Source organism: Marmota flaviventris, chromosome 10 (genome assembly GCF_047511675.1).
Source record: "Marmota flaviventris isolate mMarFla1 chromosome 10, mMarFla1.hap1, whole genome shotgun sequence".
Lineage (NCBI taxonomy): Eukaryota > Metazoa > Chordata > Mammalia > Rodentia > Sciuridae > Marmota > Marmota flaviventris.
The window spans coordinates 116,418,603-116,490,691 of NC_092507.1; the positions used below are offsets into that span (position 1 = coordinate 116,418,603).

Genomic DNA, 72,089 nt, shown 5'->3' on the forward strand with positions numbered 1-72,089 from the left:
GAAAGGGGAACTAGTAGGAGCTGGAAGTGGAGGAAGAGATGATAACATGAAGAAGGGAGGGAATTGTTCAAAGGTCATAGTGATGGTGTGAGGGTGAAGGACTTAATGCGAGAGAGCTGAGACTTAACAAACTTGGGTGAATGTATCCATGGTCACTATGACAGTTCAGACAGGGATGACTGAAGAGATTAAATGGGAAAGAAAACTACACTGTAAGGAGTCAAACAAAGAATGAAGAAGCTGAATTAAAAACTGGGGAGTAGTGTGGCCACAGGATGCCTCTGAGGGGAGATAATAAAACACAGCCCTGCAGCCAATGAGAGAGCAGTTAATAAGTAGCAAAAACTAAAGTTTTTGAAGAATCTGGTTGTGTTTATTGCACGTGCCGAGAGTGTGATTGCAGTTTTATTCTGAAGAGAGTGGAGTAAGATTCAGAGCAGAGTAGGCTGTTTCCCTGAGGAATAAGAGTTCACTGAGATGTCCCACTCCTCATCAATTTATTCTCCCAGCAAGGAAAGGGAACTCACCTTTAAACATTAATTGAAAAATGTAAAATTCCTGATGGTCACCGAAGTGTACATGGAAAAACTTTTCCAGATCTATCAACTCATTATTAATGAAGTTGCCCCTGGACCAGGGATACAGGTAAATGATGGTATTAGAGCTGCTGTTCCATCTGTGAGTCTGCAGCTCTCCCAACCAGCCTGAGCCCACATGTACCCAGGAATGGTCGTGAAAGGATTATGTCTGCATGAGATGATAGAAGACAGGCTCCTCCAATCCTGAAGCAAAAGAACAGATAAAATAGGCAGAAATGAAACATTTTGGAGGGAGAGAATTGGGAAAGTAGGTGTCAGAGTGGTAAGACTCAGAATCTGGAAAAGTGGAGAGCTACCGTTACCTTAGCGGACATCTGCTGGCCCCCAGGGTCCCATGCTCTACCAACAGCCTCCATGAGAGCACAGAGGGCTTAAGTAAGAACACACAGAATGGGGCCAGCTTGGTTCTCTCCAACTATGTGCAGGGGAAACTACCATCACCACATACACACACACACATACATACACACACACACACATGCACACACACACCCATCTGGTTAGTTGCCCCAGTTCTTACAACCTTCATTGACACTGCCTGGTAAGAGAGCAGCGAGCAAGAGGAGTAGCAGAAACAGCATGGCCCTTGCAGATGCTACTTCTTTCTCTCAGAGAAGTCGTCCTTTGATTTCTGTTCTAAATAAATCTACCCCACAGACCTCTCTTCTGACTTCTTTAACCAAAAACACACAACTTTTCTGCCTGAAACAGAGAAAATCTGTTCCCTTTCAAATCCCTGAGCACCTACTCAGTTTTCCATTTCCCCAAATATTCTGACTCTCTGCCCAGTCTTCCAACTTCTCTCATTGTTACAAACATCCATCCTGTTCATTTTTCCCTAGTTCAACTGCTATGGAACAAGTCTTGTGTAGCACTGAAAAGTCACCTTACCACTAGGGACACTTCTTTTATTGCTGGATATGGAACCCAGGATCTTAAGCGTTTCTCTTATTGTAATAAATTTGAATTATTCCCCCATGTGTTCTCTTTCCTACACCACCCACCACTCCACCTCATTCATATATCTGACATCACTGGTTACTTTATTTTCTTTTTCAGAAGCCCATATTATTGCCCTCTGAAACAGTATCACCTACTGAGTCTGTGGATCATGTATCCAGGGCTGGCTCTGTGAGGCATGCAGCCAACCTAGTAACACATTTAGTTCTCTGTAATCCTACCTTGAATTTTATAGGAATTTTATTGAATTTGTGTTTCATAAATGAAGTTCAATGAAATTTGCATGGGAGCTCATAGGTCCATCCCCAGCTTATGAAGGGTTCTTCCCCCCACAACCTTGCCTGCATGGTCAGTACTTTTTTACCTGCTCCACAGTCTCTGGGACCTTGGTAACTCTATACTCTGCCTCTCCATCTCCATCCCGCCACCACTGCAGTGACCAGGTCTCATTGTAGGGGCAGGTTTGGCCAATTCTGCCATCAGCCTCTGCCATTATTTCATACCTTACAGGCACAAAGGGAGAATATGACATGCATCCAACAGTATGTGGGCAGAACATAAGTGCAAATATCCCATGCACAGCCTGAACCAAGTTGTTTTGTAACTGGTCAGGGTGAGCCTCTTGCCCACTCTTGTTCCATCACATGCATCTCCAAGTAATTTGATTCCAATTTCTCAGTGGTTACTCATGTGCCAAGTGTTGGGGGGACTGTTTGGGGAAAGAGATATTAACTATCCCATACAGTCTAGCAGCAGTAAGGATCATTGCATGTCATCATGGAGTGAGCCCCCCAAGATGCCTAAGAGTTCCTACAATAATCCTAATAGTATCCCTGTGCCCAAGAGATGTAACATTAAGAAACTAAATAAAAACACAGATGCATAACCTTCCATAGAAATGCAGAAGTTTTGTATTTTAGCGCCTTTAAAAGCACTCCCTCCCTTACCTTTTGAACACAAACCTGCTATGATCTAAATCTTTATGTCTTCCCAAGTTCATATATTGGGATCCTGACCACCCAGTGGATAATATTAGGATATGGGGCCTCTGGGAAGTAATGAGGTCATGCAGTCTCAGCCCTCAGAAATGAGATTAGTGCCTTATAATAGGGATCCCAGAGAGACCAAATTACATTTCCACCACGTGAAGAAATATTCTGAAGATGCCTTTGATTAACCAAATGCAGGTCCCACTATAAAACAAATCTACCTTAATTTTGAACTTTCAAGACTCCATAAAAAGTAATTTTCTAGTGGTTATAAGCCACCCTGTCTATGGCATGCTGTGATTGCTGCCAGAATGACTAGGACAAGTCTCCACATTTTCATTTTACCCTGGATCATAAAAAAACATAAGACTGCTGCTCGTGAGTGTGAGGTATGGAAAGCAAGGAGAAGATAGTTGGTTTGGGGGTACGGTACATAAGAGAGGGACAAAAATTAACTAAATAAGGAATGAGGTTCTGGGACCAAAATGTTGTGAGTTAATAAGAGAAACAAAGGATATAACAGATGCAGGAGAAAGAGAAAGAGGTGGTTTAGTGAGCATTTTTACTTCTGTGACAAAAGGACCTGAGAAGAACAATTTTAAGAATGAAAAGTTTATTTTGGGTCTCTGTTTCAGAGCTTTTAGTCCACATGTGGCCATCTTGACTACTCAGGGGCCAAGGTGAGGCAGGACATCATGGTAGAAGAGTGTGGCAGAGGAAAGCAGCTCTCGACACGAATACCCAGAAGCAAAGAGAGAGAGAGAGCTCTACTCATCAAGCACAAAATATATACCCCAAAGACATGTCCCAGGAACCCACTTCCCCAGCCACACCTACCAGCCCACAGTTACACTCAGTTAGTTCCTATCAAGGGATTTATGCACTTAAATATAAAGGGAGTGGAAGAAGAATTCAATGTTAATTCCACTCAACTTTCCCCCTGATCAGGGATGCAGGTAGCAGCTGGTGGTTGGGTCAGAGTCCCACTGAGGATCTGCAGCTCCCCAGTCCACTGCACCCCTGAGGGAGGTCTCAGCTATGGAGGGTGAAAGACAAGGTCTGAGGAGGACAAAGGAAAGGATGGAGACCATTGGGAGCTGCCTGGGGGATGCTGAGAGCTGAGGGAGCTGAGAAAGAGCAACACTGTAGGAGAAAGTCAAGAAACAAAATAGGTGGGAAGTGACAAGGACCACAAAAAGGAAAAAAAATATTTGACAGAGGAAATGAGAGGTTATACAGATCATGGACAGTGGTATGCTCCCTGGTCACAGGAAAACATGAGGAAAATCCAGTGAAAAAGTTGTAGGCCAAATGGAACTCAGCCCAGCACCTCTGCTATCCCAGGGGCATCCAGGATTCTTCTCTTTGTCACAAGCCCTTTCCTCAGGATTCCTCTTCTTGAATCTTTGTTGCTTAGGGAACAAGCATGCTTAAGCTCTTCCTAAAATGTCTCACTGTTGCTCCTCTGCACACCACTACAACTCCTGATATTCTCCTTCCCCACACAGCTTTCCTCAGACCCAGACATGAACTCCCCTCCCTACAAAATCTCATTTGCCATCTGACGGCTCCCACCTCACCAACACAAACCTCAGCTTCCCTCCTGAGAATCCCATGGCCTGTCACCCTTCCTGCCTGTACTGGGCTTCTCCTTTCCCCCTCCTCAAGTTTCTCTCTTGACCTTCTGACTTCCCTACATAGGGCTTGTGTATTTTTTTCTCTTACACCAAATTTCTTGCAGTAAAAGGACATTCAGCCTGAGCTTCATGGTGATCTCCTGAATGGGACACCTGCATTGAATTACTCTGGTCTCAATGTCCTTGTATATAAAATGACTAGAAAGAACTGAATATTAACTATCATCCCTTGTGAGTCTGACCTTCTATGTGACTTTCTGTCCTCCCATCTCTTCTCATCTGAGTGTCCTCTCTCCCACCTCTGCTTCTCTCTCCTTTCTTCTCCCTCCTGCTTCTTCACTTACCTTTAATCTCATTCTTCACTTAGATTCCATCTCAGCTCCCAGGGTCTCATCTCTGTTCTCTTACTCATATTCATTCAGTCTAACCTCAGTCCTTCCTCCTTGGCTCCCTTTCCAAACCTAGAACAATAATTCATCACACAACCCTGAAAATCCTCTGTGTGAAGTCAGCACACATAGTAATGCAGTTGTGTCTGTCGAGGTGACCCAGGACATAGCTTAACAAGACATGATAGTAGAAAACACCCAGAAATGAGAGACTATATTTTAAATTGTTTCAAACACATAGCTGCATTTACAATGTAATAAGGGGATTTCTTTTGGGAAAAAAAGCAAAGAAATGTAAAACTGGAGGGGAAAATATCATCTGGCATCAGTGTACACAAGATATTGTTACACCCCAGTTCCCTAGTGGTCCCCTACTCTGGTCTTGTGGGTCTGAAGATAGGGTCTTAGTGGGCAAAAAATGTTGAAGTTGGAATGCAGGCTTCTTCTGTATGCTCAATTCTATGATGGAATAATCTAGAAAAACATCCATCCAAGTATAAAGGAAAGGAAGCTAACTACATTTTTGCTGAATGCTAGTTGCTTTTGCTTTTCACGTTCTGAGAAATACAAATCACTGGTCTGAGTTAGAGTTAACAAATATCTACTTGCATGATCCCGGAATAAAATGCATAATAACAAAAAAGTAAATGCAAATGTTTAACAACTCTATGAAACCTGGTAAAATTTAAAGCAAAGTTGAACAAGGGAACGCCCTCAAACAAGCTGTGCAGGATACACACACAAAGGCCTTTTTTAGCATTAGCTACAGTCCAAAACTAGAGGACAGAGATGGAAATAATCCACCATGAATGGAAGTCATCAGACAAAATAAACAGTTTAGTTTAATCAAACAGATAGGAAATTATATTTGAAATGCTGAAAGTTATGAAGAAAATCATAGATGAAAAGAAAGTAAATAATTTAAAAAATAAAATAATGGCACATTGGTAAAGCAAATTTAACTTCTAAAATAACTTTTATTGCTATGATTACATAAAAATTTAAAAGGTGTGTTAAACAAAAGAAATTGAAATAATTTTGAAATACTTTTGAAACATGAGATCTGAAAAGTTTTTTTGTTTGTTTGTTTGTTTGTTTTTTTTTTTTTTTTTTTTTTTTTGTAATTCAATGCAGATATAAAGGCTATGGAAAATGGAAAAGGCATTGAAAGATAGAAAGCCTAGCTGGGTGAGGCAGCTCCCACCATTGATTCCAGATACTTATGAACTGAGGAAGCAGGTATGAATATATGAGGTCATCCTGGGCAATAATGAGATTCTGAGATTCTGTCTCTAAAGAAATAAAATTAAAAAGTGGTTCAGTAGTATACTGTCTTGGGTTTAAATCCCGGTATGTATGTATGTGTGATATATATATAATTGATATATATCAATATATATCAATATATATATATATGATATAGATATCAATATATATATATATATATATATATATATATATATATATATATATATATATATATCAATTAAAAATTCCAATATAGTCATATGGGAATTTTATTTTTAACTTTTTTATTTGTTCTAATTAGTTATACATGAGAGCAGAATGCATTTGACTCATTGTACACAAATGGAACACTATTCTTCATTTCTCTGGTTCTCTAAAATGGAGAGTCACACCATTTGTGCAATCTCATACATGTACAAAGGGTAATTATGCCTCTGTCATTCCACCATCTTTCCCATCCCCATATCACCTCATCTGCTCTCACACCCCTCTTCCCAATCCAAAGTTCCTCCATTCTTCCCTTTCCCCTCCTCTCTAATTATGGATCTACATCCATATGTTAGATAAAACATATACTCTTTTTTTGGTGGGGGGATTGGCTTATTTGGCTAAACATCATATTCTCCAACTCCATCCATTTATCTGCAATATTCTATCAGACCACAAAATATCTGATTTTTGTTCTTCTTTAAGGCTGATTAATATGCCATTGTGTATATATAGCAGACTTACTTTATCCATGCACCTGTTGTAGGGCATGTAGGTTGGTTAAACAGTTTACCTATTTTGAATTAAGCTGCTATGAACATTGATGTGAATCTCAACTGATTTCTCAACCCAAACCCTCAAAGCTAGGAGGTCCTGGAATAATGTATTTCAAGCTCTGAAATAAAACAGATGCCAACCATGAAAGGAATACACAGAAAAATTATTTCAGACTTAAAGATAAAATTAAAATCTTCCATGATAAACAAAAATTAAAAGAATTCACAACTAGAAAGCCTACACTACAGAACATTCTCAACAAAATATTCTATGAGTTTGAAGTGAAAAACAAAATTAAAACCTATACTAAAGGGACATTCAACCAATTGAGAAACTAAGACAAATCAAAAACCAGAAATAAATCAAAATGATAGGAAATACATAATCATATCTCAATAATAATCTTGAATGTGAACAGCCTAAATTCATCAATCAAAAGACATAGACCTACAGATTGGATTAAGAAGCAAGCAACAATGTGCTGCCTTCAAGAGACTTACATCATGAGCAAAGACAACCACAGGCTGAAGGTAAAAACATGAAAATAAACTTATCACTCATATGGATTGTATAAACAAGAAAGGGTTTCCATTCTCATCTCATATAAAGTAGATTTCAAACTAAAGTTAATCATAAGATACAAAGAAGAACATTTTATAATTCTTAAGGGAATTATATATAAGCAGAACATAACAGTTATAAATATTTATTTCCCAAACAATGAAGCATCTATGTACATCAAATAAATCCTTCTCAATTTCAAGAGTCAAATAGACCACAGTACAATAATACTGGGTTATTTTTAACAAAACTATCTCACTACTGGACATATTTTCCAAACAAAAACTAAGAAAAAAACCTATAGATCTAAATACTACAATCAATAATTTAGACATAACAGACATATATAGAAAATTTTATCCATCAATGAGAAAATATACTTTCTTTTCAGCAGAATGAGGCTCCCATTCTAAAATACACCATGTCTTATGCCACAAAGCAACTCTTAGTAAATACCAAAAATTTAAAAAATAAAATAAAAAATAAAAACAATAACACCATGCATTCTATAAGACCACAAAGGAATGAAATTAGAAATCAATGATAAAATTGAAAATACCACCAACTGTAACAAATGGAGACTAAATAATACACTATTGAATGTAACTGGATAGTAGAAGAAATCGAAGATGATATAAAAAATTCTTACAGGTAAATGAGAACACTGATATAAAATATGAAAATCTCTGGGACACTATGAAGGCAGTACTAACAGGAATGCTTATTGCACTGAGCACATTTATTAAAAGAATAAAAAGTCAACAAATAAATAACCTACCACTACATCTGAAAGCCCTAGTAAAAGACGAACAAATTAACACCAAAAGCAATAAAAGCAAGGAAATAATTAAATTTGGAGCTGAAATCAATGAAATTGAAGAAAGAAAGAAAGAGAAAGAGAGAAAGAAAGAGAGAGAGAGAAAGAGAGAAAGAAAGAAAGAATTGGAAAAAAATTGACAAAACAAAAAGTTGTTTTTTGAAAACGTAGATAAACCCCTGGCCATGCTAAAGAAGAGAAAAAGAGAGAAAACTCAAATTACTAAGATGAAGAAGTAAATATCACAATGGACATGTCTGAAATACAGAATATAATTAGAAACTATTTTGAAAATTTATATTCCAAAAGAATAGAAAATATTGAAGACATCAACAAATTTCTAGAGACATATGAAATACCTAAACTGAATGAGGAGGTAATAAATGACTTAAACAGATCAATTTCAAGTAAGGAAATAGAAAACATCATCAAAAGCTTACCAACCAAGAAAATCCCAGTACCAGATGGATTCTCAGCTGAGTTTTACAAGACTTTCAAAGAAGAATTAACACCAATACTCCTCAAAGTATTCCATGAAACAGAAAAGGAGGGAACCCTTCCGAATTCATTATATGAGGCTAATATCACCCCGATATCAAAACCAGATAAAGACATATCAAGGAAAGAAAACTTCAGACCAATATCCCTGATGAACATAGATCCAAAAATTTTCAATAAAATTCTGGCAAATTGCATACAAAAAAATATTGAAAAGATAGTGCACCATGATCAAATGGGGTTCATTTCAGGGATGTGAGGTTGGTTCAACATACAGAAATCAATAAATGTAATTCATCATATTAATAGATTTATATACAAGAATCATATAATCATCTCAGTAAATGCAGAAAAAGCATATGCCAAAATACAGCACACCATCATGTTCAAAACACTAGAAAAACTAGGGATAGTATGATATACCTCAACATTGTAAAAGGTATACATACTTAACCCAAAGCCAGCAACATCCTAAATTGAGAAAAAAATTGAAAGCATTCCTACTAAAAACTGGAACAAAACAAGAATGTCCTCTTTAACCACTTGTGTTCAACACCATCCTTGAAACTCTAGCCACAGCAATTAGAAAAAAAAAGAAATTAAAGTGATACAAATAGGTAAAGAAGAACTCAAATGATCACTGTTTGCTGATGACGTGATTCTATATTTAGAAGATAAAAAAAAATTCCACCATAAAACTTCTAGAACTAATAAATATATTAAGCAAAGTAGCAAGACATAAAATCAACTCCCATAAATCAAACGGATTTCTATACATCAGTGGTAAATTTACTGAAAGAGAAATTAGGCCAACTACCCATTCACAATAGCCTCAAAAAAAAAAAAAAACACAACTTGGGAATAAATCTAAAAAAATAGCTGAAAGACCTCTACAATGAAAATTACAGAACACTAAAGAAATATATTGAAGAAACCTTAGAAGTTGGAAAAATCTCCCATGTTCCTGGATAGGCAGAATTAATATATCAAAATCACCATATTGCCAAAAGCTTTATACAGATTAAATCCAGTTCCTAGTAAAATATCAATGACATTTTTTTCTTAATTTTTCTTTTTTTAATTTGTTTTAATTAGTTATACATGACAGTAGAATGCACTTATATACTTTGATGTATCATACATAGATGGGATATAATTCCTCATTTTTCTGAGGATACATATTATAGAATCACATTGGTCATACAGTCACATACATACTAACAGTAATAATGTCTGTTTTATTATAGTATTTTGCTTACCCCCACATCCCCTGCCTTTCCCTCCTTTCACTTCCCTCTACCTAATCTAACATTATTTATTTATTTTCTTGCATTACAATTCTTAATACACATAAATATCATGCTTTTTTGTATTTCTGTTTGTATATAAAGTATGTTGACATCCAATTCAATCTTCATACATGTACTTTGCATCATGATGTCCATCACATTCCACCATCCTTATTACTCCCCTACTCCCTCCCTTTTCCTCCCAACCCTCTTCCCTATCTTGAATTCATCTATTCCACCCATGATATTCCTCCCTATCCCATGATGAGTCAACCTCCCTATATCACAGAAAACATTTGGTATTTGTTTTTTTTGGCATTGGCTGACTTCACTTAGCATTATCTTCTCCAATGCTATCCATTTACCTGCAAATGCCATGATTTTATTGTCTTTTATTGCTGAGTAAAATTCCATTGTGTATATATGCCACATTTTTTAACCATTCTTCCACTGAAGGACATCTAGGTTGGCTCCACAGTTTAGCTATTGTGAATTGTGCTGCTATAAACATTGATGTGGCTGTGTCCCTGTAATAGGCTGTTTTTAAGTCCTCTGGGTATAGTACAAGGAGAGGAATAGCTGGGTCAAATGATGGTTCCATACCCAGTTTTCCAAGGAATCTCCATACTGCTTTCCAAATTGGCTGCACCAATTTGCAGTCCCACCAGCAATATATGAGTGTAAATTTTCCCCATATCCTCACCAACACTTATTGTTGTTTGTCTTCTTAATAGATGCCATTCTGACTGGAGTGAGATGATATCTTAGAGTGGTTTTGATTTGCATTTCTGATTGTTAGAGATGATGAGCATTTTTTTCATATATTTATTTATTGATTGTATATTCTCTTCTGAGAAGTGTCTGTTTAGGTCCTTAGCCCATTTCGTAATTGAGTTTTTTTTTTTTCCTTAGTGTTTAGCTATTTAAGTTCTTTATATACCCTAGAGATTAGTGCTTCATCTGAAGTGTGAGGGGTAAATATTTGCTCCCAGTATGTAGGCTCTCTGTTCACCTTACCAGATTGTTTCTTTTGCTGAAAAGAAACTTTTTAGTTTGATTCCATCCCATTTATTGATTCTTGGTTTTAATTCTTGCACTATAGGTGCCTTATTAAGAAAATTGGGGCCTAATCCCATGTGATGAAGATCAGGGCCTAATTTTTCTTCTATTAGACGCAGAGTTTCTGATTTAATTCATAGGTCCTTGATCCATTTTGAGTTAAGTTTGTGTTTGGTGAGAGATAGGGGTTTAATTTTCATTTTGTTGCACATGGATTTCCAGTTTTCCCAGCACCATTTGTTGAAGATGCTATCTTTTCTCTAGTGCATGTTTTTGGCACCTTTGTCTAATATAAGATAGTTGTAATTTTGTGGGTTAGTCTCTATGTCATCTATTCTGTACCATTGGTCTTCTGGCCTGTTTTGGTGCCAAACCATGCTGTTTTTGTTACTATTACTCTGTAGTATTATTTAAGGTCTGTATAGCAATACCACCTGCTTAACTCTTCCTGCTTAGAATTGCTTTAGCTATTCTGGGTATCTTACTTTTACAGATGAATTTCATGATTGCTTTTTCTATTTCTATGAGGAATGCCATTGAGATTTTGTTTGGAATTGCATTAAATCTGTGTCGCGACCCCTTGCCCGCAAGGAAGACGCAACTCAGGAATCTTCTTTCAGCAGTTTATTCAGGTCCTTGATATTTCTTCTTCTAACCCTCGGATGCCCCTCCCAGCCTTAATAAAGCATCTCAAGCCCCAATGCAAAGCTGCCACGTGGAGCTTTCTCATAGGGTGGTGAAAAACCATGCGCCAACTCTCCCAAATAAGGAGTTGTTTGTTACAGACCACAGCGGAGCCAGCGCCATCTTGTAATGGCGACCACGGTCTAATTAGAACGGCTCACCACAGTTCCCCCTTTCTGTTTTCTTAAAACAATACAGGTGAGAGTAGAGGTCCTATCCCACTGTGCAGAAGTGGCTGCATAGTATGGCTCAGTCCTAAGGAGGGCCCTTCCCCAGATCCGAGGCCATATCAGCCGACGCCTTTTTTCGTGGGGCGGGGCGTGGACGCGTCTAACCCGCATGCAATAGGACATGCTCTCCTTGAGGTCCACGTCAAGGATCACTCAAGTGCAGTGCCTTGCCTCGCATCCTGTATCGTGACGATGGTGGACGAAGGGGGATAGCTGAGGCTGAACTGTGGCTGTTATTAATGACAAACAAGTTGACAGCACCCTGAAAGAAAGGCACGGACTTTAAGGCGATAGAAAAGCACTAGTGTGGAAACCCATCTGCGTGCAATGGCAGTAAAACCGGCAGAGTGCAAGGGCTTTCCAACACTAAGAGAATAACAAGGAAAGTCATGTCGATCCCAGTGCAATGTTATAATAACTTGGGGTGCAACGACCATGACAAAGGTTTACTATTTAAGATGCGCAAGCCAGACTTGAGGTGAGTTGCCATTTTCTAAAGCTGCAAGAGCTTGTATGATCATAGCCTTATCGTGAGCACTGCGGGCCTTAAGGCGACAGAGAAACCACAAACAGAGGAACATACCGAAGCAACACATTGCACCAAAAATGCCTACCCCCACCCACTCTTTGAAGAAGGAAAAAGCAGAAGATATCCAATCGGTGAATTGACCCAAAGTCACGGGATCGACACGGGTACTGTTCAAGACAGCTATCTGGGTTAGTTGAGACTGGATCAAGTCTTCCGCTGCCATGGACCAATTTCCAGCCAAATATTCGCCAATGATGCGGGAGGCATTCCTGGAATCATTAAATCTGACAGAGGTTATGCATAAATGTGCACGTTGGTCAACACAACCCAAAAGCACCAAGTCGGCCAATTCTTCTACCTGAGCTTGGAGTAAATCTATTCTTTGGTTGGCAGCTAAAATCCCTGACAAAATATGTTGATTAATTGTATTTTGGGATTCAAGTATGGTGGAAGTTTGTTGAACAACTTGATTAATGGTGGCAGCAGTTTGTACTTGACTGGCCATGGCCACTCCGGCCGTGACCGCTGCAGCAGCAGACACTGCCACAGCTGTCACTATAGCTGCCGTAATTCCAAAATCCCTGCGGACTCTAAGTAGCTCAACAATGGGGAATTTATCTGGGTCCGCAGTGACTGGGATTGGGACAAAAGTTGGAATTTTCATAACCACTGCTACAGTCCAAGAACCATTCCAACACTCAGATAAGAGACAGGTAACATTAGAACAATCCAGCATCCCCGACGAAGTGTCATTAGCCAAAAGGAGCAAGAACGGGGATTGGACACAGACCATTGCAGGGGGCAATGTGGCATTATATAGCAGAGAGTTGAACGAAACAGATGTAAGCCTATTACCTCGATCACTCTCCCTAACAGTGCCAGAAACATTAGCTAGCCAGCTTTTGGCTCCCAGCAATTGAGCCAATGCAGAAATATCAGCTGAAGCCCCCTTCTCATTGGAAATCAGCCATTGAAACCAGGACCAACCTACTCCTGTAGAGGAGTTGGCACTGTTATTAAAGTTATAAACATGCCTCTTAAGAGAGGGGGAAAGGGAGAAACCTTTAGCAACTTGATATTTCTCCCAAGAATGATCCTGACAAGGCGTAAATGTTGGGGGGAAACCAAGATTAGGGGTACAGTAAGGGGAGGCCTTGAAATGGGTGGCATTGTAAGTACTATTAGAAGAAGGAGGCACTGGGATTAGTACCTTGGAGATAATAGCCAAGGTAGTTATGTTTAAAGCAGAGCTATTTGCGGGGGTCCCTGAGCCTGATTGCTTCCCCAAAACTACTTGGCTCAGTACGGCACTGATAATGCTCCCTGAGACCTGACTGGACCGCAATGGGTCCTCCCAGTTAGTCAAATTTTTGGTCTTAAGGCTGATGCAATTAGCGTTTCCAAGGCTGAAACAAAAAACTCCTGTGAGATTAACTTGAGATTGATTAAAAATGCTCTCCATGTCCCCTCTAGGAGAGGCACAGGGAGCAGACATCTCACATGAGGTAGAGAAAAGAGTGGGAAGGACACTAGAATTACTATGAACCGGCATCGGCATTGGCCAAGCCCGTGCCACTGCCCACCACTGCATTGGTGTCGTCTGTGCCATCGGCACCAGCACCAGAACCAGAGCACGTAGCAGAGTGAAGATCCTCATCACGGGATTGCTGTGGTATCTCTTGTTGCTGGTCGGTTGATGTCAAGACTCTTCTTGTCAGGCGTTCAGGGACCCACAACGGTTCCGTGCGATCCTGGGGAAAAACACATACAGATCCTCGCGCCCATGTCAGCACGGGGTCGGGGCCATTCCATTGGCCCGTAAGAACATCTTTCCACTTAACATAGCCAATCACAGAGGGCTGAGGGGACACATGTCTATCGGCCACAGAGCGGCCATGAATATCCAAATTCAAAAAATTAATGGTAAAGAGAGCTAAGGACAGGCGTTCTTTAGGAGTGTGTTCAGCTCCTATTCCCCCTTTTTGTTTTTGTAAAGTTTCCTTTAAGGTGCGATGAGCACGCTCAACAATGCCTTGTCCTTGAGGATTGTAAGGCAGACCATGAGTAAGTTGCACTCCCATGGTAGAGCAAAAGGATGTAAATTGTCTGCCAGTATAAGCAGGTCCATTATCAGTCTTAAGGGATGCAGGAGCACCCCATGCTGCCCATGCTTCTAGGCAATGAGTAATAACATTACGTGCCTTTTCTCCCGATAAAGCAGAAGCATGAATAACTCCAGAGCACGTATCAACAGAAACATGTACATACTTGAGGTTACCAAAGTCAGGTATGTGCGTCACATCCATTTGCCAGACAACCAATGGCTTCAATCCCCGTGGGTTCACTCCATAAGTAGGGGGATGAAGAAATGTGACACAATGGGGACATTGTAATACTATCTGACGAGCATCCGCTCTTGAAATAGAAAAACGCCTGCGCAGCGTTAAAGCATTAACATGGAAATTCTGGTGAAATAATTTAGCCCCCTCTAAGGAGGAAGCCAAGCATATCAACTGACCTCTAGTGGCTGAGTCCGCACAGGCATTACCCTGTGATAACGGACCAGGAAGAGAGGTGTGAGCCCGGATGTGCATTGGATAAAAAGGAGCAGTGCGGTTACAGATAAGCTGTTGAAGCTGATTAAAATAAGCAGATACATTGTGGGCATTACTAATAGCTCCCACGGCCTCCAGGACTTTTAGTGCTTGTACCACATAGATGGAGTCCGAAATAAGATTAAAAGGAAAAGAACACTGTTTAAAAACCTCAATAACAATTTGCAGTTCCACCCATTGTGGATTTCCAGGAGCAAATTGATGCTGAACAGGGGGAGAATCATTAATTACATAAGCTCCCATTCCAGACTTGGAACCATCAGTAAAAATATTAACAGCCCCCGGAATTGGATTGGGTGAAGTTACCTTAGGGAAAATGATGGGATGTTCTTTAACAAAATGGAGTAATGGATGGGAAGGGTAATGATTATCAATATCCCCTTGAAACGAGCAACATAAAATAGCCCAGTTGTCAAGAGTAGCACACAAAACATTAAGTTGAGCTTTAGTATAGGATATAATAAGAGAAGAAGGTGATTGTCCGAAAAATTGAATGCTTTGTTGAATCCCTTTAAGTGCTAACGCTGCAACAGCATCAGGATAGTATTCTAAGGATTTTCCTGGGGATTCATGTGGGTGGATCCATAGTAGAGGCCCATCTTGCCACAGTACTCCAGTAGGCTGCCGCATAGTGGCAAGCACACATAACTGGAAAAGTTTATCACTCTGGAGCCTGCATAAAGTAGCATGTTGTATGGCTTCTTCTACTGTTACAAGGGCCGCTCTAGCCTCTTTGGTGAGGCTACGAGGAGAAGCAAGATCTGGATCACCCTTAAGGGTAGCATACAAAGGCTGGAGCACACTATTAGGAATATGTAAATATCCCCTTATCCAATTAATATCTCCCAGCAGTTTTTGAAAATCATTTAGAGTTTGGAGATCTTGAGTTCTTATGGTGATTTTTTGTGGTTTTAATTTGTCATACCCAATTATCGCTCCCAAATACTCAATAGAATTCCCCGTTTGAACCTTTTCAGGTGCAATATGTAGCCCATATTGAGCTAACAGCTTTACTAATTCTTTATAGGCCTCATTAACTGTCTGCTCTAGCTTAGCGGCCAATAACACATCATCCATATAATGAATGATCTTGATGGAGGAATACTTATGTCTGAGAGGTGCGAGTGCCTTCCCCACATACATCTGGCACATCGTGGGACTATTAGCCATTCCCTGCGGCAACACTACCCACTCAAACCTTAGATCTGGTTCCTCGTGTTTACACGAGGGAAGGGTGAAGGCAAAACGCTGTGAGTCTTTAGGATGCAAAGGAATAGAAAAGAAACAGTCTTTAATGTCAATAGCAATAATATGCCAGCCCTGAGGAACAGAGGAGAGCAGAGGCAGCCCTCTTTGAATGGGCCCCATAAGTTGCATTTGAGCATTAACTGCTCGTAAATCATGCAGTAGGCGCCACTTTCCTGATTTTTTCTTAATAACAAATATGGGAGTATTCCATGGAGAAGTAGAAGGTTGGATGTGACCCAAGTCAAGTTGTTCTTTGACTAAATTATGGGCTGCTGCCAATTTAACCGAGGGAAGAGGCCACTGAGGCACCCAAACAGGCTCCTCGGTGAGCCATGTTATGGGTATTTGAGCCCCAGTGGCCCCTAGGAAAAACCCAGACCAAATCTGTTAAGCTTTTGATGACCTTGCACAGGATGCCTACGCCCCTGGAAGTGTTTTCCTAGTCCTAGACCTGGCCTATACCCCATATTTTGCATAATTTGTTGAGACACTGGGGAATAGTCATTACTAAGAGTGAACCCCATGTCTTTCATCAGATCACGGCCCCATAAAGAGATAGGTAAATCAAATACATAAGGTTGAAAGGTGCAATTGTGCCCTTCCGGGTCCTTCCAAGATAGATGTCTACAGCTGATTTGAGGGGCTTGGGCATATCCAAGTCCTCTCAGGGATTGATCAGAAGTCTGCACTGGCCATCCCTTAGACCAGTCCTTAAAGGCTATGATACTATGGTCTGCTCCTGTATCCAGCAATCCCACAATAGATTTACCTTCTATGCTTAATTCCAAAGTGGGGCAATTGCTCATATCTAGTGACAAATAGGCACAATTCTCTCCGGTGGTTCCAATCTCACTTCCCATCCGTGACCTTGAGTCAGCAGGGAAGTAATTATGTAAACTAGGCAAAATTAATAATTGAGCAATCCGATCCCCTGGGGAGATAGACACAATGCCCTTTGGAGCCTCCACCATAACCTTTACTGCCCCTACAGTATCAGGGCTAATGACTCCGGGAAAGACATGAAGACCTTGTAAAATAGAGGATGCACGTCCAATCAGCAAACCTACAGTGCCAGGTGGTAAAGGCCCTTTGAACTCAGTTTCCACCAATTGGACTCCCATCTTAGGTGTTAATACGAGTCTGGAGGTGGAACAGAGGTCCAATCCCGCGGCACCTGTAGTGGCTCTCCGCGTCTCATGGGATGGCGTAGAGATGGCCATGTCTCGGGTCTGGGTGTGACATTCTCCACTGCCCCATATATTTGTGGGCCCTGGGGTCGGGGGCCCCTTCGGCCGTTTTTTGGCCCAGCTGAAATAGGCTGTCCATGGATGTCCTTCACTGATCTACACTCTTTTGCCCAATGCCTCCCCTTTTTACATTTTGGACATAGTCCCGGCTGACGAGGGCCATTGGAAGGGCCACCGTAAGGAGGTCTAGTAAACTTGTCTTTTGGGGGACATTCACGTCTGAAATGACCGGGTTGACCACAATGGAAGCATGTTCCAGCACCAGGACTGCCCCCTTTTGCAATCCGAAGGACAGCAGCTGCAAGACCTGCATTAGTTAAAGGTCCTCCAATCTCCCTACACACTTTCATCCATGCTTCTATGCCCTTATTTTTATAAGGAGTGATTGCTGCTTTACATTCCTTGGTACATTGCTCAAAAACCAATTGCTTGATAAAGGGCATGGCTCTATCAGGATCCCCAAAAATCTTTCCAGCGGCATCCACCATCCTTGCTACAAAATCTGAAAAGGGTTCTGTAGGGCCTTGTAGAATCTTGGTCAAATTACCAGACACCTCTCCTCTATTTGGAAGTGACTTCCATGCCCGAATGCAAATGCTGTTAATTTGATCATATACCTCAGGAGGAAATCCTGTCTGTTGATTTGCAAATCTACCCTGCCCCAAAAGCATATCCTTGTCCCAATGGGGTGTCCCGCCGCATGGTTTTGGGCGGCCTGCTCTATTGTGCCCTCTAGCACAAATGCTCTCCAGTCCAAATATTTACCCGGGGAAACACAAGCCCGAACAAGGCTAGCCCAATCAGAGGGAGTCATGCAGTATCTAGACAGACTCTCCACCTGAGTTAGTGTGAAGGCGGCATCCACCCCATAAGTGCGCACGGACTCCGCCAGGGTCTTCACAATTTTAAAATCTAAGGGTTCATGGAATCTTCCCCTGTTGTTATCCTGAAAAACTGGATAAACAAGACCCATCTCAGCGTTAACAGCCCTCCATGTTTGGGCATGGAAAGCTCTCCCCGAAACACCCCCACCATACGGCGGTGGATCCGGGGGATCGTTTTTCTTGAGCCCCTGTTTATTTTTGTTCCCTTCTCCTACAGCCAAACTCTCTAGCTGACGAGACAGCCTCCCGAGCTCTTCCTCCTCATCTACCTCCTCCTCTGACCCACTTTCGCATGGGGGTGTGTGCAGTGTACTAAGATCTGGATACAATCGTCTCCTCCCCTGCTTCACACTCCGCACACTCCCATCCTCCTGAGGCACCTCACTTCCTGCCGTCTCTGATTTCTCCTCATGTAATTGCTCTAGAACTTCCTGTCCTTTAGTAAGTGCTTCCTGACATCTGCCATCCGTAAGGCAACTGCAGACCATTTTCCAAAGGGGTATCACCCCACCCTCTAATATGCCCTGCTCAGAAGCAAAGTCAAGATCTTTGCCTAATTTATCCCAACTAGGTATAGTGAGGCTGCCCGAAAATGCAAACCACGGTGCAGCGATATCTATCTTCTGTAAAAATCTCTGTAAAGTACTATGTTTCACTTCCAGGCCCTTGGAACGTAACAGGCCATCTAGGGCCAGGAGAAGCGGACTTGAAGATGCGGCACCCATGACACAACAACAAAAGAGGCACAAAAAACAAAAGCGAAATACAACAATAAAAACACAGAAAACAAAAGCGAAAGTACACAGTGCAGCTGCAATAAAATGTAAGGCTCTCTCTTTCTTTACAGAGGAGCTGCCCCGCTTTGGTCGCGGATCCCACTTACCAGGGACTATCCCCGCTTTGGTCGCGGATCCCACTTACCAGGGACTATCCCCGCTTTGATCGCGGATCCCACTTACCTGGGACTAACCGGTGCACCACCCCTGACTGTTGAAAGTTCTGATTCCCGGGTTTTGGCACCACTTGTCGCGACCCCTTGCCCACAAGGAAGACGCAACTCAGGAATCTTCTTTCAGCAGTTTATTCAGGTCCTTGATATTTCTTCTTCTAACCCTCGGATGCCCCTCCCAGCCTTAATAAAGCATCTCAAGCCCCAATGCAAAGCTGCCAAGTGGAGCTTTCTCATAGGGTGGTGAAAAACCATGCGCCAACTCTCCCAAATAAGGAGTTGTTTGTTACAGACCACAGCGGAGCCAGCGCCATCTTGTAATGGCGACCACGGTCTAATTAGAACAGCTCACCACAAATATTCATAAGGATTATTTCAGAATATGAATGTAAGAAAGTGTCCAAAACTAGAAAAAATAAAAGCAAATTATAGGTAAGAAAATAATTTTAGTACAGAAAATTAGAAGGTAAAAGAAACGTTTCAGGATGAGAAGGTGTTTTGTCTGGTAAAGTAATATTCTTTTGCTAAAGTCCAAAACAAAAGAGAAGACAAAACTAAGGATATAAACAAGTTGTGAATGTCTATGTAAGTCACAGAATGTTTGCAGAAGGTACATCTACAATTTTTTTGTTTGTGATTAAATTGGTTGTAATTAGTATGGGTAGTCAAAATTGTTTGAACTTTAATGTACTGATATAAAACAAAGTCCAAAATATTGATCTGCTCTTATCTATTAAGATAATTTTCTTGTATCTGTTAAGTTTTATTACTTAGAAAATCTAAGCATTAAGAGAATTAGGGTTTTTACCTTCTTAAAAGTCCTTTAAATGATTACTTTATAACTTGCTAGATTAATAACTATTATTTTAAGTTCTAAGAATATAGTTGAAACCCTTAATATATGACTAGATATAAGTATATATCTGAGAACTATATATGTCTAAGTATAATGTAAAAGTTTATAAAATGAAAGTTTATCTAGGTGAAGAGTAAGTGCTCTCTTTTATACATTGTATCTGATCCCTCTCTGGGCCCTGCAACTCTGGTAAGTCACCTGACTTGCTGATCAGGGAGATTGAAAGGACCCTAGAGAAAAGGAAGCCAACCAATGCACATTACGCAAAGAAATGTCCCTGATGCTTCCAAGAGAAGCCATGTATGGTCATCAAGACTCTCAGCCCTCCTGGCAGATGGTACTAATGATAAAGGAAAGCTAAAGGAGCAAAGAAGCTTCACACATGTCCCTAAGAGTGATCTCTGGGGAATATCTGCTGACTCTTAAAAGTAGACAGGAATAAGGTCAGTTTTTACCAACTTGGTTTTAAACACCTGGCAGGAGAGTAGAGCCTAATTTCAGTCCTACACAAAAAGGACACTACATTTGAAATACTTAAAGTTATGAAAACAAATCATACAATCAAAGAAAGGGACATTATTAAAACAATAAAATACCAGATATATTTGTAAAGCAAATTTAACCTTAAAATGCCTCTTATTGCTATAATTATATAAAAGCTCAAAAAGTGAATTAAACAAGAAAATGTGAAATAATTTTAAAATATTTCTGAATCAAAAGATCTGAAAATTTCTTCTAAAGCAACACAGAGATCCAGTACTAACATAAATAAATAAATAAATAATTTGAAAAAGATTATTATAAATCTCAATATAAGTCCAATAAGGATTTCATAAAGAGAGAACTATATTACATAATGGTTAGAGGATATATGTAAAAAATTTGTCTGAGAATTTTTCAGAATTAATAAAATATGTGAGTGTCAGGTTTGAAAAAAGGCAATTTCTTTCTTTTAGACTTCTGTAATTTTCTTTGTAGAGGTCATTCACCACTTTTATTAGAATGATTCCCATGTTTTGTTGTTGTTATTGTTTGTTTGTTTTAGTTTCCTGTTTGTTTTGTTTTGTTGGTTTTATTTTTGGGGGGAGAGAAGAAATTAGAAAAACTAGCCCATTAAGAGTAGCCTCAAAAACAAAAAGACTTGTGGATCAGTCTAACAAAAAAGTGAAAGACCTCTACAATGAAAGCTACAGAATACTCAAGAAATAATTTGAAGAAGACCTTAGAAGATGTAAAGAACTTTCATATTCTTGGATAGGTGGAATTAATATTGTTAAAATGTTCATAATACCAAAAGGGCTATAAAGATTTAAATGCAATTCCTATTAAAATTTCAATGACATTCTTCATAGAAGTAGAAAAAGCAATCATGAAAATCATTTGGAAAAATAAGAGACAAGTATATCCCAAACAATCCTTAGGAAGAAGAGTGAAGCAGAGGGCATCACAATATCAGACTTTAAACTTCACTACAGAGCCATAGTAACAAAAGTGACCAGGCATGCAGGCATGGGTACCAAAACAGACCTGTAGAACAATGGTGCAAACTTAAAGAAACAGACACAAAACCACATAAATATAGTTATCTCATACTACCCAAAGGCACCGAAAATATACATTGGAAAAAAGATAGCCTCTTCAACAAATGGTACTGGGAACAATGGAAAGAGTATGTAGCAAAATGAAATTAAACTTCTACTCTCACTATGCATGAAATTCAACTCAAAATGGATCTAAGACTTAGAAACTAGAACAGAGATTATACATCTAATACAAGAAAATGTAGGCCCAAATCTTCACCATTTGGGCTTAGGAACTGACTTCCTTAACAAGACTCCTAAAGTGCAAGAAGTAAAATCAATAAATGGGATTGGCAGAAACAAAAAAGCTTCTTTTCAGCAAAGGGAATAATCAATAATGAAAAAAGAGAACCAAAAGAATGAAATATAATCTTTACCACGTGCACCTCAGATAGAGCATCAATCTTCAGGATATATAAAGAACTCAAAAAACTTAACAACAACAAATAACTCAATAAATAAAAGGGCTAAGGAACTGAACAGAAACTTCACAGAAAAAAATATAATCTATCAACAAATATATGAAAAATTTTCAACATCTCTAGTAATTAGAGAAATGTAAATCAAAATTACTCTAAGATTTCATATCACTCCACTTAGAATGGCAGCTACTAAGAACACAAACAATAATAAGTGTTGTCAAAGATGTCGGGAAAATGATACACTCATACTCTTTTGGTGGGACTACAAATTGTTGAAACCAATATGAAAAGCAGTATGGAGATTCCTCAGAAAACTAGGAATGGAACTATTATTTGATCCAGTTATCTCACTGGTCAGTTTATACACAAAGGACTTAAAATTAGCATACTACATTGGGATAGACATATCAATGTTCATAACAGCTGAATTCACAATAGCCAAGTTATGAAACCAACTTAAGTGCCCATAAACAGATGAATAGATAAAGAAAATGTGGTATATCTACATAATGGAATATTTCTCATCCTTAAAGAATAATGAAATTATGGCATTTGCTGGTAAATGGATGGAGATGGAAACCATCATACTAAGCAAAATATGCCAGTCCCAAAGAACCAAAGGCTGAATGTTTTGTCTGACATGTGGATGCTAATTCACAATAAGGGGTTGGGGGTGGCTAGGAAAGCATAGAGGCACTTTTGATTAGACAGAGGGGAGTGAAGGGAGGGAAGGGGGAATGAGGATTAAAAAGTAGAATAAATTTGACATTATGACTGTATGTACATATATGATTACACAACCAGTGTAACTGTACATCATGTACAAGCAGAAGAATGAGAAGTTATACTGCTTTTATGTATGATGTGTCAAAATGCATTCTATTGTCCTGTATAAATAATTAGACCAATTTTTAAAAAGATGAATGAATTAAGAGGGGAATGGATAAAGAAACTGTGATATTGATATATATATATATATATATATATATCTACCAGTAAATAGATGGAACTGGACTATCATGCTAAGTGAAATAAGCCAATCCCCAAAACCAAATGCCAAATGTTCTTTCTGATATGTGGACACTGACTCACATAGGTTGCAAGGTGGTGGGGAAGAGTGGAGATTCACAAAATTGGACAAGGGATACTGAGGGGAATGGAGGGGGAATGGAATTAGGAAACACAGTAGAATGAATCAGACATAACATTCCTATGTTCATCTGTAAATACACGATCAGTGTAACTTCATATTTGTATTACCACAAAAATGGGAAGTTATACTCCATGTTTGTATGATATGTCAAAATACTTTCTATTGTCAAGTATAAATAAAAATAAATAAATAAAGCATTTAAATAAAAATAAATACAAAAGTTAGTGTCCTTTATATTTCTATTTTTGTAGTTGAGGGCAGTTTGAACAAACTTTTGAATTAGAAAAAGTTAACTGAATGCAAAATATTTTTATCATTCTTATTTATAAAAGAATCCATTTTAAGACATGGATGTGAGGTTTACTTGGACATTGTTATGGTTTAGTTATGAGGTGACCCCCAAAAGCTCATGTGTGACAATGCAAGAAGATTGAGAAAGCAAATGATTAGATGGAGGTGTGCACTAAGCATTTGATTAATTCACTGATATGGATTAACTAGGTGCTAACTGTAGGTAGGTATATTGTGACTGTAGGAGGCACTGGCATGTGTCTTTGGGGTTTATATTATTTCCTTGGTGAGCAGAGCTCTCTCTCTGTGTCCTTGTTGCCATGTTCTGAGCTACTTTCCTCCACCACATATTTCTGCCATGATGGTCTGTCTCACCTCCAGCCCAGAGCAATAAAGTCCACTGTCTATAGACTGAGATTTATAAGATCATGAGCCAAAATAAACTCTTCTTCCTTAATTGCTCTTCCCAGGTTTTCTAGTCACTGTGATATCAAGCTAACTAAAACAGAAATATAAATATTTATGATTGACTTTTTTTCTGGTAAATTTTATTCTATTTAAAGTGATGGAGAAGGCGTTCCTGCACTTGCTGTCTGACAGTGTCACAGTGTGGGGGATGTGAGGCAGGGCCGCACCATCTGGAAACTGGAATGATAAGGAATGTTAAGTGTTTAGTTTATGATACTCAAGACATGGATATCAGGGCATATGTCAATCAATGATAAAAGTACACATTGCCTGAGATTGCAGAAAACTTCCCAGAATGAGACTAAGGATACAATTAAGACGTGCCCCAAGGTGTGTTTCAATATCTCTCAGGATACAAGCAATAGTGTTATTTCTCAAGAAATTCATAGGAAAAAGATTGCAAATCAAGGTTCCTGAGAAAAGCTGAACAATTTACACTAAGCCTCCCATTCTAAAGCCACAACCTGTGCAACAGCCTAGCTACAGAAAAATAATTGCTGTGCCAACAGTACAAGAACCACCATATGTAGCTTACTTAATTAAAGGAAGATTATTGTATCCCTCTCAAAGAAAATAGGAAAATAAATATACATTCCCCCCACCAACAAACCATCTTTTGCCTTACACAGGAATTCATGATGAGAATGGGAAACACATAGTTAATATTAATGGTAAATGGGTTGAGGGGCAAAGCCTGCCCTTTAGTCAAAGATTACAAAGATATAAGAATTGTTGTGCTTTGACCCAGGATCAAGGAAACTCTTTTAGAAAGCAGTTAAATAGGTCATATGAAAAATGGAAATTAGTTTGGAAATTAAAAATAAAATAATGAACTAGTAGGCTTTTAAGTAATAGACTTTCACTACTTTAAGTGTGTTTTACTGGGATTTTAGTTTAGAAGTAAGAAAGCTTTCCAATAATCACAGGTATGCTTTAAAGGTTAATAAAATAATTATAGGTATGCTTTAAAGTTAAAAGTGAATAGTAGGTCAGAAGACATGTAGTCTAATTGCATAACCTAGCACCTAATGATTGAGGTGAAATGTAAAAGCTTAATCATGATTGGCTAAGGTTATAGAAAAATATTTTAATCAATGTACTCAATATCTTAGGTAATCAATACATGTCAGAAAAGATTGAAACTCCTGAAAATCATGTAAGTCAAAGAAGTTTCAGGCTTTGAGGCTATCCATTAACTACCTGAAAAAAAACACCTGTGTTGCCAGGGGGCAAAATTGTGATGTGTGCAGTCAAAGGGGAGAAATAAATAATGTCCTTCTGCTTCTGCCCTCTTCAATGCTTTATTTACTCAGATCACTAAATAAAATTCCACTCTGTAGGGTCTTTTTAAAAAAATATTCTTAAATTGTTGACAGACCTTTATTTTATTCATTTATTTGTATGTGGTTCTGAGAATAGAACACAGTGCCTCACACATGTAAGGCAACTGCTCCACCACTGAGCCACAACCCCAGCCCTATAGGTTCTTAATCAAGAAAACAACAATCCTTAATGCTAGGCACTGCAATAGATATAATCAATTCACAGCAAACAATTCTAGATTAAGTCTAAGCACTGCAAACACACTTAATCATGACAGGCTAATGACAGACATTCCCTCTGCATGCTAAGTTCAAGTGTCAGATCAAAAGTCTCAAGCTTTAGGCTTTAAGCCTAGCAGATGCATGCATGCACACTCACTCAGACCCGGGTGATCAGGTCTGGAACCAAGGCAGGCTTCTCCTGTTGTGGAGTGTACTACCGGTTGAGGAGAGGGTCATATGGAGAAGTTGTGTTTCTCATCAGTGTCCAGATGAGGTGGTAGAGTTTGAGACCAGAGAGGATAAAGCAAAGGATCAGGAAAACCATAATAAATGATGGGATGTCAGGTCCTCATCAGGCTCTCCAGCTTGAGTGTATCCTTCTTTCAGCTGGCTGAATTAGCTCTATTATTTAAACTAAATTTGGGGGCTTTTGACCCTCCTTTTCATCCTTATCACCTACCAATGGATTTCTCCATAACACCATTTACCCTAGTCCTGTGATTTCCACCCTGATCTTCTCCCTTTTCCCTCCTATCAGGTGAGGACAGCCTGCCAAAGGCTTCACTTGCTCTGGGTTGGGGAAGTGACTTGTTTATGTGTGAGGCCACACTGGAGGGCTCTTTTAGGTGTGCCTGCTGAGACTGCAGATTTCAAACTGCAATTTTTTAAATGGAGTTGCTTAGGTTCAGGCCTAAGTCCATCCTCACAACCTGTAAAAAAAGATATAAAAGTAAAGGGCCCTATGGGGGCAGCAGATCTTTCTGGAGGCTGCTTGTATCTTGCAACAAGTCATCCAGTCTCTGCTTCTTTCACCAATGCCACTCCTCCTTCAGGACCCCTGGATCCCCAGTGGGGCTGGACCCCCACCAAGGTGACTTATTCTATATACGAAGATTTTCAAAATAAGTAAACATATCAAGTTATGAAAACCATGTGATGAAAATTTGTTAAAATATACTGTGGTATTCTCTGTCAAAGCTGCTATGAATTTACAAACACATATGGGTAGTAGTATTCTACCATGAGCTGCTCTCATCTTTGAATACTTTCTTGAATAAACCTAAATGATAATATTTTTGGAATCTCTAGTGGATCACCAATTTTTTTCTGTGTCAGGAGAGAAAATAGCTATTTTACAAAATAGTAAAAATAAAATCCAATTTAAACATACTACAATGAAAATAAATGATCTATAAATATATGCAACATTATGGATAAACTTCACATATTTAATAATTGAGGAAAGCAAATCCCAGAAAAGAACAGACTATATGATTCCACTTGTCAGAAATGTGGGCAAAAATTATGTTATTAAACATCAGGAGAGTGCTTAACATGCAGAACAGGAACAAACTGGAGATTTGAGGTAATCATAATATTCTGTTTCTTCATCTGGGTCTGTATCACAGGGGAATTTATGAAAATTCCATGTGGTGTACATGACTAGTAGGTAAACCATTTTGTATGCCTCAATAAAATGTTTGAATTTCCACCAAAAAAAAAAGAAAGACAGAAAAAACCCAAATTAAACAATAAAACAAAACAAAACAAAAGGCAAAAGTTTAAAGATAGAGTTAATGAGTCTGAAAAATAATTTTAATTTTCCAAAGTAAAGAGATCCAGGAAACTCAAAATATAAGACATATGTAAAACAAAGTTATTGTTTGTATATTTATTTCTTAATGACATTCAATCTATGTCTACTACATACCAGCAATTAAATTCAACTCAAGGAAAAAAAGATAAAAGAAGATAAAAAGTGAAACACTAGAGAAAATCACATATTAACCAACCATATATATAGCATATCAGAGAAAGTACAGAGAAAAGAACAAGCTTTGCTAAATATGCTTAATTTACATTACCACTGTTTACATGGCCTTGTTCACTGTGAGCACCAGAAGTTTGGCTGAAGTATTCAGGCATGGCCAAGGCAGCGAGAGCACATACCCAGGAGAAGATCTCAACCGTTTTTTAATCTCCAGAAATTTATGAAGATGTCAGAAAGGATTGAAGTTGAATTTACAAACTAAACATCACATACGATACCTTCAGAATTCAGGTGTCACCTTCTTCTAACTCCTCAGTAGAAAGCTGATGAATACAGGGTGGTGTCCTCTGTTAGCCATCATTTAGTTTCTCATCACTAATATTAAATACCTGAGATAATTAACTTTCCAAGAAAAAAAGGTTTATTTGTCTCACAGTCTTAGAGGTTTGAGTCCACAATCAGGCAACCCCATCACTTTGGTTCTATGGCGAGGATTCACATCATGCTGGGAGAACATGGCAGAGCAAAACTACTTGCATCACAACCCAGGGAGCAAAGAGAAGGAGGACAAGGAAGAGGAAGGGCAGATGTCTTGCAGTCCCCATCAAGGGCAAGCTTTCAGTGACCTAAGAACTTTGCTTCCTAAAGTTTCCATCACCTCCCATTAAACTCACCCTGGGAACCAAACATTTAACACATGAGCCTTTGAGGACATTCACCATCAAAACTATAGTGTGGCTCCCAGGACCTGATCACCTTCCACTTGGCCTCGCCCCCTGAAGATCTACCACCTCTCAATATTGGGGACCAAGATTCCAGCACTTGGTTTTGCAGGACAAGTCACACAAAATCACAGCACTGTAGTGTTCTGTTTCTTGACTTAATTTCAAGAAACCAATCAACTTTGCTGCATTGAAGTTGAATGTATAATTGTACTTTTAATTTTATAGATTCGTTTTATGCCTTATCTGGTTTTCTGTTTCACAGTAAGATAATTTGAAACAAATAGCACCATCACCACTGCTGAAAACAAACAAACAAACACAAAAAAGAAATTAAGTTTGGGTCTGTCTTGCACTATAATTTTCTGAGATCTTATTTCAGTTCTTATCTCAAATAGGTCTCTCCTGGTCATGTTTTCACTCATATTCTTGGACATCCAGGATAACATATAGAGGAGTCTTAGCAGTTCCTGTGCTCTTGTTCAAGGTGTTGTATATGCTGATATTGCTGAGAAGGTTTGGCTTGACTCCAAATGTACTCTAGAAAATTACTGACACTTGGTTTTACTTATTTTGTAACCCTTACTGGATTTTTGTGCCTGGAATTCTTTCATGCATGATATTCAAGATACTGTTTTCCTAGTAATAAAAAACATTAATGCCAGGAATATTCCTTTGTATTCTACACCTTTAGCCTCTACAAAATTTTTCAATGATGTTACAAGCAAAAGCACACAGGCTTCTTTTAAAAAAATCAATATTTCAGACATATAGTCTCCTCTAATTCCACTATATATCTGTACAATTTAAGTGAAATTCAGCAGGTATTTTTATGGAACTTGACAACTGAATTCTGAAAATATTTAAAAGCAAGGAAGGAATCAAAAATGACCAAGATGTGCTTGAAAAATACAATATAGGCAAAGTATTCTAAAGATTATCAAGATCTATTATAAATCTGAATAACTGAGACAAAAGTTGCATCAACACAAGGATAAATAAATAAAATAAGTGAAGAGAATAAGGAGCCAAGGCCACAGAGAAAGAGTGGGGGATATATTGTGTTACTGTGTTTGGGGCCTGTGACTTCTGTGGAAATCTGTGTGGTCATACGCTGTGACAGTAGGACCACTGCAGATATATATATATATATATATATATATATATATATATATATATATATACACATACATACATACAAGAAGTTAGAACTGCATATCAATGCTATAGTTAATTTACTGTCATAAAAAAAAAGAAAATTTGATGTCAGTAATATGGCCAAATAGAGTAGCCTATCACTACTTTTCTCCCCAACACACAGAAAGAATATAAAACTATATTCAGAATGGAGTGGTTAAGGAAGTAAGCCAGAGATTAGCAGGGAAGTAACACAATCTATTTAGTACACAAAAACTGAAGGTAGCAACCTCAGCCACTCTGTTTCTCCAACACTCTGTCCCACCTGGGTTGACCAAGACAGACTTCTTATGGGGAAAAAGGATGTAGGAGATCCCCAATGGTCCCCATTGCCACCACAGATGACTGCACAGGAGATTTCCACAGAACTAATAGAGCCCAAACACAATTTGGAGAGTCACCCAGAGTTCACATGACTGTATTGTCACAGAATTGGAACACATATTATACATTTTACAGTTCCCATGATCTAGGCTGGGTGCCATCTTACATTTTCACCCATTCCTAGAGTTGGTCCTGCCCTATGACCTAGTAGTCACAGCTGTACTTTCAACTTCACCATCATTTCCCTGTGACTACAAGAGTGAATACATCACCACAGGCCCAACTGCTTGGAGACAAAGCCAAGCAGAAAGTGCAAGACTTAGGCTTCCAAGCCCAGGTGGTACCCAATGACCAGAGAACAAGTAGCCTTGAAATTAAAGAAAACACACATCCAGGAAAGACTTGTCACGCTCATGGACTAGAGAAATTTATGTTGTTAAAATGTCAATACTGTTCAAAGTAATCTACAGATGCAATGTCATCCCCACCAAAACACCAATGCCAGTTTTCACAGAGTGAGGAAAAGCAGTCCCACAATTCCTATGGAAGCAAAAAACACATCTAAGAGCCAAAGCAATCTTGAGCATAAAGAAGAAAGGTGTTGGGCTGGGGATGTGGCTCAAGCGGTAGCGCGCTCGCCTGGCATGCATGCGGCCCGGGTTCGATCCTCAGCACCACATACAGACAAAGATGTTGTGTCCGCCGAGAACTAAAAAATAAATATTAAAAATTCTCTCTAAAAAAAAAAAGAAGAAGAAAGGTGTAAGCATCACATACCTGATTTCAGGACACACAACAGAACTGTAGTAACAAAAACAGATTGATATTTGGATAAAAACAGATACCCAGACCACCAAAACAGAGTAGAGATCCCAGGAATAAACTCACATGTCTACACCCAACTTATTCTCAGCAAAGGCCCTTAAAACACATACTGAAGAAATGATGGTCTCTTCAATTAATAGTGCTGGGGAAAACAGATCTTCACATGTAGAAGGCAGAAAATGGACCCCCATCTGTGACCCTGGAAATACTCAATTCAAAATGGATAAAAGACCTAAATGGATAGAAGACCTGAAATTTCAATCTAGTTTGGAAAACAGGGAAATATCTCAAGACATTGACAGAGACAATTAATTCCTGGATAAAACCCCCAAAATCACAGGAAACAAAAGCAAAAATTGACAAGTGAAATAACATCAAACTGAAATGCTTCTGTACAGCAAAGGAAGAAATTAACAAAGTGAAGAGACAATGTACAGAATGTGATAAAATGCTTGTCACCTCCACAGAGGGTTAATATCAAGAATACATAGGAAACTGAAATAAAAGAGTAGTCCAATTAAAAATGTTCAAGTCTCTGACTGCTAGAGATGGTGAGCATTTTTTCATGTACTTGTTGATTGATTGTATGTCCTCCTCTGAGAAGTGTCTGTTCAGGTCCTTGGCCCATTTGTTGATTGGGTTGTTTGTTCTCTTATTGTCTAATTTTTTGAGTTCTTTGTATACTCTGGATATTAGGGCTCTATCTGAAGTGTGAGGAGTAAAGATTTGTTCCCAGGATGTAGGCTCTCTATTTACCTCTCTTATTGTTTCTTTTGCTGAGAAAAAACTTTTTAGTTTGAGTAAGTCCCATTTGTTGATTCTAGTTATTAACTTTTGTGCTATGGGTGTCCTATTGAGGAATTTGGAGCGCAACCCCACAGTATGTAGATCGTAGCCAACTTTTTCTTCTATCAGACGGCATGTCTCTGATTTGATATCAAGCTCCTTGATCCATTTTGAATTAACTTTTGTGCATGGCGAGAGAAAGGGGTTCAGTTTCATTTTGTTGCATATGGATTTCCAGTTTTCCCAGCACCATTTGTTGAAGATGCTATCCTTCCTCCATTGCATGCTTTTAGACCCTTTATCAAATATAAGATAGTTGTAGTTTTGTGGATTGGTTTCTGTGTCCTCTATTCTGTACCATTGGTCCACCCGCCTGTTTTGGTACCAGTACCATGCTGTTTTTGTTACTATTGCTCTGTAGTATAGTTTGAAGTCTGGTATCGCTATACCGCCTGATTCACACTTCCTGCTTAGCATTGTTTTTGCTATTCTGGGTCGTTTATTTTTCCATATGAATTTCATGATTGCTTTCTCTATTTCTAGATTTTGATTGGCATTGCATTAAACCTATAGAGAACTTTTGGTAATATCGCCATTTTGATGATGTTAGTTCTGCCTATCCATGAACAGGGTATATTTTTCCATCTTCTAAGATCTTCTTCTATTTCTCTCTTTAGGGTTCTGTAGTTTTCATTGTATAAGTCTTTCACCTCTTTTGTTAGGTTGATTCCCAGGAGAGAGAAGGGAAATTGCATGGAAATGGAAGGAGACCCTCAGAGTTATACAAAAGTACATACAAGAGGAAGTGAGGGGAAAGGGAAAAATAATACAAGGGGGACAAATGAATGTCAGTAGAGGGGGCAGAGAGAGAAGAGGGGAGGGGAGGGGAGGGGAGGGGGGATAGTAGAGGATAGGAAAGGCAGCAGAACACAACAGACACTAGTATGGCAATATGTAAATCAATGGATGTGTAACTGATGTGATTCTGCAATCTGTATATGGGGTAAAAATGGGAGCTCATAACCCACTTGAATCAAAGTGTGAAATATGATATATCAAGAACTATGTAATGTTTTGAACAGCCAACAATAAAAAATTTTTAAAAAAATGTTCAAGTCATCTAAAAAGGCACTTCTCAAACAAATACAAATGGCCAATAAGTAAACAAAGCAATATTCAATATAATTGGCCATGAGGGAAATGCAAATCAAAAATAGAATGAGATATCATCTCACCCAATTAGAATGTCCAGTTGAGTGCAGTGGTACATTCCCTTAATCCCTGACTCAGACAGGCAGAATTCAAGTTCAAGGCCAATCTGGGCAATTTATCAAGGTCATGTCTCAAAATAAAAAAGTTAAAAGAGCTAGAGATCTAACTCAGTGGTAAAATTCCCCTGGGTTCCATCCCCAGAACCAAATAAATAAATAGCCTACCAGTGCTGGTGAGAGTAAGGACCTCCTACACACTGCTGGTGAGAATGTAAATTACTACACTCACCATGAGAACAGTATCAGTATGGACATTCTTCAAACAAACTGAAAATAGATCTACACATGATTCATCTTTTCCACTTCTGTGTGTTCATCCAATGGACAGCAAATCATCATGCCAAAGAGATACCTAGGCACTCATTCTTATGTGATGCTATTCACAAAAGCTAAGATATGGACATTTGCCTAGGTGTCCATCAAACAGATGGATGGATTTTTAATCCATATATCCACAGTGAGATACTCTTAGAACATAAAGAAAATCCTGTCATTTGCAGCAAAATAAATGGTTCAGGAGGACATTATATTAAATAAAACAAGGAAAGACACTGAAAGATAAGTAGTGCATATTTCCTCTCATATGTGAAAGCTAAAAATTGTCAACCTGAATATAGAATAGTGATTAATAGAAGGTGTGAAGGCAGGGGGAAGTGGATAAAGGAAAGTGAGATTGCATCCTTGCATGCTGTATGCATGTGTAGAAATATCATACCAAAACCCACTAATATGCACAGTTAAGCCAGGCATGGTGGCACACGCCTGTAATCCCAGAGGTTAGGGAGGCTGAGGCATGAGGATCATGAGTTCAAAGCCAGCCTCATAAATAGTGAAGTACTAAGCAACTCAGTGAGCCCTGTCTCTAAATAACATACAAAATAGGGCTGAGGATGTGGCTAAGTGGTCAAGTGCCTCTGAGTTCTATCCCCAGTACCAAACAAACAAACAAAAAATGCATTGCCAGGGTCCAGCCCCATTGGGGGATCAGGGGAACTGAAGGAGGAGTGGCGTAGGCAAAAGGAGAAGAAACGGGGCAATGGTTTGTAAGTTACAAGTAGCCTCCAGAAAAAAATCTGCTGCCCCTAGAGGGGCCTCTATTTTTTATATCTTATTTACAGGTGTTTTTTCAGGTAGTTAATGGATACCCTCAAAGCCCCCCCAAAAATAAAATTAAAAAGTAGTCCAATTAAAAATGTTCAAGTAATCTAGCATGATTTTCAAGAGTTACAATCTTTTCTAACATATATTGATTACCTAAGATATTGAGCACATTGTTTAAAATATTTTTCTATAACCTTAACCAATCATGATTAAGCTCTTAAATTCCATGCCTGGAATTCATTCATGCATGGTGTTCAAGATATTGTTTTCCTAGTAATAAAAAACATAAATACCAGGAATATTCCTTTGTATTCTACACCTTTAGCCTCTAAAAAAAATCACTAGGAGTTAGGCTACACAACTAGATTACATGTCTCCAGACCTATTATTAACAACAACTTTAAAGCATACCTATAATTATTTTATTAACCTTAACTTTAAAGCATGCCTATGATTATTGGAATGCTTTCTTACTTCTAAACTAAAATCCCAGTAAAACACACTTAAAATAGTGAAAGTCTATTACTTAGAAGCCTACTACTCTCATGTACCTCTAAAATATATCTATGTTAATTTTACATTATTTTATTTTTAATTTCCAAGGTAATTTCCTTTTTTATATGACCTATTCACTGCTTTCTTACAGAGTTTCCTTGATCCTTGGTCACAGCACACCAATTCTTATGTCTTTGTAGTCTTTAACTAAAGGCCAGGCTCTGCACCTCAAATCATTTGTCATTAATATTAACTATGTGTTTCCTATACTCATCATGAATTCCTGTGTAAGGCAAAGGAGGGTCTGTTATTGGGGGGAGTGTATGTTGCACAGGTTGTGGCTTTAGAATGGGGGGCTTAGTATAAATTATTAAGCTTTTCTCAGGAACCTTGATTTGCAATCTTTTCCCTGTGAATCTCTTCAGGAAAAACACTATTGTTTGTATCCTGAGAGATATTGAAACACACCTTATGGCATGACTTAATTGCATTCTTAGTCTCATTCTGGGAATTTTCCTGAAATCTCAGGAAACAAATATTTTTATTATTGATGAACATATGCCCTATTATCCATATAATGAGTATCATAAATAAAGCACTTAACATTCCCCACTGTTCAGGTTTCCACATGGTGTAGCTCTGCCTCAGCATCCCCCACACTGTGACTCTGTCAGACAGCGCGTGCAGCAATGCCTTCAAGAATGCACAGTTACTATGTGTTAATAAGTAAAAATAAAATGTAAAATAATTTTTTTAAAAAATATACATTATCTCTGACCCAGCAATACCAGTTCTATGTGTATTTCCAAGCGAAACAAGTGCCTATGGTATACAGACATGCACAAATAGGTGATCCCAGCTATTTGGATGGCTGAGGCAGGAGGATCACAAGTTTCTGGCCATGCTGAGCAACTTAGCAAAACCATATTTGAAAATAAAATTTAAAAATAGTTGAGGATGTAGCTCACAAGTAGAGTGCCCCTGGGTAAAATCTTCAGCACCACCAAAAATAAAGGAAAGATATGTACAAAAATTCTAAAAGCAGTATTGTTCAAAATACCAAAAGCCTAGCAACAATAAAATGTCCATTTACAGCAGAATGGAAAAAGTATTGCATAGTCACATGATAAAATACTACACAGCAAGGAAAAAGATTGAACTACTGCTACATGGTGCCACAGTCCGGCTGCGGCAAAATAACCGGGGGGGTGACGAGCAACTTGTGTGCATTGATACAGCAGGAGTGGGAGCCCTTTATTGCAGGACAGGAGCAGTATTTATACATTCCACAGAGCTTATCTAATTAACATAAACTAGATACATCAGTCAACCAATCAGGAATCTCTACACTTAATGGCTCGCTTTTGTTACTTCTCAAACCACTCCCTCTGGCATTTTGCCAGGCACCATCCAGACTTGTTTACGAACTCTAACATTCCCCTGGCTAAATGCCAGGTGTTATTTTTGACTTGTTTACAGACTCTAACATTTCCCCCTTTTGTTTAATTTAAATAACGACCATAGTGGTTTTTACAGAAACACCATAAATAACCTGCTACAAACAGAAAGGGAGGATACAAAATGCCACAATACCAAGCCAATTGATGGCTCCATGCAAGAAGCCCTTGGAAAAATTATACCAGCAATGACACCATTTGCAAAGATACTGAGTTACAATTTGTTATAGATTACAGTTTGTTGTCTCAGTCCAGGTAAAGCAGTGTCTCAATAGATTAACTCACAGTCCCGGTAAATCACAGTCCAGGTAAGTTCTGCAGGCAGCTAGCTTAAATCACAGTCCAGGTAAGTTCTGCAGGCAGCTAGCTTAATCCGAAGTCTCCTCTGGTTCTCAGCCGAAGTCTTGTCCGGTTTTCAGCAACACTGGAAATTCTTCCACCCTCATCCTCACCGGCACTGGGACGAAGGCAGGAACTCCGGATGGCTAAAGAAAATCCTGTAGTATTCTACTAAGAAAACAACCTTCTGAACAATTTAGTACATTAGCTAAAGGGTTTTTTTGCATTTGAAATAAGCATTAATAGTGCTCATTACTCATCAGCTTCCAGGTGTGGGAGAACCATTGTAGTTTAGTTATTGGCATTGAAAATGACCAAACATCAGGGACACCAGTAGTGTCTTTTGTTGGCTGTAGTGCCTGGGCAGCCCCAGATGGCGCTGGGGAGTGTCCCGGACTCAAACAGCTACTGGGCACAGGGAGCAAGAGCCTGCGAGACTGTGCCTCCAGGTCAGGTCTAGATTTGGGCTCGCGGCAGTGGAAGAGCCAGCTCCCCGGCCAGGAGGCAGGGAAGGGCCAGTCGCCGCCGCCTCTTGGAAAATCCTTGCTGCGCTGTGACCGGCTTGCACACTCGGCAGCCGCCTCTCCGCTTCACGCACCCTCCGGTAACGAAAAGTATTTAGTAATACCCTTTTGCTGCAACTTTTTTCCTGATAATCCTTCTTCTTCTGAACTTTCTTTTTCTTTCTGACTAGAGTTCCTGGGTTTTTATCAACATATGCCCTAACTATTCTTGATTCCACTGGGGTGCCTTCTTCCCTTAGTAATTTACTTTGAAAGATCCACAGGTCCCAAACCCGGAACGAACCACACGAGACACTGGCTGCAAAAGCAAGAGGCAAGTTTATTGATACACAGGCGCCTGCGGGTGCTCAGCGAAACCTCAGCCGGAGCTTTGGTGAACTGGCACACCGGGCTCTGGGGCACAGATCTTTTATAGGGAGCAGGGGGTTAGTTTTCAGCTTAGCACAGCAGCAGCCTTTCTATTGGTTTCCCTGAATCCAGCAGCGGGGTCACCTGGGGGGTAAACTTGGTTTTTTTTTGCTCAAGTTTGGCCCTCCCGGGGTTATCTATATGGAACATCTTGTGGTTGCCATTGTGCAAGACTTGAAATGCTGTGTGCAACTGGTGGGGTTTTGACATGGGGGCTGGGTAAGAAAGCATCCTGCAGCTTCAAGACACAGGGGCTGGATTTCCTAATGTTGGGCCTGGGGCCTTGAGGTCCTTCATTCCCCCCTTTTCTTTATCCAGGATATAATCCTATATCCATTGATCTACCTGCTCAGAGTCCGGCACTAGCTCAGCTGATGGCTCAGGGTGCTGTGGGAGTACTTGATATTGCTGCGCGAGGACCATAGTTTGGATTACAGACAGTTTTTCTTTCGTAAATTGCATTAATTTGTTGAATATACAAGGTCCAAAGGTTAAAATTAACAGTAATATAATCAAGGGGCCAGCTACAGTAGATAATATAGTAGTTAGCCTAATTTTGAATAGGACCCCAGGGTCGTAGGCATTTTTGAAGTACATTTTTAGGCCCCATTGTTTTTTTTTTGTTTTTTTTTTGTTTTTGTTTTTTTTTTTTGATGTCTTGCCTGCCTGAGTAAAGGTAATGTTTAAAGGGTTGCAGGCAAACGCGGAGCATGGCCCTGCCCCGTACCATTTCAGGCTCCTACAGGAGTCGGAAGATAGTGGGGGCTCTTGTCCTTTTTTATTTTTACTTGTATTAAATCCCCAGATGAACCTGGCTTCCATCATATATCCCTCGTAGTTTTATATCCCCAAGATTTACAATAGTAACTTTCACGTTGTCCACATTTTTGTACCTGTGACTGGGTTTTTCCATCCCTAGGGCATATGTAGAAGGGTGTCTCCCTTAGAGCTGCTCTACACCCTGTGGGATGTTTTACGCAGGCGCAGCGTCCACTGTAGACGCATGCTTCTGCCTCACTGGGTTCATCAAAGTCCTTTGCCTTAGCCAGCAGGTAACAAAGATCAGGCCTTAGAGCAGGTTACCAAGCCCAAAGGGGGTATTTTGTGGATGTTTGTTTTTAAATTATATCTCCTGTCCCCGATAATATTTGCCGTGTCTGGCTCACAGTTTGGTTAGCAACCGTTAGGGGAAATACAAAGCACAAAGCAAGGAAAATCAACAGCATGTGAGTCTTATCTTTAGTGGATTTTGAGTGCGTTGTAACTTCCATTCTGGATCCGGAGAGGTGCCTGTGGACTCCTGTGGATGTGCAGCTTTCACGTGGGAGGCGTGGATCCAAGCAGCGATGCTGTCCACTTTGACTGCAGTGGGAGTGGTCAGCAGAATGGTGTAGGGTCCTTTCCACCGCGGTTCGAGGTTCTTGTTCTGGTGACTGCGTACCCAGACGGTGTCTTCAACTTTGAAGGGATGTGGCAGCGAGGGGGTTTTAAGTTCCTCCTTGTATGCTGAGGCTAGAGGCTTCCAGACCTCGTTCTGGACCAATTGCAAAGCATGAAAATGAGTCTGCATAGATGGGGTGAGGGAGGCATAGGTTTCAGTTTCATAAAAGTTAACAGCGGGTGGTGGTGCACCGTACAGAATCTCAAATGGGGTTAGTCCCTGTGGGCCTGGGGTGTCTCGGGCCCGGTACAAGGCTAAAGGTAGGAGTTGTACCCAGTCTCTAGTGCCAGTTTCAAGCGTTAAAGTCTCCTGATGGTTCTGCATGGAGACCCGCTATGAGTAACTGGCGATAGAGACGTAGGTGGTTCCTACCTGCTTCAGTCGCATAGTCCCAGTTTGGCCGGGTTGAAGAAAAAGCTTCGTTAATCAAATTTGTGAGTTGGGTGGGGTGCCCGTCATCCCCTGGCACATTTTTGCGAGCTTTTAAGAGAACCTTCTAATAGAGAAATCTTTAATTCTGCTACTTAGGGCTGGATAACCATATTAGCAAACATCAAGTCTACTTGCGTTGGCTAGAAATAAAAGCCTTAGACTAAAACTATTCTAGTAGTCCCTTTGACAGTTATCAGGCATTTCTAAGATTTTTTTCTTGTAGCCTCTGGTCTACTTATTTATGGAAGTTATATTTAATTATTATTATTATTTAAGATGTTTAGGAACAGCTGTGCTTTGGCTTTTACTGTCTTTGCTAAGTGTTTAAGATGAAGCAAGTCAAACTGACTTTTGTTTCTACCTATTGTTTACAGTCAGCTGAGTTATCCTGGGAGTCCTCGGGAACTTCATAGCAGCTTTTCAGTTCTGCTAGTGCCATTTGCGCTAGGATGGGCCCAGGCCTTGCTTGACCATATGGCTTCCCTCAGAAGCATCAGGGATGTCTCCCTTTTTTAATGACCTTTCTCTTTACAGCAAATGCACCGATTGGCTTTCTGTCCTCCACTGGTCTCATTAATCTCCCTGCTCAGGAGGTTATGTGGCCTAGAATTGCTGAGCCCTTTGGAGAAGTCCCCTATTCCCTGATTCAGACTGACTCAGAGGGCAAGAGCCGAATATTGGTTTTCTTGGCCCTTTTAATTTAATTAATTTTAAAAACTTGATCTTAAACATCCAGCAAATAAGTTAACAGCCTTATATTAAGAGCACTGGGCTTTAATGTTTATCTCTCTATCCTGTAGGTGTTAATTTCTTATCTTATGTTGGCCCAGGTTGTGTTCTTAAAGCAATACCTTTTTAAGACATTAACAGGCAATCCTTAAACCATCTATAAGTAAATTTTAAAACAAAACTAACTAGGGTAAAAACATATTTAGCTTATATAATAGCTACCTTGAATTCTAGCAGGGTTATACATCATAATTTTCTGTTTGAGATCCTAGTAATCTTGGCATAAACGTATTTTTGGACACAATTTTAACTGTACTGAAATCTGGCTTACTTTTTTATAGCCACTTTTACATGTAGTGAGATGGGACAGAGCCTTATCTCAAGTAAGGCAGGGCTCTTTATAAATCTCAAGTACTATAGTTCTGAAGCTGATCATTTTATAAAGTTTACATAAATTGTTGTTCAAGTTTACATGAACATTAGCTAACACAACATAATATCACACCTAAAACATGAATTAAAGGCTGAAAGCTTTTAACCTCCTATAGAAAAGCAGCAATGCACTCCTGTGTTTTGCAATAAAGTACATTACTACTTTTCTACAAGAGGTCAAAATTTAAAATTACCATACAACTTTAGAACACCAGCTTGATATAATGTTCTTTTGAAGCTTCTACCTTACAGACTTGTATACCTGGAAGATATGAACACATTAATAACACCATAATTATATAAACCTCTTTTTGTTCACATTTTGAAACAATATTTGTAAACTTCTAAATTTAAGCAGAGGTAACATTTTATTAGGGCCTTTTTGAACACCTAGAGAAACTTATAAACTTAATTTTGAGGACAGGAACTGCTATTTTGAGCAGACACTTTAGGCCTAAGGCATTTTAACCTTAAGTTATATTTCCAGGTTTTAGATGTTGAAAATTATAATACAAATTTAAGAAGTAATTTTCAAAATTTAAAATTTTATCTTTTTACATTAGAAAAACTTGTTCACATAAAACTGGAAATAGGATCTCTACCATCAGAAGAAATTTTTTAGTACCTCTAAGTCACTTTGCTAGTTCTGAAGTTTCTAAAGTAGCATTGAGTTACATTAAATTTGCCCACGTATTACCATATATATCTGAAATTAAGCTTTGAAAATTTTTAAGACTATTGCTATTTAATTATCTAATGTCATTTTTATGAGCCAGACCAACGTTTTAATTTCTTTTCAGGCTACCCAGTTCAAAATTGAAACTCTTTAATTTTAATTAATTTTTTTTTATTCCAAGTATTTAAGTTTTCTAGCATGAACTATCTGAAATCAAACTAAACAATTGCTTAAACCCAACTTTTAACTGCAAGATAGTGCAATGCTTTAGAAACCCATTCAGATACCAGATTGTTACAATAAAAAATTATTTTTTAGACACACATTTAACCTAGATCATCTTTAAGAAACAATCAGACAACCAGATAAGAAAATATCTCTCCAGGTTTTGAACTTTCATTTAATTATGACTCCTATCAGTGGCACCATAGACTTTCCCATGAGTGGACCAGATGTTTTCACGTAGGGGCAACTATAGGTGTAAAATCAAGGGTCTCAGTGTGACTGGCTTTACTGCATTCAGTGTCCCTTCTTTTTAAGTAAACAGAGGTGGCGTAATCCTTAAGATGTAGATAAGGACCCAGGGAACTCCCCAGAGCTAAATGGCTCTGTCAGCTGCTGGGAGTCCCTTAATCCCATCTTTCACCCACAGGATCAGTTCCTCCAGTTTGGTTTGACCTTAGGCATTAGGCATTTTTTTTTAACTTTTTAGTAGCCAGCTCCCAAAAAGTTTATCCTCTGCTTGCAGTTGTTTCGAGTGCTAGGCTTCCCCAAGAAAGCAGAGTGGGGACTCCTTAAAAGTCCCCTTGAGAGTGTCAAAATTTGTGACTGAAAATTTGGTTCCCATCTCTAAAGTACAGATATGAATCAGACAGGACATAAAACACAAAGAACGCTGCGCGGCTTCGGCACCAACCGAAAGAATCAGATGGCCTGGGAGAAACTGCTTCTCCGTCGCCTACAAAACAGATGGCCTGGGAGAAACTGCTTCTCCGTCGCCTACAAAAACGGTATATCCCTCGGAAACACCGGGGGCCCCAAAGAAATGGACCCCTCTGATCCCTGGGACGTCTCCCAGGGTGGCAGGGGTGAAGTCCGAGTTCGTCAACTCCTTCCCCGTCTGCCTCAGAAACCTGAGTGATCACGGAACTGCTTCAGAATCAGAATACTAAGTGACTATGCATAGTCTTTCAGACGCCGCGCAAACAGAAAACAGATAACCAACAGGACAACAGGTTAGACATAGACAGCTCGAGCTGGCCAGCTTACCTCCCAGTGATGTCGGGTGTCCTCCGGATAGGGATAGGGATCGGAACCGGGATCTTGGATCTCGGTGGGACCTCCAAATGAAAGATCCACAGATCCCAAACCCGGAACGAACCACACGAGACACTGGCTGCAAAAGCAAGAGGCAAGTTTATTGATACACAGGCGCCTGCGGGTGCTCAGCGAAACCTCAGCCGGAGCTTCGGTGAACTGGCACACCGGGCTCTGGGGCACAGATCTTTTATAGGGAGCAGGGGGTTAGTTTTCAGCTTAGCACAGCAGCAGCCTTTCTATTGGTTTCCCTGAATCCAGCAGCGGGGTCACCTGGGGGGTAAACTTGGTTTTTTTTGCTCAAGTTTGGCCCTCCCGGGGTTATCTATATGGAACATCTTGTGGTTGCCATTGTGCAAGACTTGAAATGCTATGTGCAACTGGTGGGGTTTTGACATGGGGGCTGGGTAAGAAAGCATCCTGCAGCTTCAAGGCACAGGGGCTGGATTTCCTAATGTTGGGCCTGGGGCCTTGAGGTCCTTCAACTTCTCAACCCTTCCATATTTTCATCACAAAGACAATACAATACACTTAGACAAAACAAGACACAAACATACTGTATCAATCTTCTCCATTTTCTCGAAATGGTCATTTTTCCTCTCGCCCTATCTGCCTAGGGACGAGCAGATTGCCCCCGTCCTATCTAAGGACGGGCAGCTTTTTTTTTGTCACTTACCCCCGAGTGTCCCGGGGCTCCCCGTACGGGCCACCATCTGCCACAGTCCGGCTGCGGCAAAATAACCGGGGGGGTGACGAGCAACTTGTGTGCATTGATACAGCAGGAGTGGGAGCCGTTTATTGCAGGACAGGAGCAGTATTTATACATTCCACAGAGCTTATCTAATTAACATAAACTAGATACATCAGTCAACCAATCAGGAATCTCTACACTTAATGGCTCGCTTTTGTTACTTCTCAAACCACTCCCTCTGGCATTTTGCCAGGCACCATCCAGACTTGTTTACGAACTCTAACATTCCCCTGGCTAAATGCCAGGTGTTATTTTTGACTTGTTTACAGACTCTAACAACATGGAACAACATGAATAAATGTCACAAAAATAATGTTCAGTGGAAAGAAAAGACAAACATACTAGTTACCATTAAGGTTTTTGAATATGAGATTCAAAAAATGGAATCAAAACTAATCTAGGGTGGTAGAGATAAGAATATTGGTTGCCTTTAAGAGGTTACTTGCCGCAGTCCGGCTGCAGCAAAATAACCGGGGGGTGACGAATAACTTGTGTAGATTGATACAGCAGGAATAGGAGCCGTTTATTGCAGGACAGGAGCAGTATTTATACATTCCACACAGCTTATCTAATTAGCATAAACTAGATACATCAGTCAACCAATAAGGAATCTCCACACTTAATGGCTCGCTTTTGTTACTTCTCAAACCACTCCCTCTGGCATTTTGCCAGGCACCATCCAGACTTGTTTATGAACTCTAACATTCCCCTGGCAAAATGCCAGGTGTTATTTTGACTTGTTTACAGACTCCAACAGTTACTGTTTGGAAAAAGAAGCACTGAACTTCTGAGTGCTGTCATGCTTGGATTTCCTTTTCAATGCACATCCTAAAACAGAAAAGAAGACAAAACCCATATAGTCTATATCAGCATTGGGAGCTTTAAAGATAAAGCTTTATTTGGGGACATGATAACAGGTAGCAGGAGGGGACTTTAGGAGGGTAAGACAGGAAGGAGGGGAAGGTCAATACATGATGTTATCAGGCTGGTCACTGCTACAAAAAACTGGGATCTGATCTTGCTGGGGGCTTCTAATTTCTCCATACTGATTTGTCTCTGAAATATCTACCTGAGAAATGAGAAGAGTGCATATTCATGACCTCCCATTCATTAATTGTCAAGGATTGTCCACAGGGTGTTACACCCCAACACTTGCAGTTCTGACCATTGACAAATGCTAAGTAGCTTCTCTCAGGAGTCCCAATCACATTGCAGGAAAAGTCTTGGGGCAAAGGTAAGAGGGTGGGCAATGCAGCTGCAGTAAGCCTGTCATAGTTGCTTCAGCAAAGATAGTGAGTCTGTTACTGTCATGTTATGTTGTCACACAAGTACACAAAATTAAAAACTCAATCTTTTTGTTTTTCCTAAGAAAGCCTCAATATTCCACAGCCTCACAGCCTGGGTTAACTGTTTAGCTTTCTATGCCACCTAGTGGTGAAATATAAACTTTCATAAGCATCAGTAAGTGTTCAAAAAGAAAGTTTCTTTTTCACTCTGTTCCAAACTGACATTCTGGTGCCTGCTGTAGAATGCTCACCTGCAGTGACAGCTGTTTGTTCGTTAGGACAATTTTCTTAACCCACTACTTTAAGATGAACAGGGAAACTCCATTTGGTACTTTTAAGTAAATCATATTGTTGTGGGGAGCATTGTAGATGAAACTTTGCTGTGAATGTAGGATTTTATCTGCCTCTGGTCTACTTCCCCCATATTTTTTTTTACAGTTTTGATCAGCATTAAATAATATCTGCACACTGCATTGTAATCTAAACAAGCCTAACTCTTTTTTGGAAATATTCTCAGGGAATGTGTTTGCCATACAAATAATAAAAGATAAATGTGTGATGAATGGAGGAAACACCAGTGAATGTAGGAATAAATTTTTCAGGAGGAAATCCATGTGCTGGCACCTGCATCAGGTCTCTCTAGATGTTCCCCTTCCCCTGGGTTCCCTCTTCTCAGCTGCCTGAGCAAAATAAGGCTAACTCCCTATCCCCAAGTTCACCTCAAGTAAGTTCTTCCAGGAAGCTAAGAAAAAAATGAAACTATGAAAATAATAAATTGCCGAACCAAAATTTTCAAGCTCAGAACACAGTGATGATCTTGTTTTTTCTTCCATTACTTTATAATCAATATGCACCTGCTGCATAGCAAGTGTATAGTAGGTGCCTAAGAACTGTTTGTTTCATCAGGTTATGGATTTTAAGATAACTGAAGTCTGGTTGTGAATGTATTAACTGTCAATGTCAGTTAAGGTCATCAGTCAATCCTTATTGGTCAAAATTTCTGAATTTCCCATTTGTCTACCTGTGGAAACTTTCATAACCCCAAACTAAATACTCACAGTGCTTTTGCAGTCATTCATAGATATGTACAGACTGGTGCAAAATGGGAGTCAAATGAAGAACACATTCCCTATGAAAGTTAAAAAAAAAAAGTGGTGCTCTGTCTTCAGGTTTCCTTTTTCACTGCAGGACGAGCATCCTGTGTGGCCTAGTGAGTGCCATGGTTTTCACACTTTGTGCTCTTTGTTACTGATATTGTCAATTTAAATGGTCCCAAACCTATCTCCACAGTGCTATCCAATGTCCTTAAACTGAAAAAGGCTGTGATGTGTATTACACAGGAAGAAGGTGTTTCAGATCAGCTTTGTTATAGTTATACGGCTGTTGGCTGTGAGTTCAGTGTTAATGAACAATAAAATGCACAGTGTTAATGAACAATACAAATAAAGGTAAAATTTGATGAGTATTAGGTGGTTACATTGTAAAGTAACACCTATAATGTTATGATAAAGCTAAGACAAACAACAAAATTTGGGGTTTCTTGAGATGACAACTGATATTTTTACATATGGTAGACAGCATTCTTGGAAGGTTAAACGCCAAGAAAATTTGTGATCACATTATTCAGGGTCAGGAAATTGTTAAATACTTCTAAGAAACTGTATTGTTCAAGGAAATATGGCATACAATGAATTACTTGTAAATATATATTAAATAAGATTTTTAAACAAAATACACAAAACAAGGTTATGTATTCATCAGGTAGCAAAAAGTACTGTGAACAGAAACTCAAATGTACCTAACCCTCTATTTACCCTAGGAGCATGGTTCAGTGTTCACTAACAGTGTTTGCAGCAGCAACTGTAGAGAATATAACTCCTGAGAATGCACATCACCCACCCGGACCTATTTCAGTCCTCAAGAGCAGCACTTTGGCTCCTCATTTTTGATTCCCTCCTCAGTGATGCACTTGGGCCATTTTTCAGATATCACCACAATGATGTGCCTCTCAACCTTAAATGTATCTGTGAATCTTCTGATGATTTTGTTCAAATGAAAACTGGAATTCAGTAAGTCTGAGACCAGGCCACAGAGTCTACATTTCTACCAAACTCCCAAGTAATGAATCTTCTATTTGGCCATAAACCACGCTGAATATGGAGGACCTTCATACTTCCCTGCTTTTTTTGATTTAGAGCCTTGGAACAATGGTTTTATGCTAATATTTCCCTAAAATTGAATAACAGAATTGGTAAGAGGCAAAACTGTGTTTCTCCTCAGAGACTCAGAAAAAAATATAGAACTAGGAAAACATGAAGTCTCCTGGAAAAGCAAGAAGAAACAAGAAGAGCATCCAATATCTCAACTACAACAAAGGTATAAGGAAGACAGAGAATTTAAAAACAAATAAACAAACAAAAAACAAACCTTATGGAATCCAACACAGGTTTTATTGAGAACATGTTATATTCAGGTGAGGCATTTCACCAGGGATACAGATACTCAAAAAATATATGCTTTTCTCTCAAGCTTTTAAAAACTTAAAAGAAATGAACCTACACACCTACCATGGATGCTAGGCAGTGAGGGGTACAGTTGAAATCTGGGGAAGCACAACTGGAGGAGAGATGGCTTCCCACTGTGGATCAAGGAAGGATCCTTGGAGGATGTGACATCTGAAATGCATCTGATGATCCATTTTATCCAACCAGGCTGACACTGCTAACATCCTGTTCCATTCAGAGTTGAAGCCACAGAAGCCAGGTCAGAACAACAAATCCTACAAGATTACATTGAGCATATATTGGTAAATGATCATGGAGCAGAAATGAATTGCAAAGTTTTGACAAGATGAGTAGAAGTGATGTCATCACCCTGTGGTGTTCATGTGTACACTGGGCACCTGGGTAGCTGGGTCCTCACTTCAGAGGGCCAGAAATGCAGGGAGCTTCACAGTGGGTCCTAAGTGAACAAAAAATAACAGACCTTCATAAAGTGGAGGTGAAAATGGAGGAGAAAATAGAAATGGGGCTGAGAGGAGAAGAAAAAGTGAAAAAAAAAGATTAAAAAGAAGAGAAGACCATTGGGAGGAGGGACGAACAGGAAAGATGAATACAAAGAACTCACCAGTGTTTCCTAAACCAAAATCCAAGACCTGTCAGAAGAGCCAGGGCCACTATCACTGCCAAGAGGATCAAGCCCAGGGCAGTCTGAGATGCTGCAGATTCAAGTGAATACCAGATAATGTTGCAATCTGCATCTATAGAGCCCTTATTTTAAATTAAACCATTCTTTGAATCATATATTTTTTCTTCTTTTTGGGTCTGGAATTTGTCAATCCCAATTTTTTACCTGGTCCTCATGCTCTCCTAGAAGATATCCCCCCATCTCCAGCCAGGGTCCCACTCTTACCACCCCAGTGGAGGACGAGGTCCTGCCCTCCTAGGCTGCTGTGCTTCACCCTGCAGGCCAGGCCAGCCGCCTCCCCAGCTGCCACATCCAGGGTTGCTCGGAGATACCACGTCCCATCAGCATTGGGCAGGATGTCACCTCTCTGAGTGCCCTGCTGCTCCTCCTCACCTCGCATCCACATCACCCACACGGGCTTTGGGTAGAAGCCAGACACATGGCACACCAGCAGCAGATGGCCAGGCCCAGGACTGGGGCCACTGGACAGCCAGGCCTCGGGCTTCACTGCAAAGAACAGAAAAGGCATCTAGACAGACTCTAATGTGAATAGAAATTTAGAACTCCCCATAAGTCTACAGAGACACATGTTTCCCACTCTGGAAATGTCACACATTATCCTTTTCTCTTTTTATCCTAAATTTTACTTTAAAATTGAAAAAATTCTTGCAGATTGGGTACAAGACTGACCTTGTCGCTGGAGATGAGCCTTCCCTGCATCTAGAAGACCCAAGGTGAAACGTGGGCAGGTGTTACTGAGGAGCCTATGTAACCTATGTGTGAAGGCTTCATTCAAATTGAGTAGATTGCAGGCTTTCTGGGCCTTTCTTCCATTCATGGGAGAGGATGAACATGTTTCATTCTGGAAGCTCAGGAAATAATATCCTTGAATAGCTACCTGCATGAAGCCTAGGAAGCCCTTCCCAGAGTGCACTTCACAGCCTGCTGTCACCTGTAGATCAAAGGTATCTGGGGAAGAAGAGGAGAAAAGAGAGAAAATGGAATGAGTGGAAGCAAAAGACAATAGAAGCAGAAGGGAGTTTGGGAGTTTCAGAGAAAGAACCCAAGTGTGGTTTGATCAGAGGTTCACACAAAGGCCACTGGTAGGAGCTGGAGGTGGAGGAAAAGATGACATTATCAGGAGGGGAGGGAATTGTTTCAGGAGGGGAGGGAATTGTTTGAAAGTGATAGTGATGGTGTGGGGGAGAAAGGCCTTAATGTGAGAGAGCTGAGACTCTAACAAACCTGGGAGAATGTATCCATCCATGGTCACTCTGACAGTTTAGACTGGAATAACTGAGGAGAATAAATGGGAGAGAAAATCACACTTTAAGGAGTCAACCAATGAGTGAGGAAGCTGAAGGTACCTGATTGAAGACTGGGGAAAAGGGTGGCCACAGGATGCCTCTGAGGAGAGTTAGTAAAACTTAGCCCTGCAGCCAATGAGAGAGCATTCAAAAGTGGCAAAAACTGAAGTCTTTGAAGAATCTGGTTGTTTATCACATGTGCCCAGGGTGTGATTGCAGTTTTATACTGAAGAGCATGGAGTAAGATTCAGAGCAGAGGAGGCTGTTTCCCTAAGGAATAAAAGTTCACTGAGATGCCCCACCCTCATCCTTTTATTCTCCCCAACAGGGGAAGTGAACGCACCTTTAAACATTAATTGAAAAATGTAAAATTCCTGATGTTCACTGAAATATAACTGGAACAACCTTTCCAGATCCATCAACTCCTTGTTACTGAAGTTGCCCCTGGACCAGGGATACAGGTAAATGATGGAACCAGACCTGATGTTCCATCTGTGAGTCTGCAGCTCACCCAACCAGCCTGAGCCCAGGTGTACCCAGGAATGATTGCAAAATGATGTTGTCTGGATGACATGAAAGGAGACAGGCTTCTCAAACCCTGTAGCAAAAGAATAGATAGAATAGGTGGAAACGAAACATTGGAAGGAAAAGACTTGGGAAAGTAGGTGCCCTGGTAGGAAGACTCAGAATCTGGAAAAGTGGAGAGCCACAGTTACCTTAGCTGACAACTGCTGGCCCCCAGGGTCCCATGCTCTACAAACATCCTCCATGAGAGCACAGAGGGCTTGAGTAAGAACACGCAGAATGGGGCCAGGGTGGCACTCGTTCTCTCTAAGTGTGTGCAGGGGAAACTACCATCAACACACCCCCTCCCACACACACACACACACTCACACACAATTGGTCAGTTGCCCCAGTTCTTACCACTGTCACCTCCTAGGAAGAGAGCAGCGAGCAAGGGGAGTAGCAGAAATAGCATGGCCCTTGCAGATGCTACTTTTTTCTCCGAGAGAAGTTGGCCTTTGATTTCTGTTCTAAATAAGTCTACCCCTGTTGGAATAACTTTCAGTTTACAGCTAGCAGCTAGCCGCTATGAGCTGCTCGGAGTGCTTGAAGAATCTACACTCATTCAGGCCTGATAGGAACGCCTGCAGGATGGGATGCTCTGCTCTAGCAAGCCGTTAGTGAAACCACATCCTTAGCACTTGTGGTTAGCGTTGCCAAGTTGCCAGGCCAGGAAACTTATAGCCAGGAGCTTTGACATGGAACTCCTAACATAGAATCCCCTCCCCTAGGGACAAAGACCCTTCCTGATGATAGCAATATTTAGAGCATCCTCATAATGTGGTTACATTAGGCATAAGATGATTGGCTTATGTATTGATGGGCATGCCCCACTGGAACCCTATAACAATTGTATGCATTCCAAAAATAAATTCCAGGTACTGGATGATGACCTGAGGCGTGTCTCCAGCCAGTCTCTCACCAGATCCTGGAGTGTGTGTGTGTTGCTTCCACATTCTACTCCCCTTCCCCCCACCCCCTGCAACAAAGTAGCTGAGCAATTAAGTGACCAGAACCACAGCAGATTTCTGTTCTAAATAAACCTACCTCAGAGACCTCTCTTCTGACCTCCTTATTCAACCAAAAGACAAAACTTTTCTGCCTGAAACAAAGACAATCTGCTTCCTCCCAAAACCCTGAGCACCTACTCAGTTTCCCCCTCCCCCAGCTATTCTGACTCTCTGCTCGGTCTTCCAACTTCTCTCATTGTCACAAACTTCCATCCAGTTCATCTTCCCCTATTTCAACCGCTATAGAACAAGTCTTCTGTGACATTAAAAAATACTTTACAACAAGGGTCACTTCTTTTATTGCTAGGAATGGAAACCCAGGATCTTAAGCATTTTCTCTTATTGTAATAAGTTTGAATTATTCCCCCATGTGCTCTCTTCCCCTATGTGTTTCCATGTCCCTACCCCATCCCCCACTCCACCTCATTCATATCTCTGACATCACCACTTACTTTATTTCCTTTTTCAGAAGCCCCTATGATTGTCCTCTGAAACACAGTGTCACCTACTGAGTCTATGGATCATGTATCCAGGAATGGATGGCTTTGTGAGGCATGGAGCCACTCCAGTAATGCACTCAAAATTCCATGATTAGCACCTTGAATTTCATAGTAATTTTATCGAATTTGTGTTTCATAAGTGAAGTTCAATGAAACTTGCATGAGCGTTCATAGCTGCCTCCCCAGCTTATGAAGGGTTCTTCCCCCCACAACCTCGCCTGCATGCTCAGCACTATTCCACCTGCTTCCCATTCTCTGAGGCCTTGGCAACTCTGTAATCTGCCTCTCCACCTCCAACCTGCCACCACTGCACTGACCACGTCATCAGCCCCTGTCATTATCTCATGTCTTGTAGGCACAAAGGAGAATGGGACATACACCCAATAGTGTGTGGGCCAAATATAGGTGCAGCAGTCCCATCCAATGTCTGTACCAAGTTGCTTTGTAACTGGTCACAGTGAGCCTCTTGCCCACTCTTATTCCAAGAACCACATGCATCTCCACATAATTTGGTTCCAATTTCTCAGTGGTTACCCATGTGCCAAGTGTTGGAGTAACCATTGAGGAAAGAGAGATTAACTTCCCCCTTCAGTCCAGCAAAGGCAAAGATCATTCAAATATCTAGGGCAGCAGGAACCAGGCAGCCAGTGGGTAGATTTCATGAAGTCATGGAGGGGAATTCCTAGGTGCCTAAGAGTTCCTACAATCATCCTGTGAGTATGCCTGTGCCCAAGGGTTGCAAAATTAGGAAACTAAATAAAAGCTTAGAGACATAAGCTTCCATAGAAATAAAACAGTTTTGTATGTTATTACGTTTAAGAGCACACCCTGGAAGAGTATTTTGAACACAAACCTGCTATGACCTGAGTCTGTATGTCTTCCATAAATTCATATACTGAAATCCTAACCACCCAAGTGATGATATTAGGAGGTGGGGCCTTTGATGAGTGATTAGGTCATGTTGTTCCACCCCTCAGAAATGATATCAGTGCCTTATTTATACAAGGGACCCCAGAGAGATCGAATAACCCTTCCACAGTATATAAACATTCTGAAAGTGCCTTTGATGAATTAAAATTTAGGTCCAACTACAAACCAAATATACCTTGATCTTGAACTGTCCAGATTCCAGAAATGTGAAAAATAATTTCTTAGTGGTTATAAATTGCCCAGTCTATGGCATGCTGTAATAGCAGCTAGAATGGCTAAGAAAAGGCTTCACATTTTCATTTTTCCCTGGATTGCAAAAAATATCTGACTGCTGCTCTTGAGTGTGGGGTGTGGAAAGCAAGAAGAAGATAGTTGGTTTTTTTATAGGAAAGAGAGGGAAGGAAATTAACTAAATAATGAATGAGGTTTTAGGACCAAATTGTTGTGAACTGATAAGAGAAACTGAAGATATAATAATGCAGGAATGCCGCAGTCTGGCTGGGCACAAAATCACGAGCCACTCAAGCAGGAACAAAGTTTATTTTTTGAAACTGCCGCCAATGTCCGGTACCGCCCGGGAAGATTTTTTCCACACACGCGGCCTCCTCTCGGACCGCCGAGAGAGCTCCTCCCCCGGAACTCCCTCCTACTGTACTTCCCCAACCAATGGGAACTCTCCAGGAGTCCCGTAGCCGGCCTAGGTGAACAGCAGGAGTCCAATATCCGTATGAATGCAAATCTTAACATAATCATATCATCTCAATGGCTAGCTGGCGTCACCTTTCGACCAAAAATGCCATGCATCATATACTTGGCTCTTAGCATCTCCCCCCTTCTGTTTAAGTAACAAGCAATCTGGCTAGGGACCGTGCCTGTTAGGTTTGTCCAATTCAACATATGGTTCTTACCCGTCATCGGAAAACTGACTTTTAGGCGTCAGCCTCCTGTCTTAGGTTGATACCACTGCAATTGGATCATACCCGTCACTGACTACTGGTCCAGCATATAGCCATACTTGTGGATAGGCCTATGTACCAGTGGGGGGGTGAGGTTCTTTGCCTCACCTCTGTTGGCCCCCAAAATTGGCCTTGGTGCTGGTGGGGGGGTGAGGTTCTTTACCTCACCTCTGTTGGCCCCCAAAATTAGACCATCACTAGTAGAAGGGAGGAGGATACAGAAATGTCATGACACCAAGTCAATTAACGGCTCCTAGGAAAAATTACATCACTGGTGACACATCAGCAAAGATACGCTAGCACTACCATAATTCGCTGCATCAACAAATAGATCACAAAGCATACAAGTGATACATAGTCCAGGCAAGTTCTGTAAGCAGTTCAAAGTAGAGGAATCTATCAATATGTCCATATCCTCCCAAAATAAAGCATACAAGTGATACATAGTCCAGGCAAGTTCTGTAAGCAGTTCAAAGCAGAGGAATCTATCAATATGTCCATATCCTTCCAAAATAAATCGACTCATTGATTGAGCATTACTTGTTGAGTTATAAATCATTGATGTATCAGCTTACACGGTTTGTTGTGATAACTCTCGAAGAAGTTGTAGTTTGGTTTTATCTTTGTCTTCACCGGCACTGGGATGAAAATAGGAATTTTGACAATGATGCTAAAAAAAAATATGTAACATTTCAACAGGTACTAAGAAAACAATATTTAGAACAATTTACATTATCCTGAACAGAATTATTAAATATAATGAAAAGGAAAGGTGAAAGTAAACAAACAGATTTGTTAACCTTCTATTTGTTCATATATTAGAACAATCCTCAACAGCTGTTTACCCAAATTAAATTAAACTATTAAAATCACGTGAATAATAAAAAAAAAAAATTTTTTTGGATCCATGTGCATGAGCGCCCCTCATATGTGAAATATGGACATACGCACATACAGACATACAACACAAAACAGAAGTGTGCACACGTAACATATAACACATAAGACAATAGTAAAGGCCTTGTAGCTTTACCTAGGTGAAATCTCCATTGCAATGTTCAAAAACTCCACAGTCAAAATATAAAACTGATCAGAAAAAACATTAACCTAGGTCTGTATGAGCTCAAAAATAAAATAGAACTTTATGATGTGGGAAAAAGCAATAATAAAATAGATATTGAAAAAAACATCCTGGTTAATCACTGTCACAGATGTAAGAATAGCCAAGCTGGAGATCTGGATATCAGCTGTTATGGATTTGAGTGGAATCATCTTCCTTTTGGTCTGTAGGAGCTGTTTTAGTTAGTCTCTCTGGAATCCAAATCAGCTGCTGTTCTTCCTGTGGAAAAACACAAACAGAGCCCCGACTCCAGACTATCACTGGGTCAGGACCTTTCCATTGTCCTGTTAGAATATCTTTCCAAAGTACCTTAGGCTTATGTACATTCTTTGGATACAAATGTCTTTCCGCAGCACTAAGCCCTGATGAATCCAAATTTTAAAAGTTTAGAGTAAAAAGGGTTATTTTAAGTTTATCTTTGGGGGATATATACCCCTTTCCAATTCCCTCCTTTTGTTTTAATAAGTACATTTTAATAGTTTGATGAGCTCTTTCAACTATGCCTTGTCCTTGTGGATTGTATGGAATTCCTGTTATGTGAGTAATGCCAAATGATGAGCAAAATTGTTTAAAAGAGGTGGACGTATAACCAGGACCACTATCGGTTTTTAACTGTTTTGGAATGCCCACAGTGGCAAAATTTTGTAAGCAATGAGCTATAACATCTTTAGTTTTTTCTCCAGCATGAAGGGAGCCCATCAGAAATCCGGAAGAAGTATCAACTGTAACATGTAAATATTTTAATTTTCCAAATTCTGGCAAGTGTGTGACGTCCATCTGCCAAATATGGTTAGGTATCAGTCCTCTAGGATTGACTCCAAGATTAACTTGTGGTAAAAATGTCACACAATTTTGACATTGTTTTATTATATGTCGGGCTTGTTCTTTAGTTATTTTAAAATGCTTTTGTAAAGTATTAGCATTGACATGGAACCTTTTATGAAAATTTATATCTTCTTCTATTGTGGAGAAAATATGTATGTCATGTGTAGTTTTATCTGCTAACTCATTGCCCAAACTAAGGGCTCCAGGCAATCCTGTATGTGCCCTGATATGTCCTATAAAGAATGGATCTTTTCTGTCCCAGATTAGACTTTGTATAGTAGAAAACAAAGAGAAAACAGTAGAAGAAGGGGAAATCCTACCAGCATCTTCAAGGGATACTATAGCATTAACTACATACTGACTATCAGAAAGTAAATTAAATACAGAATTTTTAAACATCATAAAAGCTTGTAATACTGCATTAAGCTCTACCTTTTGAGCTGATTGTTTGGGTACTAAAAATGTAAAAGTTTGATCAGGGGTAACTACTGCTGCTGTACCATTATTTGACCCATCAGTGAATATATTTGGAGCATTCATGATAGGGGTTTTTTTTGTCATCTTTGGAAAAACTACAGGATGTTTAGACCAAAAAGACAACAAAGGATTAGACGGTAAGTGATTATCAAATGAAACATTAGATTTACACATGATTATTGCCCAAGTATTTAACTCATTAGCTAACTCATCAATTTGATCTATAGTATATGGAGTAATAATTTTATTGGGAGAAATCCCAAACACTCCCTTGGCTGCTTTTATTCCTTTGAGTATTAATTGTCCTACAGCCTCAGGATACCTAGTAAGAATAGTATTAGGAGAATAAGATAAATGTATCCACAATAATGGACCTTCTTGCCAGAATACTCCTGTAGGTATATTTTTTGTTGGCAGTACAATAAATAATAAAGGCAAACTTATATCAATTCTATCCAAATGCATATTTTCCATATATGTTTCAATGATTTTTAATGCCTTTCTTGCTTCAGGCGTCAACATGCGGGGTGAATTTGGATCTGATGGACCTTTTAGAATATCAAATAAAGGTCCCAACTCTCCTGTTGGTATGCCTAGATAAGGCCTTATCCAATTTATGTCTCCTAATAACTTTTGAAAGTCGTTAAGTGATTTGAGTTGATCTACTCGTATTTGAATTTTGGGTGGACGGACCATGGTTGAGGATAATAAAACACCTAAATAATTAATTGGAAGATTTAATTGTACTTTACCTACTGCTATCTCTAGATTATAATTTTTTAATAAATTTGTAAGTGTGGCATAACATTCTAGCAATGTGTTTTTATCTTTATGTGCCAATAACACATCATCCATATAGTGAAATATTTGTAGTTCAGGATTTTGATTTCTAAGTGGCTGGATTGCTTTGTTAACATAAATTTGACACATAGTTGGACTATTAGCCATCCCTTGAGGGAGTACTTTCCATTCATAACTCTGATCAGGACCTTCATGATTTAGTGCAGGGATAGTAAATGCAAAATGTGGACTATCCTCAGGATGAATTGGAATTGAAAAAAAACAATCTTTAATATCTATAGCTAAAACATACCAGGTTTTTGGTAAAGCAGACAATTGGGGAATCCCTGATTGAGCAGGTCCCATAATAACCATCTCATTATTAATGGCTCTTAAATCTTGTAATAATCTCCATTTACCAGATTTCTTTTTAATGACAAAAATGGGAGTATTATGGGGAGATACGGAAGGTTGTATATGTCCCTCCGCTAATTGTTGTTTGACCAGGTCATGGGCTATTTGTATCTTTTCTTTAGTCAGGGGCCACTGAGGAACCCACACTGGTCTTTCTGATTTCCAAGTAATTTTGATTGTCTCAGTGGCCCTTTCTGAAAACCCAATCCATGTCTATTTGTTTTTTGATCTATTTGAATTGGTGCTGTCATACCTTGTTCTTGTTCTCTTAATCTTTCTTCTTTCCTAAAGCCTTGTCTAGCCCTAGTGTGGGCACATTAGGATTGATGTTATTTGTTAATGTCAAACCTAATTGATCTAGGACATCTCGTCCCCATAAATTTATAGGAAGATGATCCAATACATAGGGCTGTATAGTTCCTTCACATCCTTCAGGATCCTTCCAATCTAATACCATTGCACTTCTATGGGGATTAGTTGCCACTCCTAGGCCTCGAAGCGTTTGAGTGGCTTGTTGTAATGGCCAATGTTTCGGCCATTCTTGATGAGATATGATGCTAAGGTCTGCACCTGTATCAAGTAGCCCATTAAAGTCATGTCCTTACCCATAGCACAAAAGTTAATAACTAGAATCAACAAATGGGACTTACTCAAACTAAAAAGTTTTTTCTCAGCAAAAGATACAATAAGAGAGGTAAATAGAGAGCCTACATCCTGGGAACAAATCTTTACTCCTCACACTTCAGATAGAGCCCTAATATCCAGAGTATACAAAGAACTCAAAAAATTAGACAATAAGAGAACAAACAACCCAATCAACAAATGGGCCAAGGACCTGAACAGACACTTCTCAGAGGAGGACATACAATCAATCAACAAGTACATGAAAAAATGCTCACCATCTCTAGCAGTCAGAGAAATGCAAATCAAAACCACCCTAAGATACCATCTCACTCCAGTTAGATTGGCAGCCATTATGAAGTCAAACAACAACAAGTGCTGGCGAGGATGTGGGGAAAAGGGTACACTTGTACATTGCTGGTGGGACTGCAAATTGGTGCAGCCAATTTGGAAAGCAGTATGGAGATTTCTTGGAAAGCTGAGAATGGAGCCACCATTTGACCCAGCTATTCCCCTTCTCGGTCTATTCCCTAAAGACCTAAAAAGAGCATGCTACAGGGACACTGCTACATCGATGTTCATAGCAGCACAATTCACAATAGCTAGACTGTGGAACCAACCTAGATGCCCTTCAATGGATGAATGGATAAAAAAAAATGTGGCATTTATACACAATGGAGTATTACTCTGCATTAAAAAATGACAAAATCATAGAATTTACAGGGAAATGGATGGCATTAGAGCAGATTATGCTAAGTGAAGCTAGCCAATCCCTAAAAAACAAATGCCAAATGTCTTCTTTGATATAAGGAGAGTAACTAAGAACAGAGTAGGGTCGAAGAGCATGAGAAGAAGATTAACATTAAACAGGGATGAGAGGTGGGAGGGAAAGGGAGAGAGAAGGGAAAATGCATGGAAATGGAAGGAGACCCTCAGAGTTATACAAAAGTACATACAAGAGGAAGTGAGGGGAAGGGGAAAAATAATACAAGGGGGACAAACGAATGTCAGTAGAGGGGGCAGAGAGAGAAGAGGGGAGGGGAGGGGAGGGGAGGGGGGATAGTAGAGGATAGGAAAGGCAGCAGAATACAACAGACACTAGTATGGCAATATGTAAATCAATGGATGTGCAACTGATGTGATTCTGCAATCTGTATATGGGGTAAAAATGGGAGCTCATAACCCACTTGAATCAAATTGTGAAATATGATATATCAAGAACTATGTAATGTTTTGAACAGCTAACAATAAAAAATTTAAAAAAAAAAAAAGTCATGTCCTTGAATATTTAGTTTTAGCATTGGGCGAGAATCTAGATTTAAAGACAGCATAGCCCAATCTACACCTGTGGAGCCTAATCCCTTGGAACCTCTTTCTACAGTACGACTGGAAAATTTATCATGTAGGCTGGGTATTATTAATAACTGTGCTATTCTATCTCCTGGTGAAATTACTGATATACCTCTTGGAGAACTAGCTATAATTTTTATTTCACCTTCATAATCGGGATCAATTACCCCAGGACTTATCATAAGTCCTTTTAGTGTTGAAGAACTGTGTCCCAATAATAAGCCTACTGTTCCTTGGGGAAGAGGTCCTTTTACTCCTGTGGGAATGATTTGAACTCCCATCTCTGGAGTTAGTACTGCTCTGGCAGAGGCGCAGATGTCCAACCCTGCGCTCCCTCTAGTTTGTCTGATGAGGGATTTAATGGATAATGCGTCCTGGGCACTACTTTGATGGTGTTGCTGGGTTCCTCCACTGCCCCGTATATTTGTGGTTTGGGGCCCCGGAGCATTGGGCCCTCCAGTCCATTTTTTGACAATGGAGCCTGATGTCTTTCTCCACGATATCGTGGGTAAACACTTGGTCCGTGTCTGTTTTTTGATAACGGAATACCTTCTATGGTGGTTTGAGAACGGCATTCATTAGCCCAATGTTTCCCTCTACGGCATTGTGGGCAAATACCCGGTATTCTATTCCTTTGATACCTAGCCTTGTTAAACCCTCCTCCTATGGGGCAACTCCTTTTAAAATGTCCTGTTTGATCACAATTATAGCATGTTTTTGGCCTGGCATCTAAAGCCTGTTTTACTGCTGCTAAGACTTGCCCTTGTTCATTAATGTCTCTACATAATTTAATATATGTGTTTAAATCTTCATGTTTCCATGGTCTGATGACCTCTCTGCAGCAACGATTTGCTTGGTCATAAGCCAGTTGTTTTATAAATGGCATTGCCTGTTCTGTATCTCCAAATACTCTAGATGCTGTCTGAATAAGCCTATCTACAAATTCAATGTAAGGTTCATTAGCTCCTTGTATTACCTTAGATAATTGTCCTTGTAAATCTCCATGCCCCTGTAAAGTTTTCCATGCCCTAACTGCGTCTGCAGCAATTTGTGCGTATACGCCAGGATCATATTCAATTTGTTGCCATTGACCCTCATAAGGTCCTTTTCCTAATAACATCTCTAGATTTCTTTGAGGGTAACCGGCTGTTGCATTTCGCCTAGCTGTCTCCATGCAAAATTCCTCATTGGCAACCTTCCATAACAAATATTGTCCTCCATTTAGCACAGATCGACACATGTTAGCCCAATCTGCTGGCGTCATGTCTAAGTTAGTAATGGATTCGACCATGCTCACAGTGAAGGGTGCTTGCGGCCCGTAGGTTGTTACAGCCTCCTTTAATTGCTTCACTGTTTTGAAATCTAAAGCACGGTGAATTCGTTGCCCTCCTGCCTGCTCAAGTACAGGGCATGCTAATCTTTGGGGTCCTGCCTCAGGATTCCGTCCATCAACTACGGGAGTTGAGGGCCGCTCAGCTGTAGATGGAGCTGTTGGTTGAATTATGCCCTCTGGTGATAGAACGGGGTTAGTAGCAGCCTCCTGTTGTAATTCCCCGCCTGATGGTTGTTTTTCCTCTAAGCTTTCTTTCTTCAAATCTTCCTCTGTCTGACTAGCTTGAGAGACCTTCTCTTTCGCTTGACCTAACATGTTTTCTACCATAGTCTGGACCTCTAACAATTTACTTAACAGTCTTTCGGTTTGTTTTTTACTAGTTTCTAATCTACTATAAAGGTAACGCAACCCAATAAGATAGCATAAAACAAAACAGAAACAGAATGAAACAAAAACCGAACAAAGAATAGTTGTATCAATTTTCTCTTTCTCAGGGCCGAACAACTTCAAACCTTGAGCCAACCAATTTTCCCAGTTTGCCTGAGAAAATTCTAGGGATAGGCAGCTTGAAACAAAAACAAGATAAATCAAAACGAGAACACATTGTTTTTTGAAATGGTCATCCATTTTGTTGCCTTCCCTCAGGGGCGATCAATTTTACTCACCTCCAAACTTCAGGCGTTCCCCGTGCGGGCCACCAGTTGCCGCAGTCTGGCTGGGCACAAAATCACGAGCCACTCAAGCAGGAACAAAGTTTATTTTTTGAAACTGCCGCCAATGTCCGGTACCGCCCGGGAAGATTTTTTCCACACACGCGGCCTCCTCTCGGACCGCCGAGAGAGCTCCTCCCCCGGAACTCCCTCCTACTGTACTTCCCCAACCAATGGGAACTCTCCAGGAGTCCCGTAGCCGGCCTAGGTGAACAGCAGGAGTCCAATATCCATATGAATGCAAATCTTAACATAATCATATCATCTCAATGGCTAGCTGGCGTCACCTTTCGACCAAAAATGCCATGCATCATATACTTGGCTCTTAGCACAGGAAAAGGAGAAAGAGGGGTAGGTTCTTTGAGCGTGTTTTTGCTTCTGTAAGCAAAGGACCTGAAAAGAACAATTTTAAGAAGGAAAAGTTTATTTTGGGTCTCACAGTTTCAGAGTTCTTCATCCACTGATGGCCAGCTTCACTTCCCATGGGCCAAGGTGAGGCAGGACCTCATGACAGAAGAGTGTGGTAGAAGAAAGCAGGTCTGAACATGGCCAGCAAGAAGAAAAAGGAGAGAGAGCTTCACTCATCAAGGACAAAATATATACTCCAAAGCCATGCCCCCAGGAATCCACCTCCCCAGCCACACCTACCAGCCCACAGCTACCACTCAATAAGTTCCTATCTGGGGATTTATGTGCTGATTGGGTTAAGGCTCTCAAGACCATGTCACTTCGCCTCCAACCCTTCTTGCACTGTCTCACACATGAGCACTTTGGAGATGCCTCATACCTAAAATATAACAATGGAAGCATAAAGGGAGTGGAAGAAGAATTCAAAGTTTCCTCCCCTCAACTTTCCCCTGGCAGAGATGCTCCTGATGAGGATGCAGGTAGCAGCTGGTGCTTGGGTCAGAGTCCCACTGAGGATCTGCAGCTCCCCAGTCCACTGCACCAATGAGTGAACTTTCAGCTGTGGAGGGTGAAAGACAAGGTCTGAGGAGGAGAGAGGAAAGGACGGGGACCACTGGGAGCTGCCTGGGGGATGCTGAGAGCTGGGGGAGCTGAGAGAGAGCAGCACTGTAGGAGAAAGTCAAGAGAGAAAATAGGTGGAAAGTGACCAGAATGAGAGAAAAAGAGAAAATCTTTGACAGAGGATATGGTTATGCAGATTACTTATAGTTTGTGGTATAAACCTTACATAAATTCAACACAGGTATTAATTGAGAACACACTACATGAAGGCCAGATACTTCACCAGGGATACAGATACTTAAAAAGCATGTGCTTTGCTCTCAATCTTTTAAAAATTGAAAATTAAAACCAAATCTACACAACTGCCACACACGCTAGACAGTGAGGGGTACACTTGAAATGTGAGGAAGTACAGATGGAGAGTGCTTCCCACTGTGAATCAAGTAAGGACCTCTGGAGGATGTGACATCTGAAATGCATCTGGTGATCCATTACATCTAAACAAGTGGAGCTTGCTAGGATCCTCTTCAATTCAGAGTTAAAGTCCCAGAAGCCAGGTCTGAACAACAAATCCTGCAAGATTACATTGAGCATATATTGGTAACTGATCATGAACCAGATAAATTACAAAGGCTTCACAAGGACAGTTGAAGTGATGTCATCACCTCCTGGTGTTTAGGTATAGACTGGGCACCTGGGGAGCTGGGTCCTCACTTCAAAGGGACAGCACTGCAAGGAGCTTCACAGTGTGTCCTACGTGAACCAAATGAGAACAGAGAAATAACAGACCTTCATAAGGTGGAGGTGAGAATAGAGGAGAAAGTGGGTGTGGATTTGGGAGGAGTGGGAAAGTGAGTAAAGAGAAAAAGAAGAAGGGAAGACCATGGGGAGGAGGGATGAACAGAAGAGATGAATACAAAACTCACCAGCGCTTCCTAAACCAAAATCCAAGACCTGTCAGAAGAGCCAGGGCCACTATCACGGCCAAGAGGATCCAGCCCAGGGCACTAGGAGGTGCTGCAGATTCAAGGGGACACCAGGACATTGTTGCAAGTGTATCCCCTGTTTTACCCCATGTTTAACTCCCTATTTGTCCTGTTCAACTGCACTATTTTGAGTTTCCTCCTCACCAATCATTCTTCCTAGCTTTATCTCATCCCTTTTAAGAGATGAATCCTTCGTTCATTCTACATATTTCTGCATCTACAGATCTTTAATTTTTAATTCTTCTATTCCTTGGATTAAAATATTTGTCTTCTTTTTTGAGACTGGAATTATTAAAAATGCCAAATTTTATATCTGGCCTCATGCTCTGATAGGGGACCTCCCACTAACACCAGCTGGGTCCCACTCTTACCACCCCAGTAGAGGACGAGGTCCTGCCCTCTTAGGCTGCTGTGCTTCACCCTGCAGGCCAGGCCAGCCGCCTCCCCAGCTGCCACATCCAGGGTTGTTCGGAGGTTCCACGTCCCATCACCATTGGGCAGGATGTCACCTCTCTGAGTGCCCTGCTGCTCCTGTTCACCTCGCATCCACATCACCCACACAGGCTTTGGGTAGAAGCCAGACACATGGCATACCAGCAGCAGACGGCCAGGCCCAGGGCTGGGGCCACTGGACAGCCAGGCCTCAGGCTTCACTGCAAAGGACAGAAAACACATCCGGACAGAAAACACATCCAGACACAGACTCTAACATGGACTGAGAGTCTCAGAACTCCATATGAGACTACAGAGACACATGGTTCCAACTTCTGGAAATGTCACTTGATATCCTCTTTTTATCCTGAATTTGACTTTAAAATAGAAGAGTTCTTTGAAACGGGCTACAAGACTGACCTTGTCGCTGAAGATGAGCCTTCCCTGCATCAAGAAGACCCAAGGTGAAACATGGGCAGGCGTCACTGAGGAGCATGTGTAATGAATGTGTTTGCTCTTGGTTCAAATTGAATAGTTCACAGACTTTCTGGGCCTCTCTTCCACCCTTCGGAGATGGTAAACATGTTTCATTCTGGAAACTCATGAAGTCATGTCCTTGGATAGCTACCTGCAGGAAGCCTACCCAGGCCATCCCAGAGTACAGTTCACAGCCTGCTGCCACCTGTAGATCAAAGGGATCTGGGGAAGAAGAGTAAAGAATTAGAGGAGAAAATGGAATGAGTGGAAGCAAAAGACAATAAAAGCAGAAGGGAATTTGGGGAGTTTAAGGGATGGACCCCAGTGTGGTTTGAGCTGAGGTTCACAGAAAGGAAACTGGTAGGAGCTGGAGGTGGAGGAAGAGATGATAATATGAGGAAGGGAGGGGGTTGTTCAAAGGTGATAGGGAAGGTGTGGGGGGTGAGGGACTTAATGTGAGAGAGCAGAGACTCTAACTAACCTGGGTGAATGTATCCATGGTCACTATGACAGTTTACACAGGAATGAGAGCAGAGATTAAATGAGAGAGAAAAATCACACTTTAAGAAGTCAACCAATAAGTGAGGAAGCTGGGGGTACCTCATCCATGACCATGGAAAAGGGTGGCCACAGGATGACTCTGAGGATAGATGATAACACAGAGCCCTTTGGGCAAGCTCTCAAGCTCAGTTCATAAAATTTTGGAGAATCGGGTTCTGGTTTATAGCAGGTGTCCAGGGTGTGATTGCAGCTTTATGCTGAAGAGTGTGGAGTAAGATTCAGATCACAGAGAAGGCTGTTTCCCAGAATAATGAAAAGTTCACTGAGACTCCCCACCCCTCCTCCCATTCTTCTCCCCAGTAAGGGAACTGAACTCACCTTCAGACGTCAAGTGATCAGTGTCAAGTTCCTTAACGCTAATGAGTATCCGGAAAGCCCTTTCCACATCCATCACCTGCTCATTACTGATGTTGCCCCTGGACCAGGGATACAGGAAAATGATGGTACCAGACCTTCTGTTCCAGCTGTGAATCTGCAGCTCCCCCAACCAGCCTGAGCCCAGATGTGCCCAGGAATGGTTGTGAAAGGATAACATCCACATGATATGATAGGAGACAGGCTCCTCAAACCCTGTAGCAAAAGAATAGATAGAATAGGAAGAAATCAAACACTGGGAGGGAGAGACGTGGGAAAGAAAGGTGCCAGAGTGGGAAGACTCAGAATCAGGAAAAGTGGAGAGCCACCATTACCTTAGCTGACGTCTGCTGGCCCCCAGGGTCCCATGCTCTATCAAGAGCCTCCATGACAGCACAGAGGGCTTGAGTAAGAACACGCAGAATGGGGCCAGCTTGGCACTCGTTCTCTCCAGGTATGTACAGGGGAAACTACCATCACCCCCCGCCACACACACACACACACACACACACACACACACACACACTTGCATCCAACAGATCTCTTACCACAAATCTTACCAAATTCACTGTCACCTCCTGGGAAGAGAGCAGCTAGAAAGGGGAGTAGCAGGAACAGCATGGCCCTTGCAGATGCTACTTGTTTCTCTTGGAAAAGTCGTCCTTTGGTTTCTGTTGTAAACCAACCTACCCCATAGATCTCTCTTCTGACTTCCTTATTCAACCAACAAACTTTTTCTTCCTGGAGCAAAGACAATATACTCCCTCCTAAAACCCTGAGTTTCCCATTTCCCATTTCCCCTGCTCTTCTGACTCTCTGCCCAGTCTTCCAACTTCTCTCATGGTCACGGACTTCCACCCTGTTCATCTTCCCCTATTTCAACTGCTGTGGAACAAGTCTTATGTGACACTGAAAGTTACATTGCCACCACGGACACTTCTTTCATTGCTGGGTATTGAACCCAGGTTCTTAAGCATGTTCTATTTTTTGTTAAATGATTTTGAATTATTCCCCCATGTGTTCTCTTGCATACCCCATCCCCCACTCCACCACATTCATGTCTCTGGCATCACTGGTTACTTTATTTCTGTTTTAAGAAGCCCCTGTGATTGTCCTCTACAACAGTACCAACTACTGAGACTGTGGCTCATGTAACCAGGCTGGCTCCATGGGGCATGCAGCCAGACCAGTAACACATTTAATGCTCCATGATCACCATCCTGAATTTTATAATAATTTTATTGAATTTGTGTTTCATAAGTAAAGTTCAATGAAACTGGAATGAGAGGTTCCAGGACCCTCCTCAACTTACAGAGGGTTATTCCTCCCACCGCCTCACCTGCATGTGTAGCACCCTTCCACCTGCTCCCCACTGTCCGGGGCCTTGGCAACTCTAGACTCTGCCTATGCACATCCACCCTGCCACCACTGCACTGACCAAGTCTCTTTAGAAGTTCAGGTCCCTTTTGCCATCAGCCTCTGTCACTATCTCAAGCTTTGCAGGCACAAAGGGAGAATGGGACATGCCCCCGAGAGTGTGTTGGCAGAACACAAGTGCAGCTATGCCATCCAGAGTCTGAACCAAGTTGTTTTGTCACTGGTCAGGATGAGCCTTTTGCCCACTCTTGTTCCAAGTGTCACAAGCATCTCCACATAATTTGGTTGCAGTTTCTCAGTGCTCACCTGTGTGCCAATGTTGGGGTGACCACATTGGGGAGGGGAGATTAACTTCCCCATTCAGTCCAGCAGAGGTAAAGGTCATTTGAGAAGCTGGGGCACTAGGCAGCCAGTGGGCAGTTTACATGCAGCCATGCAATAGGGGCCCAAAGGGCCTAAGAGTTCCTACAGTGATCCTGGTAGTATCCCTGTGCCCAAGGGATGCAACATTGACAAATTAAATAAAATCACAGATAAAAACTTCCATAGAAATGAAAAAGTTTTGTATTTTAATACCTTTAAAAGCTTTTTGAATAACAAACTAGCTATGGTATGAATCATGTTTTCCCCAAATCCATATATTGGGATCCTAACCACCCATGTGAGGATATTAGGAGGTGGGGCCCTTGGGAGGTGATGAGGTCATGCTGTCTCAACCCTGTGATTGGCCTCATAAGTGGGACCCCAGAGAGACCCCTAAACCCTCCCACCATGTGAAGGCACATCCTGAAGTTGCCTTCGATGAACAAAACTGCAGGTCCCACTAGAAACCAACTCTACCTTGACCTTGGACTGTCCAGCTTCCAGAAGTGTGAGAAATAAGTTTCTGGTATTTATAAACTGCCCCATCTGTGGCATCCTGTGATAACAGCCAGAATGCCTAAGAAGGGGCTCCACATTTTCATTTTTCCTGGGATCCCACAAAATATATGACTGCTGTCTTGAGCGTGAAGGAGGGAAATCAAGGAGAGGACAGTTGGTTGTGTGTAGGAAAGAGAGGGGAGAAAATCAATTAGGAATGCGATTCTGAGACCAAAAGGTTGTGACCTGAATAGAGACACTAAGGGCATAACCGATGCTGGAGAAGGAGGAGGGGTGTTTTAGTCATCTTTTTTGCTACTTGACCAAAGGACTTGACAAGAACAACATTAAGGAGGAACGTTTATTTGTGGGCTCTCAGTTTCAGAGCTCTTAGTCCATAGATGACCTACCCCACTCCTCAGGGAACAAGGCGAGGCAGAACATCATGGCAGAAGAGGGGGCAGAGGAGAGAAGCTCTGGACATGACCACCAAGAAGAAGAGAGAGAGTCACACTCATCAAGGACAAAATATGTCCTTTTTTCTGTCATAGCAGATTACACTCAGGGGTGGAGTGGACTGGGAGCTGCAGATCCACAGTGACTCTGATCCAAGCACCAGCTACTGCCTGCATCCCTGATCAGGATCCTCTCTGCCAGAGAAAAATTAAGGGGGAGAAACTTTGAATTCTTCTTTCTCTTTCTATTCTACTCCCTTAATTCTTCCCTTGTTATGGTTCAGATATGAGGTGTCCCGGAAGAGCTCATGTGTGAGACAATGCAAGAAGGTTTAGAGGTACAATGATTGGGTTCTGAGAGTCTTAAACCAATCAGTGAATTTATCCTCTAATGGGTTGGTAGGGTGTGGTTGGGGAGGTGGGTTCTTGGGAGTGTGGCTTTGGGGTAGGGCACCAGTTGGTCCTATTCACATGGCTCCTGAAAGGCTCTGGGGAGCTGAATAGCACTCTCCAGAAGTGATTCATGGGAGAGGGTTTCAATAAACTCCAGCTGTCAGTGATCAAGCTTCAAGTTCCTTCTAAATGAATTACCAAACAGCTCATTTTAGAGGTGTTCCCTGAGGCATTATTGGCTACAATGGTAGGTGGGGAGAAGCCACATAGATTTAATGTTTTCCTAGAGAAGTTGAACACCTGTGAACTCTTACAGAATGCCTTCCCTGCCCAGCAGTTTTCTGCAAAAACTTGGGCTAAATTGTGCAATTTCCTTCAGCATCTTTATTGTCTCTGTCCCATTTTAACTTGGGCTGCTTTTCTTTCCACCTGTATAGGAAGTAAGCTGGGAGGCTTTTCCTCTCTTTATCTCTTTGATACCCCTCCCTGATGACACCCTGGTCAGGGTTAAAGGACAAGGAATTATTTGCACATTTTATGCTCCAGTAACCAAATTCCAAGTCCCTCCCAGGCTCAAGCTGTCCAGGGTTGTGTTTAGATTATTTATCCTGCACCCACATATCTGGTCAGCTGTTCTTTCACTGCTTCATTTCTGAGCTGTGGAGGAGTCAAGGGTTGCTGCCTAGATCTGCTCCACCATCTTGAGAAACAGTTTTGTACATACTCTGTATTTTACTCATTTTTCAGATAATAGTTGACAATGAATTTCTCTGATTCTGTAAGTTTTTTTTTTAGTCTGTTGAACGTTTTCATTGCTGTGCAGAACATTTTCTTAATTTAATTGACATACATTTGTCAATTTTTACTGCTGCTTCCTATGCTTTGGGAGTCCTCTCCAGAAAACCATTGTCTGTATCAGTGTCTGGAGGTATTTTCAATGTTCCCATCCACTCATTTGAGAGTTTCAGCCTTTTATTTAGATTCTGACCCTTTTAGATTTGATTTTTGTACAGGGTGAGAGTTGGGGCTCAAGTTTCAATTGTTTTTCAATGTGTCTATCCAGTTTTCTCAGGATCATGTTTTTCCCTTTCTCCAAAATGTTTCTAGAAACTTTGTTGAGACTCTATTGGGTGCAGATGCATAAGATTATTGATATTTATTCAATTCTGTTGGTCCACATATCGGTTTTTATGCCAGTACCATGCCGTGTTTTGTTTGTTTGTTTACTATGTCTCTGTAGTATGTCCTGAAATCAAGTCTTGTGATGCTTCAAGTTTTGCTCTTTCAGTTCAAGACTACTTTACCATTCCAAGATCGTTTGTGCTTTCATATGAATTTTAGAGCTGCATTCTATGAAGAATGTCATTGATATTTTGAGGGAGAATGCTTTGGGTAGTGTTATTAAGTCTTCTGATCCATAGACATGGGAGGTCTTGACATTTTTTGTGTCCTGTTTAATGTCTTCTTTCCTCTCACAGTTTTGTAATTTTCATTTAGAGGTATTTCGCTTCCTTGATAAAATTTATTTCCAAGTAATATTTTAGTACTTTTAGTATTTTTATTTTATATACTTTAAATATTTTAGTATTTTTTATTGTGAGTAGAATTTCTTTCCTGGTTTCTTCTTCAGCAAAGTTGTCATTAGTATGTAAAAATGCTAGTTAATTTTTACATGTTGATTTTGTAGCCTTCTTCTTTGATGAATTCATTTGTCAATTCCAATCGTCTTTTGATGGTCCCTTTAGGTTTTTCTATGTCTTATCATATGATCTACAACAGGGATAATTTCACTTCCCCCCTCTTTAATCATAGGCTTAGCTTTAGGTGACCCAATGAGCCAAATCTTTCCTGAGTGATTACTAATGGGACCTGACCCAGGGTTGCCCATGTCTTAAATGTCCAGTAACTGATAAAACAAAAACACACCAACACAGAAAAGTTCCCATACAAAGACCAATAGATTGGAAATCTTTAAGATGAACAGATAATATGGGGGTAAATACCCCTGGTTTACTATTCCACTTAATCATGTTTCCTATACCAGCAGCATCACACATATCCCCCACAAAGGGGGAACAAATGCCCATAAGGGGATCCACATGTTCTCACAGAGGAACACCAGATGCGTGGAATCGAGTGTCTCGCCATACACACCGTGGGAACTTACCAGATGGCCAAGGTATTAGAACTTGACTATATTCAATCTCCTTTTTCTCAAATACAGCATACAGACCTAGTCAGGAAGAGAAAGAAGGAAATTCCCCAAACAAAAGGAACCTTGGCAGCTTCTTGGAAAATCCCTCAGGCTCTCCACCTTACTTATGGGAACAGCTCCTCCAGTTTCACCTCACACTCAAAAAGCCAGGCTTGCCAAAGACAGAGCTGGGGCCTCTCTCAGGTCCCATCTGGGGTGCCAGTTTTGAAACAACAGCTCAGTTCACGTCCCTGATGCTGATTCTAAAATGAAGAAAAGATTTGGGGGAAAAGGAAAAAGTTTTCTTGCTTTGTCAGCAAAGGAGAAAGGCAATGAGATCAGATCACAAAGGCTGCCAGTCATCAAATGAGTGCCCTGCTAGGGGAGCAGAGTACTAAAAAGGGGGACACAGGAGCTGTCTCTTGAGTAGCGTTATCAGTAAATCAAATTAAAATTTAATTTATGTCCTTGAAAAAGCTGCTGTTCCACTTTCCAGGCCCAGAGTTTCCTTATTCTCATGGACGGTAAGTGGAAGGGAAGATTGCTTGGTTCAGGAAAGGAAGAATGTTAATTTTCCCTGCCCCCTGGTTGAGAATGGGAGAGAAAGATGAGGAAAGACAAAAAGATCAGTTTTAATATAAAAAATATATTAATATTATATTAATCAAAATATTATATTATATTATGTTGAGCATCAAGATTTGTCCCCAAAGCATGAAGTGGACCCCTGTTTCAACGCCACTATGTACCACAAGGTCAAAGATTCATGTGGTCTCCCCTAATTTCCAAAGCCAAAGCCCATGTCAGTTGAATCCATTGACAAATCTTTTACACATCACTTTATTCTCCACTGTTGTCTTCTAACAGAAGCCCCCACAGCCATCCCTGTAAACACAATTCATTAAAACTGAAGAAGTTGTCCTTTTGTCTTAGTCAAAAATCTAGAAAATTCATGCAAAAAATTTATTCCATCTTTTAATGTAACTTTTAAATCTTCCTTGGATTTTTGTTTTAGGTCATAGCTCCTTCTGGGTTCAAAGTAAATGGAGTTTACTCTGAATTCTATCCTGTTTCTCTTTGTGTACATTTTGGAATGGGTGGCTGCCTATTTCTACCCTGCACTACAAAATAAAGAGATAAAAATGAACTTATATACGGTTAACTTGAGTGTGATCGTCAAAATTGTGCTTTTGCATTAGCAAAAATCAAATAGTCCATGTAGGTCACTATAAAGAGAAAAACAGAAAGCTGCAGATGAACATTTCACAAACCACCACAATCAACCTTTCTCGATGTTCATATAAGATTCTGGATATTTTAGCATTAAGTTTGACGGCACAAGGCAGAACACTCACATTGACAATATCCTCTAAAAGATGTAGTTATGTTTCTCTCTTTTGTTAAATGACTAGAAATAAGTAAGAAAAGGTGGGTCCCAGGAATTTGTTTCCCAGCTCCCTCTTTCGATTAGGGTTAGTCTTTATTTTTCAATTTTGATTCATTTTGTTTTGGTTTTTACCATGCTTGATCCCCATTCCCAAAAGAAAGTTTCCAGAGTTTCAGTCTGAAATACAGAGAAAAGGAAGTCCCAAACACACCTGCTCCCTTATCTTCAGATGCACTTTGCAGGAGTTACAGACTGAACAGGTTGAACTGAAGTCATGTGACCATAGTGAGTTGAAAGATGTCTTCTGTTTGATTGAACAAACTGAGAAACGAGGAATTTATTCCAGAGGATGTGGTAAACAATTTATAGGAGACAACCAGTGGTCTGTGTCATATAACCCATTTTTCCCAAACCTAGTAACCATAAGTACATAGGTGTACAGTTCACAACCAGTTTCATCCATATGGGCAATCTGAAGATAATAACTTAAAGATCTGCATGTGATTTTTGTTTTGCTTTGTTATGTTTTTGTTTTGAAGACATACTATGCCCATTTTGGGATTCATCCCTGTTTTAAATATTTTGTCTAAAATATGTACATATTAAATGCACACATGTCCATCAAGATGAATAGATTTAAATACATAATCTAAGTTAATGCTACACAAAAATAATTTAAATTTAAATAAGTTCTACAGGAGATTAGGAGTTTTTACATTCAATTAAGTGACATAAGTTGTACACTTACATTTGCCAGAAAACTATAGTTGCAACCCGATAGTTGCACAAAACTATAATTGTATTGTATAGCATTACTTTTCCTCGCTTTTACTGCAGGGTGATATAATAACACAGGTCTACAAATCTCATAAAATGTGCTGAAACGTCTTTTCTGGGAACATTGTTCACTGTATCAAATAATTTCTCCACTACAAAAATTGATGGGAGAAAATTCCATGTGCAATCATGACTAGGACATTTCTCCTGAACAACTTATTTTCTGATTCTTCCAGACTCTGTGAATGTGTGAATGAGCCTGGCTTAATCATGTTATGGTCTGCTAATAATTTGTGATCCCCAACAAGTGAATAAGGTATCATTGGCCTTGTTTTTTAAGTTTTCTTTTCATTTTATTGGTAGTATATTCCCCTGGACTCTATTCCTATATTTTTCATTTATTTTATTTTATGTACATATTTTTGTAAGTAATTTAAAATCATTTTTGGAACTATAAATTATTACAAAGAATGAATTTGTAACCTGATTGATAATTAAAGTTGGTGGAAGACTTCAATCTTCAAATCATTAAATTATAATGATGCTAAAAACTTGTTTTAATCACTACTGCCACCATTAGGAAAATATAGAAAATTATCCCAGTTTGTGGTCTCTCAAATATTTATAAAAAACACTGACATTTTGAAGCTTTGATATTGCAGATAAGTACATGGGCTGAGGTTGTGGATCAGTGATAGAGAGCTTACCTAGCATAAGTGAGGCACTATGTTCAATCCTCAGCACTACATAAAAATAAATAAATGAAATAAAGGCATTGTGCCATCTACAACTAAAAGTATTGTTTAAAAGAAAAAGAAATCTAAGTATATTATGTAACATTAAACATTTATTATTTTTCCCCAAGAATGTACCTATGGCACAAGTTGTTATTCCAGTTCAGTCTCTATTCTACAGAGCGTAATTATTTTCCAATTGTTTTTTTCATTCTGCTTTGTCTTTGAAATCTTTTGTACTGATTGTTGAGCTA

The 72,089-nt window shown here is 40.3% G+C and overlaps 2 protein-coding genes and 1 pseudogene across 2 annotated transcripts; all 3 read right to left on the reverse strand.

The window, feature by feature from the left end:
- The window catches only part of LOC114079116 (T-cell surface glycoprotein CD1a-like), a 2,441-nt pseudogene extending 1,179 nt beyond the window's left edge, over positions 1-1,262 (reverse strand).
- A 45,411-nt stretch (positions 1,263-46,673) lies between these two features.
- Positions 46,674-49,267, reverse strand: LOC114079117 (T-cell surface glycoprotein CD1a-like). The gene is made up of 6 exons (XM_027920241.2): positions 49,213-49,267; positions 48,632-48,886; positions 47,672-47,950; positions 47,210-47,488; positions 46,922-47,012; positions 46,674-46,756 (listed from the first exon to the last, which is right to left on the reverse strand). Exons 1-6 carry the CDS (start codon positions 49,265-49,267, stop codon positions 46,714-46,716), a joined length of 1,002 nt encoding a protein of 333 aa, XP_027776042.2. The 3' UTR covers positions 46,674-46,713.
- A 12,290-nt stretch (positions 49,268-61,557) lies between these two features.
- LOC114079115 (T-cell surface glycoprotein CD1a-like) lies at positions 61,558-64,278 on the reverse strand. The gene is made up of 6 exons (XM_071618284.1): positions 64,218-64,278; positions 63,622-63,873; positions 62,686-62,964; positions 62,208-62,486; positions 61,774-61,864; positions 61,558-61,600 (listed from the first exon to the last, which is right to left on the reverse strand). The coding sequence occupies exons 1-6, from the start codon at positions 64,276-64,278 to the stop codon at positions 61,558-61,560; spliced, it is 1,005 nt and encodes a 334-aa protein (XP_071474385.1).
- Positions 64,279-72,089: the final 7,811 nt, after the last annotated feature.

Coding starts and splice junctions, on each gene's coding strand:
- LOC114079117 (XM_027920241.2), bottom strand. CDS start 49,267: ATGCTATTTCTGCTACTCCCCTTGCTCGCTGCTCTCTTCCTAGGAGGT. Junction 47,013..47,209: donor GGACCTCGTCCTCCACTGGG/GTGGTAAGAGTG, acceptor TTGAATCTGCAG/CATCTCAGACTGCCCTGGGC. Junction 46,757..46,921: donor TTTTGGTTTAGGAAACACTG/GTGAGTTCTTTG, acceptor TTGTTCACTTAG/GACCCACTGTGAAGCTCCCT.
- LOC114079115 (XM_071618284.1), bottom strand. CDS start 64,278: ATGCTGTTCCTGCTACTCCCCTTTCTAGCTGCTCTCTTCCCAGGAGGT. Junction 61,865..62,207: donor GGACCTCGTCCTCTACTGGG/GTGGTAAGAGTG, acceptor TTGAATCTGCAG/CACCTCCTAGTGCCCTGGGC. Junction 61,601..61,773: donor TTTTGGTTTAGGAAGCGCTG/GTGAGTTTTGTA, acceptor TGGTTCACGTAG/GACACACTGTGAAGCTCCTT.